General features: G+C 48.5%; 2 protein-coding genes across 2 annotated transcripts; both read right to left on the minus strand.

Annotated features, from left to right (window-relative positions):
• Positions 1-9,584: 9,584 nt before the first annotated feature.
• Positions 9,585-51,698, minus strand: LOC147084086 (uncharacterized). Its single transcript, XM_085979895.1, has 3 exons — positions 50,664-51,698; positions 35,905-35,910; positions 9,585-11,075 (listed from the first exon to the last, which is right to left on the minus strand). The coding sequence occupies exons 1-3, from the start codon at positions 51,696-51,698 to the stop codon at positions 10,068-10,070; spliced, it is 2,049 nt and encodes a 682-aa protein (XP_085836021.1). The 3' UTR covers positions 9,585-10,067.
• Positions 51,699-58,896: 7,198 nt separating this feature from the next.
• Positions 58,897-61,757, minus strand: LOC147084087 (uncharacterized). Its single transcript, XM_085979896.1, has 2 exons — positions 61,737-61,757; positions 58,897-59,870 (listed from the first exon to the last, which is right to left on the minus strand). Exons 1-2 carry the CDS (start codon positions 61,755-61,757, stop codon positions 59,058-59,060), a joined length of 834 nt encoding a protein of 277 aa, XP_085836022.1. The 3' UTR covers positions 58,897-59,057.
• Positions 61,758-71,643: the final 9,886 nt, after the last annotated feature.

The following is a 71,643-nucleotide window of genomic DNA, read 5'->3' on the forward strand; positions in this document are numbered from 1 at the left end:
TGCACAAGTTAGATACAGAGTAAAGCTCCCTCTACACTGTCCCATCAAATACTCCCAGGGCAGGTACATCATGGGTTAGACACAGAGTAAAGCTCCCTCTATACTGTCCCATCAAACACTCCCAGGGCAGGTACAGCACGGGTTAGATACAGAGTAAAGCTCCCTCTACACTGTCCCATCAAACACTCCCAGGGCAGGTGCAGAATTGACATTAAGATCTGACAGATCGCTCGATTCATCGGGACCTGAATATCATCGGCCTTTGCACATGGAAGGAGAGAGCAGCGATCACAGCGCGGACAAACTGCACGTGTTCCGTGTATGGACTCGGTTTCAGCCGATCGCCTGACCTGGTGAGACACGTTCACCATCACACCGGGGAGAAACCGGGTAAAGGCGGGGTTGGTGGGAAGGGATTCAGTTCCCCGTCCATCATAAGTTCATCGGCGCAGTCACACCGGGGACAGTCCGTTCACCTGCTCCGTGTGTGGGAAGGGATTTGTTTATCCGTCCCACCTGCTGACACACCAGCGAGCTCACTCTGATGAGAGACTGTTTAAATGTTCTGACTGTGGGAAGAGCTTTGAAAGCACCGGGGAGATGAAGGGACACCAGTGAGTTCACACTGGAGAGAAACCCTTTAAATGTTCTGACTGTGGGAAGAGCTTTAAAAGCTCTAAGAGCCTGAAGAGACACCAGCGAGTTCACACTGTTCCTAGAATCTTACAGCACAGAAGGTTCTTGGGCCCATTGTGATGTGTCGGCTCTTTGAAAGAGCTGTTGAATTTAGTCCCACTCCCCGGCTTTATCCCCATAACCTCCAAACTAGTCCTCTTCAAGTACATGTCCAATTGCCTTTGAAAGTTCCTATTGTACCACATAGAAGGCTGGATATCAAAATTGAGGCTCATGGAATAGGTGGGTCAGCGGCAGCTTGGATAAGGAATTGGCTTAAGGACAGAAAACAGTGAGTTGTGGTAAATGGCTGTTTTTCAAACTGGAGAATTGTAGACAGTGGTGTTCCCCAAGGGTCAGTGCTGGGACCACTGCTTTTTTTGATATATATAAATGACCTGGATATTGGAATACAGAGTAGAATTTCTAAATTTGCTGATGACACCAAACTTGGGGGTGTGGCAAACAGTGAGGATGATACCAATCGACTGCAACAGGACATAGAAAGGCTAGCAGAATGGGCAGACAAGTGGCAGATGGAATTTAATACAGAGAAGCGTGTGGGTGATGCATTTTGACAGAAGGAACAGGGAGAGGCAATATACACTTAATGGCACAGTTTTAAAGAGTGTGCAGGGACAGAGGGACCTGGGAGTTAATGTGCATAGGTCCCTGAAGGTGGCAGGACATACTGAGAGAGTGGTTAGCAAAGCATTTGGGATCTTGGGCTTCATAAATAGAGGTATTGAATACAAAAGTAGAGAAGTTATGCTGAAACTTTATAAAGCGCTGGTTAGGCCACAACTGGAGTATTGCGTCCAGTTCTGGTCACCACGCTTTAGGAAGGATGTGAAGGCCCTTGAGTTGGTGCAGAGTAGATTTACCAGAATGGTTCCGGGGATGGGGGATCTTAGCTACAAGGACAGGTTGGAGAAGCTGGATTTGTTTTCATTAGAGCAAAGGAGGTTGAGGTGTAGGAACGGAGGTTCCTAACTAAATAACTGAGTTCAACTCGATGAATCAAAAGACTGGAATTTAATAATAACAAAGTTAACTGGAAGATACAAGGAGGATTTCAATATACGTCTGCTCAAGATTCCAGGTAGTCGAAGACCGCTGGAAAGTTCTCTCGGCTGACGTCATGACGTCATCACGCTCTTCGCGCCACTGGCGGTCACGTGATCGGCGTCATGACGTCACCACGCAGGATACAGGCAGGTACATACAGTAAAGGTAACAATCAGTTTAAAGGTGCAGTCCCCGGCTGCACAACAATGCAATTAAGGGGATTATTCTAAGTTACTCTGAGTCTCTTGTGGCTCCTCCACAGAGGGGTGATTTGATAGAGGTGTACAAGATTATGACGGGTTTGGATAGGCTAGACGAGGAAAGGCTGTTCCCACTAGTTGATGGTACAAGGACTAGGGGACACAGATTTAAGGTTTTGGGCAACAGATACAGGAGGGACATGAGGGACAACTTTTTTACGCAGCGAGTGGTGATGACCTGGAACTCGCTGCCGATGGAAGTGGTGGAAGCGGAGACACACAATGTTTTCAAGGGGAGACTGGATAGGCACTTGAGGGTAATAAACTTGCAGGGCTGTGGGGATAGAGCGGGCGAGTGGGACTGACTGGATTGCTCTACAGAGAGCCGGCACAGACTCGATGGGCCGAATGGCCTTTTTGTGCCGTTATGACTCTATGACCTCTACCAACCTAGAAGGACAAGGGCAGCAGGTGCATGGGAACACCACCACCTCCACGTTCCCCTCCAAGTCACACACCATCCTGACTTGGAAGTATATCGGCCGATCCTTCATCGTCACTGGGTCAAAATCCTGGAACTCCCTCCCGAACAGCACTGTGGGAGTACCTTCACCCCACAGACTGCAGCGGTTCAAGAAGGCGGCTCACCACCACTTTCTCAAGGGCAATTAGGGATGGGTAATAAATGCTGGCATTACCAGCGACGCCCAGATCCCATGAACGAATAAAATAAAAACGACCTCCCTGATTTTGTCTGTTTATTTTCCCTTCCTGCTCTTTCTCTTCTTGCCTTTCCTCTCCACATCTCTCTCTAATTGGCTGCTACATTACATTCCTACATGACCACACTTCAGAAGTCCTGCAATTGCTGCACAGCGCTTGGAGATGTCCTGAAATTGTGAAAGGTGCTGTACATATTCAAGATCTTTCTTTCTTCTTACTTATCTTCTCTCCTGTCTCATTTTTGAAATGTCAATGTTTCTTATCATCACTCACTTTCTCCTCAAATTCTTTTCTTCTCATCTCCTTCGTTTGTCTCTTTCTTACTTTGATCTTTAGTTTTTCTTTCCTTGTCTCTCATTTATTTCTAATGTCCTGTTTCGCTTCCCTTATTACTCTCACTATTACCTCAATGCTAATCAATCAGGGGGAAACTCTCCACTGGCTGGAGTCAGACCGAGCACAAAGGAAGATGGTTGTGGTGGTTGGAGGTCAATCATCACAGCCCCAGGATATCGTTGCAGGTGTTCCTCAGGGCAGTGTCCTCGGCCCAACCATCTTCAACTGCTTCATCAGTGACCTTCCCTCCAACATAAGGTCAGAAGTGGGGATGTTCGCTGATAACTGCACAGTATTCAGTTCCATTTGCAGCTCCTCAGATAATGAAGCCGTCCATGCCCGCATGCAACAAGACCTAGATGACATTCAGGCCTGGTGTTGTGTATTTTGAATGTGTATTAGAATTGTCCCACATGGGATACCGTAGTGGTGATTTGCAATGCACTATGGGAAATGTAGTGCATAGAGTGAAGAAGCACATTGTAAATAAAATGGCTGTTAACTAAACTCTCCACCCCTGAGTCCTTCTTATAATTGTTATATAGATAAGGGTATAAAACGCCTTGAGACACAACAAAACTGGCGACGAGGACGACAGACTTGCGCATCACTTTGCACTGGAATCGGCGATGTTTAAAGTAAGAAGTTCCTGTCTTTTCTTAATGGCGCGCCCGCAGTTTAGTGCTGATGCAATCGCCTCGTAAAGGTGGCGGTTCCTGTGTTACACAAATAAGAAGGGGGAAAGTAACGATACAGTGAAACGAAGTGGAGGAAAAGGACTGTAAAAACAAAATGGCTATGCTAACCGGCAGAGCGTTTGGACCATTTGATGAAACCGCGGAGCAATGGAGTGCTCATACAGAGTGTTTCGGATTTTTCGTGACTGCAAATGGCATTAAAGATGACGTGAAAGTGGCGACGTTCCTCAGTGTGATCGGAGCAAAAACATTTGGCTTGTTACGGAGTTTGATGCACCCGGATAAGCCTGGCGCTAAGAAATATGATCAGATTGTGGAAGTTTTGGAAACACATTTCGCACCCAAGCTGCTGCTGATTGTGAAACCTGAACCTCTCAGCAAACGAAACCAAGGGGAGGGTGAGTCCATAGTCGAATATGTTGCAGTGTTAAAGAAGCTAACTGAGCATTGTGAGTTTGGTGAAACTCTGAATGACACTCTCCGTGATAGGTTTGTGTGTGGATTAAGATGTGAAGCAACACAGAAGCGCTTGCTCATGACTGACAAACTGACGCTTAAATCAGCAGTGGAGCTCGCTGTGTCTATGGAGTTAGCAGCTAAAGATGCACAGCTGTTGGGGGCTGAAACAAGAGTGCACAGGGTAGCAGCTACACCAGATAAGCATGCAAGGGGCGCCAGAGAGTTTTACAGATGTGGAAGGTCAGGTCATCAGCCATCTGACTGCTGCTGTAAAGACCTGACCTGTCGGAAATGTGAATAGAAAGGACACATTGAACGTGTGTGTAAAGGGCAAAGCAAACAATCCTACACAGAGACACACAAAAACAAACAAGGAAACACATCCAACTGGCGTTCTAAAAAGAAAAACCTACACATGGTGAAACAAGAACAGGAAGACAGTGACACAGACTCTGATGGGGAGCTGAATCTCCATGTGTTAATGGTGAATGGCGGCTCATCAGGCTATGGAGTCACTCCACTACTAGAGGGAATACCAGTCAAAATGGAGCTGGATACGGGGGCCGCTGTCTCCTTGATTTCAGAGAAACTATTCAAATAAAAATTGAATCACCTATCACTGACACCGGCCAAGCTCATCTTAAAGACCTACACTGGGGAAACAGTCCCAATGCTGGGTAAGACGGAGGTCAAGGTGGAGCTTAATGGACAAACCGTGATGCTGCCAGTTTACGTGGTCAAGGGTGACTATCCATCCCTGATGGGCAGGCCATGTTTGGAGAAAATCCATCTGGATTGGAAAAAAGTGAATGTGGTGTCAGTCGAAGAGGCGGGGCTAGCGGCAGTGTTGACTAAGCATGCGGCTGTCTTTGACGGAGAATTGGGGAGGATGAAGGGGATTACGGTCAAACTCAAGGTGAAGCCTGACAGCCAGCCACGATTCCTGAAGGCCAGGAACGTTCCCTACGCCCTCAGACCAAAGGTGGAGGCTGACCTGGAGCGTCTGGTCAAGATAGGGGTCCTGGTGCCGGTTTCGCACAGTGAGTGGGCCACGCCTGTGGTACCAGTGATGAAGAGTGATGGCGCGGTTCGCTTATGTGGAGGTTTCAAAGTAACAGTGAATCCTGAGCTCTCAGCTGAACAGTACCCCCTCCCCAACATTGAAGATCTTTTCGCGGGTCTAGCAGGCGGTCAGAAGTTTAGCAAGATTGATCTATGCCAAGCCTACTTGCAGATGCATGTAGAAGAGGACTCACAGAAGTACCTCACCATCACCACCCACAAGGGCCTCTACAGGTACTGCCGCCTACCCTTTGGTATAACGTCAGCACCAGCATTGTTTCAGCGGGCTATGGACCAGATCTTAAGCGGCATTCCAGGGGTACAATGTTATCTTGACAATATCCTTGTCACAGGAAAGGATGACAACGAGCATCTGCAGAACCTGACGAAGACACTGGGAAGACTTGAAGAGTATGGCTTACGCGTTCGCAAGGAAAAATGCAAATTTTTCCAGCCATCAGTGGAGTACCTAGGCCATGACATCGATGCGGACGGCCTACACACAGCACCGTCGAAAGTGAAAGTCATTGCCGACGCTCCTGCACCTACAAATGTCGGCCAGCTGCGGTCATTCTTGGGTCTCCTGAACTATTATGAAAAGTTTATTCCACAGCTGGCATCACTGTTGAAGCCATTACATGAGTTGTTGTGTCAGGGCAAGGCCTGGGCGTGGACAAAGGAGTGCGAAGCTGCATTCAAGAAAGCCAAAGCAGCTTTGACTGACCCCAGAGTGTTGACGCACTTTGACCTGTCGTTGCAGATTCAGCTGGCCTGTGACACGTCGCCTTATGGCATCGGCGCACTCGTGTCCCACATCTTTCCCTCAGGCGAAGAGAAGCTGATTGCATTCGTGTCAAGGTCCCTGAGCAAGGCAGAAGTGAAATACCCGCAGATCGAAAAAGAAGCTTTGGGCATCATCTTTGGAATCAAAAAGTTCCATCACTACTTGTTCGGAAGGAAATTCACCTTGCTGACGGATCGTCCTCTGACATCGATCTTTGGTCCACACACAGGAATACCCTCCCTGGCAGCGTGCAGGATGCAGCGCTGGGCGCTGCTGTTAAGCGCTCACAATTACAACATCAAATACCGGAGGTCAGCAGCACATGGCAATGCGGACGGATTTCAAGACTTCCACTGCCTGTGCCCTCTGAAGGCTGTGAGCAGAAGGTTTTCTACTTTGGCATGGTGAGCAATGCCCCTGTCATGGCCCGGCAGGTCAAGAAAGAGACCAGAGTGGACCCTACACTATCCAAGGTGCTGGATCGGGAGATACGAGGAGACAGATCACGGGTGTCAGACGCACCACCTAAGCTCCTACCTTACCTGTCAAGAGGGAAGGAGTTCTCTGTCACGTCAGAATGCCTCCTTTGGGGCATGTGGGTGATCATACCACCAAAGCTGCGGAAACATGTCCTCAACGAGCTGCACTCAGGACATTGTGGTATTGTCCAGATGAAGGAGCTGGCACGAAGCTACTTCTGGTGGTCCGGTTTGGATCATGAAATTGAAGTTGAAGCGAAATCATGCCCATCATGTGAGACAACCAGGGATACGCCAAGAGCAGCGCCACTGCATCCATGGGAATGGCCGGCGACACCGTGGCAACGGATCCATTTGGACTTCGCGGGACCAGTGGAAGGAGCGATGTTCCTGGTCGCAGTGGACTCCCATTCCAAATGGCCGGAGGTTGCAGTAATGTCCACTACCACTACGGAGAAAACCTTCGAGACTCAGAGAGATGTTCGGGCAATTTGGTCTGCCGGAGCAGATCGTAACCGACAACGGAACACAGTTCACATCTCAGGAGATGGAGGAGTTCCTCAAGAGCAATGGAATCCAGCACATGTTCTCCGCGCCTTATCATCCATCCACGAATGGATTGGCGAAGAGATTTGTCAGAACGCTGAAATGCGCGTTGAAAGCTGCAAGAAGTGATGCTCTAAAGCAGCGCCTGAATGCTTTCTTGCTGAAATACCGAAACACGCCTCATGCTACGACTGGAGCATCTCCTGCTTACCTACTCATGGGAAGGCAGCTACGGACACGCCTTGACCTGCTAAGGCCAACGTCCACAGAAACAGTGGTGCACGCCAATCAGCAGGATCAAGTCAGCAGACGAGCTCAGAGGTCCAAAGAACGACACTTTGTGGTGGGGGGCAAAGTCCTCGCGCATAACTACACCACCCCAGAGTGGTGGGTCCCGGCTACAGTCATTCAAAAGACGGGCCCCGTTTCATACCGAGTCCGCACCGGAGACGACCGAACATGGAGACGGCATGTAGACCAGTTACTGCCAAGACAGTCGCCACAGGTAACCCAAGAAACAGAGGATCAAGGACCTGCTGGGGGCTCCAGCAGGGACTGGTCGTCCGACCCTGAGACGGTGGCACCATCCACTCTTGTGCCATCGAGGGAGGAAGCCACGCCTGCAGGGTCATGGGAGAGCCAGCCAGAGCCTGCTCCTGAGACTAGGCGTTACCCCCAAAGAGAAAGGCAGCCTCCAGAGCGCCTTAGTTACAGTTAGTGCTAACCTGTGTGTATGGGGCAGAATAATCCCCAGGGTTAGCGGAATGTAGAGGCAGTCTACCCTCTCTTCCAAAGTTATAGTCATTTTCAGTTACTCTGTTTTGTGGACATTCTATTTTAAGGGGAGGAAATATGTTGTGTATTTTGAATGTGTATTAGAATTGTCCCACATGGGATACCGTAGTGGTGATTTGCAATGCACTATGGGAAATGTAGTGCATAGAGTGAAGAAGCACATTGTAAATAAAATGGCCGTTAACTAAACTCTCCACCCCGGAGTCCTTCTTAATTGTTATATAGATAAGGGTATAAAACCCCTTGCGACACAACACTTGGGCTGATAAGTGGCAGGTAACATTCGCACCACACAAGTGCCAGGCAATGACTAACACCGACAAGCAAGCGTCTAACCACCGCCCCTTGACATACAACAGCATTACCATCGCTGAATCCCCCACCATCAACATCCTGGGGGTCACCATTGACCAGAAACTTAACTGGACCAGCCACATAAATACTGTGGCAACAAGAGCAGGTCACAGGCTAGGTATTCATGGCGAGTGTCTCACCTCCTGACTCCCCAAAGCCTTTCCACCATCTACAAGGCACAAGTCAGGAGTGTGATGGAATACTCTCCACTTGCCTTGATGAGTGCAGCTCCAACAACACTCAAGAAGCTCGACACCACCCAACACAAAGCAGCCCGCTTGATTGGCATCCCATCCACCACCTTAAACATTCACTCCCTCCACCACCGGTGCACCGTGGCTGCAGTGTGTACCATCTACAAGATGTACAGCAGCAACTCGCCAAGGCTTCTTCGGCAGCACCTCCCAAACCGACAACCTCTTCTACCTGGAAGAACAAGGACAGAAAGCACATGGGAACACCTGATAGAATACATATATCCCTGAAGGCAGCAGGACAGGCAGAAAAGGTGGTTAAAAAGGTTTATGGGATACTTGCCTACATTAGCCGAGGCATAGAATATAAGAGCAGGGAGGTTATGATGGAGGTGTACAAAACGCTAGTTAGGCCACAGCTGGAATACTGTGTGCAGTTCTGGTCGCCACACTATAGGAAGGATGTGATTGCATTGGAGAGGGTGCAGAGGAGATTCACCAGGATGTTACCAGGGCTGGAGCGCTTCAGCTATGAAGAGAGACTGGACAGGCTGGGGTTGTTTTCCTGAGAGCAGAGAAGGCTGAGGGGGGACCTGATTGAGGTGTACAAAATTATGAGGGGCATAGATAGGGTAGATAGAAAGGAACTTTTCCCCTTAGTAGAGGGGTCAATAACCAAGGTAGGGGCAGGAGGTTTAGAGGGGATTTGAGGAAAAACTTTTCACCCAGAGGGTGGTTGGAATCTGGAACTCACTGCCTGAAAGGGTGGTAGAGGCAGGAACCGTCACAACATTCAAGAAGTATTTAGATGAGCACTTGAACCGCCATAGCATACAAGGCTACAGACAAAGTGCTGGAAAATGGGATTAGAATAGACAGGGCTTGATGGCCGGTGTAGACACGATGGGCCGAAGGGCCTCTTTCTGTGCTGTATAACTCTATGACTCTATGACCACCAACTCCAAGTCAAACACCATTCTAACTTGGAAGTATATTGCCATTCCTTCACCGTCACTGGGTCAAAGTCCTGGAACTCCCTCCCCGACAGCACTGTGGGAGTACCTTCACCACACGGACTGCAGCGGTTCAAGAAGGTGGCTCACCACCACCTTCTCAAGGGCAATTAGGCATGGGCAATAAATGCTGGCCTTCCCAGCGACGCCCACATCCCATGAACGAATAAAAAAAAACTTCATCCCATAACACGCGTACAAGGGCTCAGTAATGTTTATCAGAAAAAGACAAATACAACAACATACTGGTCAGCTTAACAGAGTCTCATCATATTTATGAGGCCACAAACTTAAAATAGTCACTAATAAATCGAGTAATGAATTCAGGAGAAGTGTCTTTACCCAGAGAATGGTGAGAATGGGGAACTCGCTACCACAGGGAGTAGTTGAGGTGAACAGCACAGATGCATTTATGGGGAAGCTACATGAGGGAGAAAGGAATGGGAGGAGATGTTGATCGGGTTAATTGAAGTAGGGTGGGTGTGCAGCATAAACACCAGCATGGACCAGTTGGGCCGAATGGCCTGTTTCTGTGCTGTACATTCTTTGTAACACCATCAACAATCAATCGAAGGGAATCATCAGCACAACAGATTGAAAGATTAAACAGCAGTACAAAAATTTATAAAACATTCATCCATTCCACGTTCATGTCACCCCAGCTGTCTCCAGGGCCCTGTGCTACAGAACAGTGTGACCTCGCTGGTGTCTCTTCAGCTCCCCGGAGCTGTTAAAGCTCTTCGCACAGTCAGAGCATTTAAATGGTCTCTCATCAGTGTGAACTCGCTGGTGTGTCAGCATGTTGGATGACTGAGTGAATCCCTTCCCGCACACGGAGCAGGTGAATGGCCTCTCCCCAGTGTGAGTACGCTGGTGTTCCTTCAGATCTCCGGACCTTGTAAACCTTTTCCCACAGTCAGAACATTTAAACGGTCTCTCATCAGTGTGAACTCGCTGGTGTGCCAGCAGGGGGGATGACTGAGTGAATCCCTTCCCACACACGGAGCAGGTGAATGTCCTCTCCCCAGTGTGAACTCGCTGGTGTATCTTCAGCTCCCCGGTGCTTTTAAAGCTCTTACCACAGTCAGAGCATTTAAATGGTCTCTCATCAGTGTGAACTCGCTGGTGTATCTTCAGCTCCCTGGTGCTTTTAAAGCTCTTACAACAGTCAGAACATTTAAATGGTCTCTCCCCAGTGTGAACTCGCTGGTGTATCTTCAGCTCCCCAGTGCTTTTAAAGCTCTTACCACAGTCAGAGCATTTAAATGGTCTCTCATCAGTGTGAACTCGCTGGTGTTCCAGCAGGTGGGATGACCGAGTGAATCCCTTCCCACACACGGAGCAGGTGAATGGTCTCTCCCCAGTGTGAACACGCTGGTGTCCACTCAGATGCCCGCTTTTAAAGCTCTTACCACAGTCAGAGCATTTAAATGGTCTCTCATCAGTGTGAACTCGCTGGTGTGTAGTCAAATTGCTGGAGCTTTTAAACCACTTCCCACAGTCAGAACATTTAAATGGTCTCTCATCAGTGTGAACTCGCTGGTGTGCCAGCAGGTGGGATGACTGAGTGAATCCCTTCCCACACACGGAGCAGGTGAATGGCCTCTCCCCGGTGTGAACACGCTGGTGTCCATTCAGATGCGTGGAGCTTTTAAAGCTCATCCCACAGTCAGTGCATTTAAATGGTCTCTCATCAGCGTGAACCAACTGGTGTTTCTTCAGATCCCCAGAGGTTTTAAAGCTCTTCCCACAGTCAGAACATTTAATGTGAACAAGCTGGTGTCTCAGGAGGGTGGCAGAATGAGAGAATCGCTTCAAAAACACAGAGCAGGTCAACGGTCTCTCATTGGTGTGGACAAGCTGGTGTCACAGCAGCACGGAGGGTGCAATTAATCACTTCCCACACACGGAGCAGGTTAAAGGTCTCTCCCTAGTGTGATCTTGCTGGTGTATCATCGGAGCGGATGACAGAGTGAATCCCTTCTGGAACACGGGGCCGGTGAACGGGCTCTCCTCAGTGTGTAGCCACTGGTGTTGCTTCAGGTACTTGTAGATTTTGAAGCTCTTCCCACACTCAGAACATTTAAAAGGTCTCTCATTAGTGTGAACTCGCTGGTGTGCCAGCAGGTTGGAAGACCGACTGAATCAGGTCCTGATGAATCGAGCGACTCTGTCTGTTCTTGACGTGATGTTTGGTCTGAGCTTCCTGCCTGTAAATGCTCCACTTCTAAAACCCTGTAAAAGGAGTATAGAAAGGGGTAAGAGGGAGAATGTTGCCTCATGTCCCCCTTTCCGAGCCCAGGGGCAGTGAAGCTGATTTTCAGGCCCCAGCTGCTGCACAGGTTACATACGAACATACGAATTAGGAGCAGGAGTAGGCCACTCGGCCCCTCGAGCCTGCTCCACCATTCAATAAGATCATGGCTGATCTGATTACTCCACATTCCCACCTACCCCCGATAACCTTTCACCCCCTTGCTTATCAAGAATCTATCTACCTCTGCCTTAAAAATATTCAAAGACTCTGCTTCCACCGCCCTCCGAGGAAGAGAGTTTCAAAGACTCACGACCGTCTGTAAGAAAAAATTTCTCCTCATCTCTGTCTTAAATGGGTGACCCCTTATTTTTAAACAGTGACCCCTAGTTCTAGATTCTCCCACAAGAGGAAACATCCTCTCCACATCCACCCTGTCCAGACCCCTCAGGATCTTATATGTTTCAATCAAGTCACCTCTTACTCTTCTAAACTCCAGCAGATACAAGCCTAGCCTGTCCAACCTTTCCTCATAAGACAACCCGCCCATTCCAGGTATTAGTCTAGTAAACCTTCTCTGAACTGCTTCCAACACATTTACATCCTTCCTTAAATAAGGAGACCAATACTGTACACAGTGCTCCAGATGTGGTCTCACCAATGCCCTGTATAACTGAAGCATAACCTCCCTACTTTTGTATTCAGTTTCCCTCGCAATAAATAATAACATTCTATTAGCTTTCCTGATTACTTGTTGTACCTGAATACTAACCTTTTGCGATTCATGCATTAGGACACCCAGATCCCTCTGCATCTCAGAGCTCTGCAATCTCTCATCATTTAGATAATATGCTTCTTTTTTATTCTTCCTGCCAAAATGGACAACTTCACATTTTCCCCACATTATACTCCATTTGCCAGATCTTTGCCCACTCACTTAACTGATCTATATCCCTTTGTAGCCTCCTCATGTCCTCTTCACAATTTACTTTCCTACCTATCTTTGTGTCATCAGCAAATTTAGCAACCATGCCTTCGGTCCCTTCATCCAAGTCATTTATATAAATTGTAAAAAGTTGAGGTCCCAGCACTGATCTCTGTGGCACACCACTCGTTACATCTTGCCAACCAGAAAATGACCCATTTATGCCTACTCTCTGTTTCCTATTAGCTAGCCAATCTTCTATCCATGCCAACATGTTACCCCATACAACATGAGCTTTTATTTTCCGCAATAGTCTTTGATGTGGCACCTTATCAAATGCCTTCTGGAAATCTAAGTACAGTACATCCACCGGTTCCCCTTTATCCACAGCACATGTTACTTCCTCAAAGAACTCCAATAAATTGGTTAAACATGATTTCCCTTTCACAAAACCATGTTGACTCTGCCTGATTACCTTGAACTTTTCCAAGTGCCCTGCTATAACGTCTTCAATAATAGCTTCTAACATCTTCCCTGTGACAGATGTTAAGCTAACTGGCCTGTAGTTTCCTGCTTTCTGTCTCCCTCCCTTTGAGTAAAGGAGTTACATTCACTATTTTCCAATCTAATGGAACCTTCCCCAAATCACGGGAATTTTGGAAAATTAAAACCAATGCATCAACTATCTCACTAGCCACTTCTTTTAAGACCCTAGGATGAAGTCCATCAGGACCTGGGGACTTGTCAGCCCACAGCTCCAACAATTTGCTCAGTACCACTTCCCTGGTGATTGTAATTTTCTTGAGTTCCTCCCTCCCTTCCATTTCCTGATTTACAGCTATTTCTGGGATGTTACTTGAATCCTCTATAGTGAAGACCGATGCAAAATACCTGTTCAATTCAACTGCCATCTCCTTATTTTCAATTATTAATTCCCCAGACTCACTTTCTATAGGACCAATGCTCACTTTGTTAACTCTTTTCTTTTTAAAATATCTATAGAAACTCTTACTATCAGTGTTTATATTTCTAGCTAGCTTTCTCTGGTACTCTCATTTTTCTCTCCTTATTAATCTTTTAGTCATTCTTTGCTGTTTTTTATATTCTGTCCAATCTTCTGACCTGCCAGCCATCTTTGCACAATTATATGCTTTTGCTTTAAGTTTGATACTATCTTTAACTTCTTTAGTTAACCACAGATGGTGGGTCCTCCTCTTGGAATTTTTCTTTCTCGTTGGAATGTATCTATTCTGTGTATTCTGAAATATCCCCTTAAATGTCTGCCACTGCGATTCTATTGACCTATCCCTTAACCTAATTTGCCTGTTCACTTTAGCTAGCTCTGCTTTCATGCCCTCTTAATTGCCCTTATTTAAGTTTAAAATACTAGTCTTGGACCCATTCTTCTCTCCCTCAAACTGAATGTAAAATTCAATCATATTATGATCGCTGCTACCTAGGGGCGCCTTCACTATGAAGTCATTAATTAATCCTATCTCACTGCACAATACCAGGTCTAGTATAGCCTGCTCTCTGGTTGGCTCCAGAACGTGCTGTTCTAAGAAACTATCCCGAAAACATTCTATGAACTCCTCATCTAGGTTACCTTTGCCCATCTGATTTTTCCCGTTTATATGTAGATTAAAATCCCCCATGATTATTGCCATACCTTTCTGACAAGCTCCCATTATTTCTTCCTTTATACTCCATCCTACCGTGTGGTTACTGTCAGGGGGCCTGTACACCACTCCCACAAGTGACTTCTTGCCTTTATCATTTCTCATCTTAACACGTTGGTGCAGCAAGCAATTAGGAAAGCAAATGGTACGTTAGTCTTTATTACAAAAGGATTGTAGGGACTGAAGGCGGATAAATCCTCCGGACCTGATGGCCTACATCCTAGGGTCTTGAGAGAAGTGGCGGTAGGGATTGTGGATGCATTGGTGATTATTTTCCAGAACTCCCTGGACTCAGGAAAGGTCCCGGCAGATTGGAAAACTGCTAATGTAACACCCTTATTTAAGAAGGGAAGTAGACAAAAAGCTGGAAACTATAGACCAGTTAGCCTAACATCTGTGGTTGGCAAAATGTTGGAGTCCATTATTAAGGAAACAGTAACAGAGCATTTGGATAAGCATAATTTAATAGGACAGAGTCAGCATGGTTTTATGAAGGGGAAGTCATGTTTGACAAATTTGCTTGAATTCTTTGAGGGTGTAACATACAGGGTGGATAAAGGGGAACCAGTGGATGTGGTGTATTTGGACTTCCAAAAGGCATTTGACAAGGTTCCACACAAAAGATTACTGATCAAGATAAGAAATCACGGGATTGGGGGTAATATACTGGCATGGGTGGAAGATTGGCTATCTAACAGATAACAAAGAGTTGGGATAAATGGTTCATTCTCGGGCTGGCAATCAGTAACTAGTGGTGTTCCGCAGGGGTCAGTGCTGGGACCCCAACTCTTTACAATCTATATTAACGATTTGGAGGAAGGGACCGAGTGCAACATATCCAAGTTTGCCGACAATACAAAGATGGGAGGGAAAGCAATGAGTGAGGATGAGATAAAAAACCTGCAAAAGGACATAGACAGGCTAAGTGAGTGGGCAGAGATTTGGCAGATGCAACATAATGTTGGAAAGTGTGAGGTTATGCACTTTGGCAGAAAAAATCAAAGAGCAAGTTATTATCTAAATGGAGAGAAACTGCAAAGTGCTACAGTACAAAGGGATCTGGGGGTCCTGGTGCATGAAACACAAAAAGTTAGTATGCAGGTGCAGCAGGTGATCAGGAAGGCCAATGGAATCTTGGCTTTTATTGCAAGGGGGATGGAGTATAAAAACAGGGAGGTCTTGCTGCAGTTATACAGGGTATTGGTGAGGCCACACCTGGAATACTGCGTGCAGTTTTGGTTTCCATATTTAAGAAAAGATATACTTGCTCTCGAGGTGGTTCAGAGAAGGTTCACTCGGTTGATTCCGGAGATGAGGGGGTTGACGTATGAGGAAAGGTTGAGTAGGTTGGGACTCTACTCATTGGAGTTCAGAAGAATGAGAGGCGATCTTATCGAAACATATAAGATTGTGAGGGGGCTTGATCGGGTGGATGCGGGGAGGATGTTTCCACTGATGGGTGAGATTAGAACTAGGGGGCATAATCTAAGAATAAGGGGCTGCCCTTTCAAAACTGAGATGAGGAGAAACTTCTTCACTAAGGAGGGTAGTAAATCTATGGAATTTGCTACCCCAGAGAGCTGTGGAAGATGCAAAATTAAATAAATTTAAAATGGAGATAGACAGTTTCCTAGCAGATAAGGGAATTAGGGGTTACGGGGAGAAGGCAGGGAAGTGGACGTGAGTCTCGATTCGGATCAGCCATAATCTTATTGAATGGCGGAGCAGGCCCGAGGGGCCGTATGGCCTACTCCTGCTCCTACTTCTTATGATTGGAGTATAAGAGTAAAGTCTTACTGCAATTATATAGGGCCTTGGTGAGACCACACCTGGAGTATTGTGTACAGTTTTGGTCTCCTTACCTAAGGAAGGATATACTTGCCTCAGAGGGAGTGCAACAAATGTTCACCAGACTGATTCCTGGGATTGGGGGGGATTGTCCTGTGAGGAGAGATTGAGGAGACTGGGCCTATATTCCCAGGAATTTTGAAGAATGAGAGGTGATCTCATTGAAACATCTACAATTCTTACAGGGTTTGACAGGGTAGATGCTGGGAGACGGTTTCCCCTGGCTGGGGAGTCTCGAACCAGGGGTCACAGTCTCAGAATAAGGGGTCGGCCATTTAGGACTGAGATGAGGAGACATTTCTTCATTCAGAGGGTGGTGAATCTTTGGAATTCTCTGCCCCAGAGGGCTGTGGAGGCTCAGTCATTGAGTATAATCAAGGCTGAGATCGATAGATTTTGGGACTCATGGGGAATCAAGGGATTTGGGGATCGGGCAGGAAGGTGGAGATGAGGTAGAAGATCAGCCATGATCTTATTGAATGGCGGAGCAGGCTCGAAGGGCCGAATGGCCTGCTCCTGCTCCTATTTCTTATGTTCTTAAGAAAGCTGTTTGCTATAGCCTGCTGCACCACGACAAATACACAGAGGATTTCAGTTATGTGGAGAGACTGGAGAAGCTGGGATTGTTCTCCTTGGAGCAGAGAAGGTGCAGCGGAGATTTAATAGAGGTGTTCAAAACATGAAGGGTTTTGATAGAGTAAATAGGAGCATGGGAACAGGAGGAGGCCATTCAGCCCCTCCAGCCTGTTCCACCATTCAATGAGATCATGGCTGATCTGTGTCTTAACTCCACCCACCTGCCTTGGCTCCATATCCCTTTGCTCCCTCGTCTAGCAAAAATCTATGGCTCTCGGATTTAAAATGATTAATTGAGCTGGCATCGACTGCTTTCTGCGGGAGAGGGTTCCACACTTCTACCACCCTTTGTGTGAAGAAGTGTTTCCCAACTTCTCTCCTGAATGGCCTGGCTCTGATTTTAAGGTGATGTCCCCTTGTCCTCGACTCCCCCACCGGCAGAAAAAGTTTCTCTCTATCTACTCTACCAATTCCTTTCAAAATCCTAAAATCCTCAATCACTCCTTAACCTTCTAGATTCCAGGGAACACAAGCCTAGTTTATGTAATCTCTCCCTCATAATCTAACCCTTGGAGCCCGGGTAACATTCTGGTGAATCTGTGCTGCATTCCTTCCAAGGCCAGTATATCCTTTCTGAGGTGCGGTGCCCAGAACTGTACACAGTGCTCCAGGGAGTTCCTGAGAGTTAATGTGCGTAGGTCCCTGAAGGTGGCGGGACATATTGAGAGAGTGGTTAACAAAGCATATGGGATCTTGGGCTTCATAAATAGAGGTATTGAGTACAAAAGTAGAGAAGTTATGCTGAACCTTTATAAAGCGCTGGTTAGGCCACAACTGGAGTATTGCGTCCAGTTCTGGTCACCACACTTTAGGAAGGATGTGAAGGCCCTTGAGAGGGTGCAGAGGAGATTTACCAGAATGGTTCCGGGGATGGGGGATCTTAGCTACAAGGACAGGTTGGAGAAGCTGGATTTGCTTTCATTAGAGCAAAGGAGGTTGAGGGGTGATTTGACAGAGGTGTACAAGATTATGACAGGTGTGGATGGGCTAGACGGGGAAAGGCTGTTCCCACTAGTTGATGGTACAAGGACTAGGGGACACAGATTTAAGGTTTTGGGCAAGAGATACAGGGGGGAAGTGAGGGAAAACTTTTTTACGCAGCGAGTGATGAGGACCTGGAACTCGCTGCCGACAGAAGTGGTGGAAGCGGAGACACTCAATGTTTTCAAGGGGAGACTGGATAGGCACTTGAGGGAAATAAACTTGCAGGGCTACGGGGATAGAGCGGGGGAGTGGGACTGACTGGATTGTTCTACAGAGAGCCAGCATGGACTCGATGGGCCTGTTAGAACCGGGTTTTCCTGGTCCTCGTCTTGAGTTCCGTAGTACGAAGAATGATTTCAGGCTCGAGGGTTCGGAGAGTTAAAACAACATTTTATTACTTCCAACTGTTCGCAGTGGTCACACAGTATATTGAGGTCTTTTACAGTACATTCGTGTCCCGAGAGTCACACCGGGTTAGGCACGTGTTGCCAGCATTTACGTCCCCGGGAGGTGTCTGACTCTCTTGATGATCCACACGTCTTCTGGCTAAGAGCGAATGCCGGTCGGGAAGCCCCTTTTATACAGTGGGACAAGGGTCATTACATCACTTCCCTGGCAACAAGCGTTCTCCAATGGGGATCACTTAAGCCCTTTCAGTTTGGCCATGATCTGGTCTTCAGTCTGGCGGGCAAGTCCTGACTTGTCTCACTGCTGCATATGCCTTCCTGAAGTAGCGGATCGTGATTGGGCACCGCACAATAGCTAGTCAATCATCTTCTAGCTAGCAGTTACGCCCTTTCAGTGACCTTTATTGCTCGTTAACACTTGGCCGCAGGCTGGGGCAGGTGTCTCTCTTTTCTGCTAGCTTTGCACTTTGCAAAGTTGGGGCTGCTCTTTAATCTAATCTAGACTTTCCTTGTGCGAAGCCATTTTTGTAAGCCAATTCATCGTCCATTTTATTCACATTTCCACAGGCCGAATGGCCTCCTGTTGTGCCGTTATGACTCTCTTGGGGTCTAACCAGGGCTTTGTATAGCTGTAGCTTATAAGCAGAAACTGTTTCCAGTGGCAGGAGGGTCGGTAACCAGAGGACACAGATATAAGGTCATTGACAAAAGAACCAGAGGCGAGGTGAGGAGAATTTTATTGACGCAGCGAGTTGTTGTGATCTGGAATGCGCTGCCTGAAAGGGCGGTGGAAGCAGAGTCAATAATAACGTTCACTGGGGAATTGGATAAATACTTGAAGGGGAAACATTTTCAGGGCTATGGGGAAAGAGCAGGGGAGTGGGACTAAATGGAGAGCTCGTTCAAAGAGCCGGCACAGGCACGATGGGCTGAATGGCCTCCTTCTGTGCTGTCTGATTCTAGGAGCCACTCCTAGAGTGGAGTGGTGCCCGCAGGGATCGCTTGGCAGGAAATTGGGAGGAGGTGGTTCACACGCAGACAGCACCTGATTTCGAGACGCTGTCCTTTTAAAATTGGTCCTCCATAGGCAAGGAGGGACTCGGACCCTTTAATGAATACCACTTTGAAAAGAAGAGTCCCTGTCCCTTTAAGAGCCCTCCGCCCACCACTCCCACCTTTTTCTTAAAGTCTTTGAAATTAATAATAAAAGTTAATGCAGAAAAAATGTGTGTGTGTCTGACTGTATTTTAGTGAGTATCTGTGTCTGTGTGTCTGTCTGACTGTATGTGTGTGTGTCTGTGCAGAATAGCATCATAGAATGATACAGCACAGAAGAAGGCCATTCGGCCCATCGTGCCTGTGCCGGCTCTTTGAAAGAGCGATCCAATTAATCCCACTCCCCCTGCTCTTTCCCCAAAGTCCTGTAAATGTTTTCCCTTCAAGTATTTATCTCAATCTCTTTTGAATTATAATATTGAATCTGCTTCCACCGCCCTTTCAGGCAGTGCATTCCAGATCACAACAACTTGGTGTGAAAATCTGTTTCCTCATGTCACCTCTGGTTCTTTTGCCAATCGCCTTAAATCTGGTTTCTGTCCCTTCAGCCATTGGAAACGGTTTCTCCTTATTTACTCTCTCAAAATCCATCCTGATTTTGAACAACTCTATCAAATCTCCTCTTAATCTTCTTTGCTTAAGGAGAACAACCCCAGCTTCTCCCGTCTCTCCACGTAACTCAAGTCCCTCATCCCTGGTCCCATTCTAGTAAATTTCTTCTGCACCCTCTCTAAGGCCTTGACATCCTTCCTAAAGTGTGGTGCCCAGCGGAAGCCGAGCCAGTGTTTTATAAAGGCTTAGCATAACCTGCTTGCTTTTGTACTCTATTCCTCTATTAATAAAGTCAAGGATCCTGTATGCTTTTTTAACAGCCTTCTCAACTTGTCCTGCCACCTTCTAAGATTTGTGTACATACACCCCGAGGCCTCTCTGTTCCTGCACCCTCTTTAAAACTGGACCATTTAGTTTATATTGCCTCTCCTCATTCTTCCTACCAAAATGAATCACTTCACACTTCTCTACATTAAATTTAATCTGCCACGTTTCTGCCCATTTCACCAGTCTGGCTACATCCTCCTGAAGTCTGTTACTATCCTCATTGTTTGCTACATTTCTGAGTTTTGTGTCATCTGTAAATTTTGGAATTTTGCCCTGGATCCCCAAGTCCAGGTCATTAATATATATCAAAAAAAGCAGTGGTCCGAATCAATGTTCACGTTAAGTTGCGCGGCCACGCAGCGGTCTGGAGGTCCCGCGCAGCCGGCTCACCGCCCTATAAATGGAATAAACGCGCATGTGCGGAAATTTGAATGGGCCGTGCAGCCCGTTAAAGGGGACACACACCTAAAAAAAAAAGAGGGAACATTGATCCTAATACCGACCCCTGGGGAACATCACTGTTTACCTCCCTCCAGTCTGAAAAGCAACCGTTCACCACTACTCTCTGCTTTCTGTCCCTTGGCAGAAAATTGTGAGGGGGCGAGAGCAAACAACACCTGATTTCTCACCAAGCACTCACGGGAGCAGGGGATTAGCCCTACTTTAAATGTCAGTCTCTTAAATATACATTAAAAAAAAGGGAGACGCTGTCCCTTTAAAATCAGTCATCCACGGGGACGCGGTCCCTTTAATGAAAATCATATAGAAGAGAGCGCCTGTCCCTTTAAGAGAACCCCCACCACTCCCATATTTCTCTTAAAGTGCTTGAAATTAATAATTAAAAATGCTGAAAATTAATATTAAGAAAATGAATTCAGGGAGAAGAAATATTTTTACTCACAAGTATTTGTTCCACAGGGTTTGTTATTTCATCAATTTAAAAGCGAACTTCTTTTACTTAATAAAAAGTATCTTCTGCAAAACAAAATTAGTTTGAGCTGTAAAATGTGAAAGGAACATTAAAAATAAACTTTTCCGGGCTCACAGATCCTGAGCCACTTTACAAAATGGCGGCGGGCCGATCCGTCCAATCAGCCGGTTCCAGGTCCCGCCTCCTCCTTCGCCGCGATTGGTTGGAGGACCAACGCACCTCGGTCAGTCCTCCAGGCTCAGCCTCCCCTCGCTCATTGGTGGAGAGCTCACGTCTATCATTGTACGACGGCGACGTCTTGACGTGACTGGTTGGGCGAAGAGCGGGGTGGGCGCGCGGGGCGCCGGCTCGCTCCTCCAGCCCCACCCCGCTCGCTCCCTATTGGTCAGAAGTTCCCGTCAATCAAGCCCTGGGCCCGGGTCACGTGTCCCTGGAGCGCGCTCCGCCAAATTGAAGCAGCTCCGCTCGGGGCCCGGATCCGCGGACTCTCAGGTTTGGATTCCCCTTTATTCTCTCCCCTCCTCTGATCTCAATCGGATCTGGGGGAAAACTCACTTTCCCTCACTGATTGCAGCTCTTCACCAACACCGACTTTACAAAGAAAGCCCCGCGCGGCAGCCTGGAGCTCGGGCCCAGTGCGCAGGCGCGGGGGAGGATGATTGACAGTGGTCCAGGGTGTGTGCTGAGCATGCGCGGTGCGGGCCCGGCGCCTGTGGAGCAGGAGAGGGCGGGGCCATGGGGCGCATGCGCGGGGTCAGCCACAACTCAGCGCGGCGGCCAGACCGCTTGCTGGAGCGCGGGGGCTTGTGGGGATTGCAGCCGCCATTACTGCTGATCCTTTCAACCAACCTGTGCAGCAGCTGGGGCCTGAAAATCAGCTTCACTGCCCCTGGGCTGGGAAAGGTGGATATGTAAAACTGTGACCCCTGGTTCTAGAAACATAGAAGATAGGAGCAGGAGTAGGCCATTCGGCCCCACGAGCCTGCTCCGCCATTCAATGCGATCATGGCTGATCATCCAAATTCAGTACCCTGTCCCTGTCTTCTCCCCATATCCCTTTAGCCTTAAGAAATATATCTAACTCCTTCTTGAATATATTTAATGAACTGGCCTCAACTGCCTTGTGTGGTAGAGAATTCCACAGTTTAACCACTCTCTGGGTGAAGAAATTCCTCCTCATCTCTGTCCTAAATGGCTTACCCCTTATCCTTAGACTGTGACCCCTGGTTCTGGACTCCCCAACCATCGGGAACATCCTTCCTGCATCTAGTCCTGTTAGAATTTTATAAGTTTCAATGAGATTCCCTCTCATTCTTCTAAACTCCAGCTGGAATACTGTGTGCAGTTCTGGTCGCCACACTACAGGAAGGATGTGATCGCGTTGGAGAGGGTGCAGAGGAGGTTCACCAGGATGTTACCAGGGCTGGAGCGCTTCAGCTATGAAGAGAGACTGGGCAGATTGGGTTTGTTTTCCTTGGAGCAGAGGCGGCTGAGGGGGGACATGATTGAGGTGTACAAAATTATGAGGGGCATAGATAGGATGGATGCTGAGGAGCTTTTTCCCTTAGTAGAGGGGTCAATAAATAGGGGGCATAGATTCAAGGTAAAGGGCGGGAGGTTTAGAGGGGATTTGAGAAAGAACTTTTTCACCCAGAGGGTGGTTGGAGTCTGGAACTCACTGCCTGAAAGGGTTGTGGAGGCAGGAACCCTCACAACATTTAAGAAGCATTTGGATGAGCACTTGAAATGCCACAGCATACAAGGCTACGGACCAAATGCTGGAATATGGGATTAGATTAGACAGGGCTTGATGGCCGGCGCGGACACGATGGGCCGAAGGGCCTCTATCCGTGCTGTATAACTCAATGACTATGTATAAGCCCAATCGACCCAACCTCTCCTCATACATCATTCCTGCCGAGACGCTCCTTAAAACCCACCTCTGTGACCAAGCTTTTGGCCATCTGCCCTAATTTCTCCTTGTGGCTCGGGGTCACATTTTTCAATGTCTTACAATACTCCTGTGCAGCGCCTTGGGATGTTTTCCTACGTTAAAGGCGCTATAGAAATACAAGTTGTTGTTGTTCTCATTGTTGGATGTGAGCTCTGAACAGGCCCCGCCCCCTCCCCTACTCCGCATGCGCCGCTCCAAGGTGAGCGCGGGCTCTGAACAGGCCCCGCCCCCTCCCCCTACTCCGCATGCGCCGCTCCAAGGTGAGCGCGGGCTCTGAACAGGCCCCGCCCCTCCCCCGACTCCGCATGCGCCGCTCCAAGGTGAGCGCGGGCTCTGAACAGGCCCCGCCCCTCCCCCTACTCCGCATGCGCCGCTCCAAGGTGAGCATGGGCTCTGAACAGACCCCGCCCCCTCCCCCTACTCCGCATGCGCCGCTGGGCCCCGCTCCCGAGGATGAGTCGCTACTGCGCCTGCGCAGGGCCTCGCATTCTGGGGAAGGCCCGGGGTCACCGGCGGAAAGTGAGTTTTATCAGGGTTTTTTTTATATAGCAGAGAGAAGCGCGGGCGGGGAGATGAATAAAAAGAAAATACAAACTGCACCGTCCCAGCACCGAGCGGAGCGGATTGAGCGGCCGCAGCCCCGTCTTCTGCAGGGAGCCGGACTGGGGCACGTCATCAACTCCACGGCGGTGACTGACGGGAGCTCCGACCAATAGGGAGAGAGTGGGCGGAGCTCGGAGCACTGAGATGGCAGCGGGTCCTCCAACCAATCGGAGTGTCCGAGGGGCGGGACTTCCGCCACCCGCTTCTCCCACTGCTGAGACAAGTGGAATGCAGCAGAGGGCGCTCTTCTGAGTTTGGGGCTCAGGCCTGTTAGTGGAGCAGTGCAGAGGGAACTTTACTCTGCACTGGGCTTTACTCCCTCAGCACAGCACTGGAGGGGCAGCACAGAGTTTTAGACTCCAGTCTCTGGAGTGGGACTTCAACCCACAACCTTCTGACTCAGAGGGGAGAGTGCTGCCACCTGAGCCACGTCTGACACTCTGTATCTAACCCGTGCTGTACCTGCCCTGGGAGTGTCTGATGGGACAGTGTAGAGGGAGCATTACTTTGTATCTAACTCATGCTGTACCTGCCCTGGGAGTGTTTGATGGGACCGTGTAGAGGGAGATTTATTGTGTATCTAACCCGTGCTGTACCTGCCCTGGGAGTGTTTGATGGGACAGTGTAGAGGGAGCTTTACTCTGTATCTAACCCGTGCTGCACCTGCCCTGGGATTGTTTGATGGGACCGTGTAGAGGGAGCTTTACTCTGTATCTAACCCGTGCTGTAACTGCCCTAGGATTGTTTGATGGGACAGTGTAGAGGGAGCTTTACTCTGTATCTAACCCGTGCTGTAGCCGCCCTGGGAGTGTTTGATGGGACAGTGTAGTGGGAGCTTTACCCTGTATCTAACCCGTGCTGTAGCCGCCCTGGGAGTGTTTGATGGGACAGTGTAGAGGGAGCTTTACTCTGTATCTAACCCCGTGCTGTACCTGCCCTGGGAGTGTTTGATGGGACAGTGTAGTGGGAGCTTTACCCTGTATCTAACCCGTGCTGTAGCCGCCCTGGGAGTGTTTGATGGGACAGTGTAGAGGGAGCTTTACTCTGTATCTAACCCGTGCTGTACCTGCTTTGGGAGTGTTTGATGGGATAGTGCAGAGGGTGCTTTACGCTGTGTCTAACCCGTGCCGTACCTGCCCTGGGAGTGTTTGATGGGACAGTGTAGCGGGAGCTTTACTCTGTATCTAACCCGTGCTGTACCTGCCCTGAGAGTGTTTGATGGGACAGTGTAGAGGGAGCTTTACTCTGTATCTAACCCCGTGCTGTACCTGCCCTGGGAGTGTTTGATGGGACAGTGTGGAGGGAGCTTTACTCTGTATCTAACCCGTGCTGTACCTGCCCTGGGAGTGTTTGATTGGACAGTGTAGAGGGAGCTTTACTCTGTATCTAACCTGTGCTGTACGTGCCCTGGGAGTGTTTGATGGGACAGTGTAGAGGGAGCTTTACTCTGTATCTAACCCATGCTGTACCTGCCCTGGGAGTGTTTGACGGGACAGTGTAGAGGGAACTTTACTCTGTATCTAACCCGTGCTGTACCTGCCCTGGGAGTGTTTGATGGGACAGTGTGGAGGGAGCTTTACTCTGTATCTAACCCGTGCTGTACCTGCCCTGGGAGTGTTTGATGGGACAGTGTAGAGGGAGCTTTACTCTGTATCTAACCCGTGCTGTACCTGCCCTGGGAGTGTTTGATGGGACAGTGTAGAGGGAGCTTTACTCTGTACCTATCCCGTGCTGTACCTGCCCTGGGAGTGTTTGATGGGACAGTGTAGAGGGAGCTTTACTCTGTATCTAACCCGTGCTGTACCTGCCCTGGGAGTGTTTGATGGGACAGTGTAGAGGAAGCTTTACTCTGTGTCTAACCCGTGCTGTACCTGCCCTGGGAGTGTTTGATGGGACAGTGTAGAGGAAGCTTTACTCTGTGTCTAACCCGTGCTGTACCTGCCCTGGGAGTGTTTGATGGGACAGTGTAGAGGGAGCTTTATGCTGTGTCTAACCCGTGCTGTACCTGCCCTGGGAGTGTTTGATGGGACAGTGTAGAGGGAGCTTTACTCTGTATCTAACCCGTGCTGTACCTGCCCTGGGAGTGTTTGATGGGACAGTGCAGAGGGAGCTTTACTCTGTGTCTAACCCGTGCTCCACCATTCAATAAGATCATGGCTGATCTGATCTTGGCCTCACCTCCACTTTTCTGCCTGTTCCCCATGACCCTCGACTCCCCTGTAGTTCAAACATCTGTCTGTCTCAGCCTTGAATATATTCAGTGACTCCGCCTCCACAGCTCTCTGGGGTAGAGAATTCCAAAGATTCACGACCCTCAGAGAAGAAATTCCTCCTCATCTCCGTCTTAAATGGGCGACCCCTTATTCTGAAACTATGCTCCCTAGTTCTAGATTCCCCCACGAGGGGAAACATCCTCTCAGCATCCACCCTGTCGAGCCCCCTCAGAATCTTATGTTTCAATAAGATCACCTCTCATTCTTCTAAACTCCAATGAGTATCAGCCCAACCTGCTCAACCTTTCCTCATAAGACAACCCCTTCACCCCAGGAATCAACCTCGTGAACCTTCTCTGAACTGCCTCCAATGCAAGTATATCCCTCCTTAAATAAGGAGACCAAAACTGTCCGCAGTACTCCAGGTGTGGTCTCACCAACGCCCTGTACAGTTGTAGCAAGACTTCCCTACTTTTAATCCCCCCCCTGGTAATAAAGGCCAACGTTCCATTTCCCTTCCTAATTACTTGCTGTACCTGCATGTTAACTTTTTGTGTTTCATGTACGAGGACCCCCAGATCCCTCTGTACCGCAGCGTTCTGCAGTCTCTCTCCATTTAATAACAATTTGCTTTCCTATTCTTCCTACCAAAGTGGATAACCTCACATTTTCCCACATTATACTCCATCTGCCAATGTTTTGCCCACTCACTTAGCCGATCTATATCCCTTTGCAGACTCTGGCGTAGAAATTGGGTTTTGGCTTAGCCAGGGCTTTAGCGCCAGAGGTTCGTGCCGGCGCTAAGTCCCCCTGCGCGTGCCAAAAATTCAGTAGTGCCGCGCCCAAACGGCTGCCGGCGCTACTGAAGGGTCTTAGCGCCTGGAAAGGGGCGCTAACTGCCGTTTAGCGCCGCAATTCCGGCGCTGCGGCACCCGATGCGGTGCGGCAGGCTGGGGAAGTGCAGGCCTCCTCCTTCCGTTAAGGAGGAGCTGCCTGCACCCGGCCGCGGCCCGCGCAAATCTGTTTAAAAATGAGCCCGGCACCTCGGACAAGTGCCGGGCTTGCATCTGTTCCGGGGGTGGGGGGGAGAAGTCCGGGGAGGGAGCTGCGGGCAGGCAGCCAGCGGGAAAGCGGCCGGCCGCCGCGGGGCCTTTAATGCGCCGGCGCAAACACATGTTGGACTCTGTTGCCAGAGTCTTAGTTGCGGCTGCCACGGGCGAGGCGGCCGCAACTGAATTTCGGCGCTGGGGCCTGTCGGCATGGCAACCGGGACGCTGCGCACACCGATGACGTCATCGGTGCCGGCGCAGCGCTACCGGTGCAACGCCGCTTTAGGGCCCCAGGGAATTTTTCAACTGGCCATAACTCTGGCGCTAGTCCCTCTAGTGCCTCAAAAGCGGCGCTAAGGCTAGTGAATTTCTAGGCCTCTGTGTCCTCCTCACAACTTGCTTTCCCACCTATCTTTGTATCGTTAGCAAATTTGGCTACAGTACACTCGGTCCCTTCATCCAAGTCATTAATATAAATTGTAAATAGTTGAGGCCCCGGCACTGATCCCTGTGGCACCCCACTAGTTACAGTTTGCCAACCTGAAAATGACCCATTTATCCCGACTCTCTGTTTTCTGTTAGTTAGCCAATCCTCTATCCATGCTAATATATTACCCCCAACCCCGTGAGCTCTTACCTTGTGCGGTAACCTTTTATGTGACACCTTATCGAATGCCTTCTGGAAATCCAAATACACCACATCTACTGGTTCCCCTTTATCCACCCTGCTCGTTACATCCTCAAAGAGCTCCAGCAAATTTGTCAAACATGATTTCCCTTTCATAAAACCAGGCTGACTCTGCTTGACGATATTATGATTTTCTAAATGCCCTGCTATCACTTCCTTAATGGGACAAGTTCAGAAACAAAAGATGACACTAGATGAAGTGTAAACAGAAATGGCAGCTGCCATGTGTGAGAGAGAAAAAATGAAAGAAAGAGATCGGGTCCGAGGTTATGATCTGAAATTGTTGAACTCGATGTTGAGTCCAGAAAGCTGTAAAGTGCCAAATCGAAAGATGAGGTGCTGCTCCTCGAGCTTACATTGAGCTTCATTGGAACAGTGTAAGAGGCCGAGGACAGAGAGGTCAGAGTGGGAGTGGAGCGGAGAATTAGTGACAGGCGACCCGAAGCTCGGGGTCACCCTTACCGACTGAACGGAGGTGATCTGCAAAGCGGTCGCCCAATCTGCGGTTGGTCTCCCCAATGTAGAGGAGAATTAAAGTGACAGACAAATCTAATTGAATTTTTTGATGAAGTAACAGGGAGGATCGATGAAGGGAATGCAATGGATGTTGTCTACATGGATTTTCAGAAGGCGTTTGACAAAGTACCACATAGAAGGCTGGTTAACAAAATTGAGGCTCATGGAATAGGTGGGTCAGTGGCAGCTTGGATAAGGAATTGGCTTAAGGACAGAAAACAGTGAGTTGTGGTAAATGGCTGTTTTTCAGACTGGAGGATGGTAGACAGTGGTGTTCCCCAAGGGTCAGTGCTGGGGTCACTGGAGGATTGTAGACAGTGGTGTTCCCCAAGGGTCAGTGCTGGGGCCACTGCTTTTTTTGATAGATAGATAGATATCGATATAATAGATGCATTGCTGGTCATCTTCCAAAATTCGATAGTCTCTGGAACAGTTCCCATGGATTGGAGGGAAGCTAATATTACCCCACTATTCAAAAAAGGTGGAAGAGAGAAAATGGGGAATTATAGACCGGTAAGTCTGACATCAGTAGTGCGGAAAATGTCCATTATAAAAGATTTAATAGCAGAGCACTTGGAAAACAGTGACACGATCGGACAAAGTCAACATGGATTTACAAAAGGTAAATCATGGTTGACTAATCTCCTGGAATTTTTTGAGGATGTAACTGGTAAAATAGATAAGGGATGTGGTGTATTTGGACTTTCAAAAGGCTTTCGATAAGGTCCCGCATAAGAGATTAGCATGTAAAGTTAAGGCACATGGGATTGGGGCAAGGTATTGACTTGGATAGAGAACTGGTTGGCAGACAGAAGCAAGGAGTTGGAATAAATGGGTCTTTTTCCAAGTGGCAGGCAGTGACTAGTGGGGTACCGCAGGGATTGGTCCTTGGACCCCAGCTAGTCACAATGTATATTAATGATCTAGAAAAGGGAACTAGATGTAATATCTCCAAGTTTGCAGATGACACAAAGCTGGATGGGCGTGTGTGCTGTGAGGAGGATGCTGAGAAACTCCAGTATGATTTGGACAGGTTGGGTGATTGGGCAGAAGCATGGCAGATGCAATATAACGTGGATAAATGCGAGGTTATCCACTTTGGTGTCAAAAACAGGAAGACAGATTATTATCAGAATGGCAATAGATTGGGAGAAGAGGAAGTGCAACGAGACCTGGGTGTCCATGTGCACCAGTCGCTGAAGGTAAGCATGCAGGTGCAGCAGGCAGTTAAGAAGGCAAATGGTATGTTGGCCTTCGTAGCGAGAGGGTTTGAGTACAGGAACAAGCATGTCTTCCTGCAGTTGTACAGGGCCTTGGTGAGACCACATCTTGAGTATTGTGTGCAGTTTTGGTCACCTTATCTGAGGAAGGATGTTCTTGCCATGGAGGGAGTGCAATGAAGATTCACCAGGCTGATACCTGGGATGGCAGGCATGACATATGAGGAGAGATTGGGTCGATTGGGCTTATACTTGCTGGACTTTAGAAGAATGAGAGGGGATCTCATTGAAACTTATAAAATTCTAATAGGACTAGACAGACTAGATGCAGGAAGGATGTTCCCGATGGTCGGGGAGTCCATAACCAGGGGTCACTGTCGAAGGATAAGGAGTATTTAGGACAGAGATGAGGAGGAATTTCTTCAACCAGGGAGTGGTGAACTTGTGGAATTCTCTACCACAGAGGGCGGTGGAGGCCAATTCATTAAATATATTCAAGAAGGAGTTGGATATATTTCTTAAGTCTAAAGGGATCAAGGGATATGGAGAGAAGGCAGGGACAGAGTACTGAATTTGAATGATCAGCCATGATCGTATTGAATGGCGGAGCAGGCTCGAGGGGCCGAATGGCCTACTCCTGCTCCTATCTTCTATGTCTCTATATTTCCCTCACTGATTGCGGCTCTTCACCAACACTGACTTTACAAAGAAAGCCCCGCGCGGCAGCCTGGAGCTCAGGGGCCCAGCGCGCAGGAGGATGATTGACAGGGGCCCAGGGTGTGTCCTGAGCATGCGCGGTGTGGGCCGGGCGCCTGTGGAGCAGGAGAGGGCGCGGCCATGTGGCGCATGCGCGGGGTCAGCCACAACTCAGCGCGGTGGCTGGAGCGCTTTCTGGAGCGCGGGGTCTTGTGGGGATTGCAGCCACCATTACTGTTGATCCTTTCAACCAACTTGTGCAGCAGCTGGGGCCTGAAAATCAGCTTCACTGCCCCTGGGCTGGGAAAGGGGGACATGAGACAACGTTCTCCCTCTTACCCCTTTCTACACTCCTTTTACAGGGTTTTAGAAGTGGAGCATTTACAGACAGGAAGCTCAGACCAAACATCACCTCAAGATCTGTCAGAATCGTTGGATTCATCAGGACCTGAATATCATCGGCCTTTGCACATGGAAGGAGAGAGCAGCGATCGCAGCACAGACCAACTGCACACGTGTTCCATGTGTGGACTCGCCTTCAGCCGATCGCCTGACCTGGCGAGACATGTGCACCGTCACACCGGGGAGAAACCGGGTAAAGGTGGGGATGGTGGGAATGGATTCAGTTCCCCGTCTACGTCAGAAGTTCATCGGCGCAGTCACCCCAAGGACAGTCCGTTCACCTGCTCCGTGTGTGAGAAGGGATTTGTTTATCCATCCCACCTGCTGAGACACCAGCTTGTTCACACTGATGAGAAACCATTTAAATGTTCTGACTGTGGGAAGAGCTTCAAATACTCCAGGGATCTGAAGCAACACCAGCAAGTTCACACCGATGAGCGCGCGTTTAAATGTTCTGACTGTCAGAAGAGCTTTAAATGCTCCGGGGACCTGAAGCAACACCAGCTTGTTCACACTGATGAGAGACCGTTTAGATGTTCTGACTGTGGGAAGTGCTTTAAAAGCTCCAGGGCTTTGACCAGACACCAGCGAGTTCACACTGGGGAGAGACCGTTCACCTGCTCCGTGTGTGGAAAGGGATTCCTGCAGTCCACCAACCTGCTGGCACACCAGCTTGTTCACACTGGGGAGAGGCCATTTCCCTGCTCTGTGTGTGGGAAGGGATTCTCTGATTCATCCAACCTGCTGATACACCAGCTTGTTCACACTGATGAGAGACCATTTACATGTTCTGACTGTGGGGAGAGCTTTAAATGCCCCGGGGCTCTGACCAGACACCAGCAAGTTCACACTGATGAGAGAGCGTTTAAATGTTCTGTCTGTCAGAAGAGCTTTAAAAGCTCCACAGACCTGAAGCAACACCATCTTGTTCACACTGATGAGAGACCCTTTAAATGTTCTGACTGTGGGAAGAGCTTTAAATGCTCCGGGGCTCTGACCACACACCAGCGAGTTCACACTGATGAGAGAGCGTTTAAATGTTCTGTCTGTCAGAAGAGCTTTAAATACTCTGGGGAACTGAAGCAACACCAGCTTGTTCACACTGATGAGAGACCGTTTACATGTTCTGACTGTGGGAAGAGCTTTAAAAGCTCCAGGGCTCTGACCAGACACCAGCAAATTCATACTGGGGAGAGGCCGTTTCCCTGCTCTGTGTGTGGGAAGGGGTTCTTGCAGTCCACCAACCTGCTGGCACACCAGCTTGTTCACACTGATGAGAGAGCGTTTCCATGTTCTGACTGTGGGAAGAGCTTTAAAAGCTCCAATGACCTGCTGAGACACCAGCGAGTTCACACTGTTCTGTAGCACAGGGCCCTGGTGAAATGAACGTGGAATGGATGAATGTTTTATACATTTTGTACTATTGTTTAATCTTTCAATCTGTTGTGCTGATGATTCCCTTGATTTGACTGTTAATGTTATTTTTGTTTTTCTCCTTATTGGCCTATTAAAAGTCAACCATCACAACCAATAAAACCTGTAACATAAAAAAAAACATCTGGGTGTGAATCTAATAATAACCTCACGGACCATATAGGTGTGATAACCAGATGGGCTTGTGGTTATAGTCTGGTCACAGATGGACTAAGTTCCCTGAATTAGCAGGAGTTCAGGACGCGGTCAACAGACGGGTCCAAACAATCCCATTTCCTGAGCGGTAACCAAGCTTGTGTATAAGAACAGGCCACTTAAGCCGTTGTCAGTTGGAACAGACTCGAGAAGATCGCGCGTGAATCCACTGTACTTCTATTCTCCAGATTGAGGGAATTATCACCCGATCTGTGTTATGCAGCGCTCCTAATAAAGCCTGGAGAGACAATTTGTGTTCTTGTGAGCTTGATTATCTGATATCCGAAACCCTGGGACTCCCGATCATTAGAGTCAACCTCAGTGTGTGGAAAGGGATTCCCTGGTGCATCCCACCCGCTGACACACCAGAGTGTCCACAGTGTGACTGCAGTGGGTCGATTCCACTGTTTCCGATGCCTTTAATCACATCCAGGACTGAACCGTGTTAATTCAGGCAACTGGGGCTTGTTAATGTTCAGAGCCCCCAATAACTGGGCTGGATTTAAAGATTATTCCCTGTTCTCTCAGTAGTCGTGAGCAGAGAGAAGCTGATGTTATAGAATCATAGAGCACAGTAGGATGCCTTTCGGCCCATCGTGCTGCTGCCGGCTCTCTGAAAGAGCGATGCAATTAGTCCCACTGCCCTGCTCTTTCCCCACAGCCCTGCAAATTTCTGCTTTTAGTATATATCCAATTCCCTTTTGACAGTTACTATTGAATCTGCTTCCACCTCCCATTCAGGCAGTGCATTCCAGATCATCACAATTCACTGTGTAAAAAAATTCTCCTCATTTCCTCTCTAGATTCTTTTGCCAATGATCTGAAATCTGTGTCCTCTCGTTACCGACCCTCCTGCCAGTGACAACAGCTTCTCCTTGTTTGCTCGATCAAAACCTCTCATAATTTTGAGCACCTCGACCATAGCTCCACTTAACCGTCTCTGCTCCAAGTTATATTGCCGTTATTTTGTGAATTGTTGCTGTGATCGAGGTGCTGGATGTCCGTGCCTGGGGAATGGGACATTCTATCCTCGTGAGCACCGAGTGTCAGCATCCAGCAATCTCTGGTCAGGGACTGTCTTTTTAAACTGCCTCACCTGAGCTTTTTGACTCCCTGATTTCATTATTAAACATTTCAGAGTTTTTGCAGACTGACCAAGGCTGAACAGATAAATGTGAGGTATTACATTTTGGTAGGAAGAATGGGGAGGTCACTTATCACTTGGAGGGTGCGAGTCGAGGTGGGGTAGAGGAACAAAGGGATCTCGGAGTACAAATACACAAATCACTAAAAGTTGCGACACAGGTTAGCAAGGCCATAAAAAAAAGCAAACCAAGCACTAGGGTTTATTTCTAGAGGGATAGAATTGAAAAGTAGTGAAGTTATGCTAAACCTGTATCGAACCTTGGTTAGACCACACTTGGAGTACTGCGTACAGTTCTGGTCGCCATATTATAAAAAGGATATAGAGGCACTGGAGAGGGTGCAGAGAAGATTTACAAGGATGATACCAGAAATGCGAGGGTATACATATCAGGAAAGGATGAACAGGCTGGGTCTCTTTTCTCTTGAAAACAGAAGGCTGAGGGGTGACCTAATAGAGGTCTTTAAAATTATGAAAAATGTTGATAGAGTGGATACAGAGAGAGTGTTTCCACTTGTGGGGAAGAGCATAACTAGAGGCCATCAATATAAGATAGTCAGCAAGAAATCCAATAGGGAATTGAGAAGAAACTTCTTTACCCAGAGAGTGGTGAGAATGTGGAACTCGCTGCCACAGGGAGTGGTTGAAGCGAATAGTATCGATGCATTTAAGGGGAGGCTAGACAAGCATATGAGGGAGAAGGGAATAGAGAGTTATGCTGACAGATTTAGATGAGGAAAGACGGGAGGAGGCTCGAGTGGAGCATAAACACCGGCATGGACTGGTTGGGCCGAATGGCCTGTTTCTGTGCCGTATATCCGATGTAATCCTATGTCAAGTATCCCAGCTGGCTTAGCTCCAGGCACTTTAGCTCAGTGGGCAGCACTCTCACCTCTGAGTCAGAAGGTCGTGGGTTCAAGTCCCAGTCCAGAGACTTGAGCATAAAAATCTAGGCTGACACTCCAGTACTGAGAGAGTGCTGCGCTGTCAGAGGTGCCGTCTTTCGGATGAGATGTTAAACCGAGGCCCCCATCTGCTCTTTCAGGTGGATGTAAAAGATCCCATGGCACTACATTGAAGAAGAGCAGGGGAGTTCTCCCCGGTGTCCTGGGGCCAATATTTATCCCTCAATCAACATCACTGAAATAGATTATCTGGTCATTGTCACATTGCTGTTTGTGGGAGCTTGCTGTGCGCCAATTGGCTGCCGCGTTTCCTACATTACAACAGTGACTACACTTCAGAAGTTCTTCATTGGCTGTAAAGCGCTCTGGGACATCCTGAGGTTGTGAAAGGCGCTATATAAATGCAAGTCTTTCTTTCTCAGCAAGACGGCGAGTGTCAGTGGTTGGAGGGAGGGGCTCAGTGTTGTCACTGGGTGGACACAGACAGATTGAAGCTAAAAGACAGAGAATGCTGAAGTTTGGAATGATAACACCCAAAGTCAGGAGATGAGCCCTTTGCCTAGATAAGGGAGGTGGTTGCTAAGAGACCCACAGACCTAATAACACTGCAAACTGCTCAGGCAGCAGACTTGTTGCAACAAGTGAGGTCACGAGTGAGTTGGTGCACAGACAACAGAGCCTTGGGCATTCCTGAGAGAGACAAACTGGTTCTGTAACCGGGAGAACAGGTTGAGGGAGTCACCCTACGTGGGACGGCTCGTCTGAGGTGTTAACACAGAGTCAGCTTGGGAATGGGATGATCAATGAATCATAGAATCATAGAAATTTACAGCACAGAAGGAGGCCATTCAGCCCATCTTGTCCGTGCCGGCCGACAAAGAGCTATCCTCCCTAATCCCACTTTCCAGCTCTTGGTCCGTAGCCTTGTAGGTTACGGCACTTCAAGTACATATCCAAGTACTTTTTAAATGTGATGAGGGTCTCTGGCTCTACCACCCTTTCAGGCAGTGAGTTCCAGACCCCCACCACCCTCTGGGTGAAAACATTTCTCCTCAAATCCCCTCTAAACTTCCGACCAATTACTTTAAATCTATGACCCCTGGTTATTGACCCTTCTGCTAAGGGAAATAGGTCCTTCCTATCCACTCTATCTAGGCCCCTCATAATTTTATACACCTCAATTAGGTCTCCCCTCAGCCTCCTCCGTTCCAAAGAAAACAACCCCAGCCTATCCAACCTTTCCTTAGCTAAAATTCCCCAGACCAGGCAACATCCTGGTAAATCTCCTCTGCACCCCCTCTAGTACAATCACATCCTTCCTGTAATGTGGTGACCAGAACTGCACGCAGTGTTCTAGCTGCGGCCTAACTGGTGTTTTATACAGTTAAAGCATAACCTCCCTGCTCTTATATTCTTTGCCTCGGCTAATAAAGGCAAGCATTCCGTATGCCTTCTTAACCACCTTATCTACCTGTCCTGCTACCTTCAGGGATCTGTGGACATGCACTCCAAGGTCCCTCTGATCCTCTGCACTTCTCAGTGTCCTACCATTTATAGTGTATTCCCTTGCCTTGTTAGCCCTCCCCAAATGCATTACCTCACACTTCTCCAGATTGAATTCCATTTGCCACTGTTCTGCCCACCTGACCAGTCCATTGATATCTTCCTGCAGTCTGCAGCTTTCTTCTTCATTATCAACCACACGGCCAACTTTTGCATCATCTGCAAACTTCTTAATTATACTTCCCACATTCAAGTCCAAATCATTGATTTATACCACAAAAAACAAAGGACCCAGTACTGAGCCCTGCGGAACCCCACTGGAAACAACCTTCCAGTCACAAACACCCTTCGACCTTTACCCTTTGTTTCCTGCCTCTGAGCCAATTTTGGATCCAACTTGTCCCTTTCCCTTGGATCCCATGGGCTTTTACTTTCGTGACCAGTCTGTCATGTGGGACCTTATCAAAAGCCTTGCTAAAATCCATATAGACTACATCAAAGGCACTACCCTCATCGATCCTCCTTCTTACCTCCTCAAAAAATGCAATCAAGTTAACCAGACACGACCTTCCCTGAACAAATCCATGCTGTCTGTCCCTGATTAATCTAAATGAAGATTTATCCTGTTTCTTATAATTCCAATAATTTTCCCACCACTGAGGTTAGGCTGACTGGCCTGTAATTACTCAGTCTATCCCTTTCTCCCTTTTTAATCAATATTACCACGTTAGCAGTCCTCCAGTCCTCCGGCACCACACCTGTAACCAGAGAGGATTGGAAAATGATGGTCAGAGCCTCTGCTATTTCCTCTCTTATCCCCGTAGCCCTGCAAGTTTATTTCCCTCAAGTGCCTATCCAGTCTCCCCTTGAAAACATTGAGTGTCTCCGCTTCCACCACTTCCGTCGGCAGCGAGTTCCAGGTCCTCACCACTGGCTGCGTAAAAAAGTTTTTCTTCACATCCCCCCTGTATCTCTTGCCCAAAACCTTAACTCTGTGTCCCCTAGTCCTTGTACCATCAACTAGTGGGAACAGACTCTCCCCGTCTAGCCTATCCAAACCTGTCATAATCCTGTACACCTCTGTCAAATCAACCCTCAACCTCCTTTGCCCTAATGAAAACAAATCCAGCTTCTCCAACCTGTCCTTGTAGCTAAGATCCCCCATCCCCAGAACCATTCTGGTAAATCTCCTCTGCACCCTCTCAAGGGCCTTCACATCCTTCCTAAAGTGTGGCGACCAAAAGTGTCTCCAACTCGAGGAACTTCGGCTCAGAGTTGATGAGCTGGAGTCCGAGCTTCGGACACTGCGATACATCAGGGAGGGAGAAAGTTTCCTGGACTCTTTGTTCCAGGAGGCAGTCACACCCCTTAGGTTAAATCCTTCAGATTTGGTCCGTGGTCAGGGACAGGAGGCTGTGACTATGAGTGAGGCAGGAATGGGGATCCAGAAGGTAGCATTGGAGGAGCCTCAGCCCTTGCACTTGTCCAACAGGTACGAGGTTCTTGCAGCCTGGGTGGGCGAGAGCGGGGACTGCAGGGAGGATGAGCAAACTGACCACAGCACTGTGGGACAGGGGGTCATTCAAGTTGGGGGAATAAAAAGGAATGTAGTAGTGGTAGGGGACAGTATAGTTAGGGGGATAGATACTGTTCTCTGTAGCCGAGAGCGTGAGTCCCGAAGGCTATGTTGCCTGCCCGGTGCCCGGGTTAAGGACATCTCTAGGCTGGAGAGGAACTTGGAGTGGGAGGGGAAGGATCCAGTTGTCGTGGTCCACACAGGTACCAAGGACATAGGTAGGACTAAGAAAGAGGTTCTACTGAGGGAGTATGAGCAGCTAGGGGCTATATTAAAAAGCAGAACCACAAAGTCATCTCTGGATTACTACGTGAGCCACGAGCAAATTGGCATACGGTCAATAAGATCAGAGATTTGAATGCGTGGCTCAAGGATTGGTGTGGGAGAAATGGGTTTCAATTCATGGGGCACTGGCACCAGTACTGGGGAAAGAGGGAGCTGTTCCGTTGGGACGGGCTTCACTTGAAGTGTGCGGGGACCAGTGTCCTGGCGAATCGAATATCTAGGGCTGTAGATAGGGCTTTAAACTAAATAGTGGGTGGGGGGGGTTCAGGTGAGGGGAAACCTAGTAATTTAAAGAGAAAGGACAAGGCAATAGTGCAGGGTAGCGATAGGGGTAATGATAACCAGAGTGTGACAGGACGGGACAGAGCGTACAAGCATAAGAGTGTACCAGCAAATAAGGTCAGAGTAGGGAAAAATGGTAAAAAGACAAAATTAAAGGCTCTTTATCTGAATGCATGCAGCATTCGTAACAAGATCGATGAGTTGACGGCACAAATAGAAATAAATGGTTATAATCTGATCGCCATTACAAAGACTTGGTTACAAGGTGACCAAGGCTGGGAACTGAATATTCAGGAGTATTTGACAGTTCAGAAGGATAGGCAGAAAGGGAAAGGAGGTGGGGTAGCTCTGTTAATAAAGGATGAGATCAGTACAGTGGTGAGAAATGATCTTGGCTCGGAAGATCAAGATGTAGAATCAGTTTGGGTGGAGATAAGAAATAATAAGGGAAAGAAGTCACTGGTGGGAGTGGTCTATCGGCCCCCTAACAGTAGCTACACTGTGGGACAGAGTATAAATCAAGAAATAATGGGGGCTTGTAAGAAAGGCCCTGCAATAATTGTGGGTGATTTTAATCTTCAAATCAAATTGGCAAAGGTAGCCTTGAGGACGAGTTCATGGAGTGTATTCAGGACAGATTCTTGGAACAATATGTTGTGGAACCCACCAGGGAACAGGCTATTTTAGATTTGGTAATGTGTAATGAGACAGGATTAGTGAATGATTTCATAGTAAAGGATCCTCTAGGGAACCTGCTCATTACATGATAGAATTTCAAATTTAAGTTGAGGGTCAGAAACTTGGGCCTGAAACTAGTGTCTTAAACTTAAAGGATATTACAAGGGTATGAAGACAGAGTTGGCTAAAGTGGACTGGGAAAATAGCTTAAAAGTTAAGATGGTAGATAAGCAGTGGCAGACTTTTAAGGAGATATTTCATAACTCTCAGCAAAGATATATTCCAGTGAGAAAGACTCTGAGGATGATGAACTAAGGAAATTAAGGAGGGTATCAATTTGAATGAAAAGGCGTACAATGTTGTGAAGATTAGTGGTAGGCCAGAAGATTGGGAAATTTTTTAGAGACTTGCAAAGGATGACTAAAAAAATAATGGAGGGAGAATAATAGAAGGAGAAAATTGATTGATTAAACTAGCAAGAAATATAAAAACAGACAGTAAGAGCTTCTACAAGTATATAAAAAGGAAGAGAGTAGCTAAAGTAAACGTTGGTCCCTTAGAGGATGAAACTGGGGAATTAATAATGGGAAACAAAGAAATGGCAGAGACTTTGAACAAATATTTTGTATCTGTCTTCACGGGAGAAGATAATAAAAGCATCCCAATAATAGTGGAAAATCAAGGGGCAAAAGGGAGGGAGTAACTTAAAACATTCACTATCACTAGAGAAAAAGTACTGGGCAAACTAATGGGACTACAGGCTGACAAGTCCCCTGGACCTGATGGCCTGCATCCTGGGGTCTTAAAAGAAGTGGCTGCAGAGATAGTGGATACATTGGTTGTAATCTTCCAAAATTCCCTAGACCCTGGAAAGGTTCCAGCAGATTGGAAAACTGCAAATGTAACGCCCATATTCAAGAAAGGAGGGAGACAGATAACAGGAAACTACAGGCCAGTTAGCCTAACATCTGTCATTGGGAAGATGCTGGAATCCATGATTCAGGAAGTAGTAGCAGGACATTTAGAAAATCATAATACAATCAAGCAGAGTCAACATGGTTTTATGAAAGGAGAATCGTGTTTGACAAATTTACTAGAGTTCTTTGAGGATGTAACGAGCAGGGTGGATGAAGAGGAACCAGTAGATGTAGTGTAGTCCGTTCTATTTCCCTCACTTCTGCTCTCACCCCTTCCCCTCCCTCCCAGAACCACGATAGGGTTCCCCTTGTGCTCACCTTTCACCCCACCAGCCTCCACATTCAACGGATCATCCTCCGCCATTTCCGCCACCTCCAGCTTGATCCCACCACCAAACACATCTTCCCCTCACCTCCCCTTTCAGCATTCCGAAGGGACCGCTCCCTCCGTGACACCCTGGTCCACTCCTCTATCACCCCCAACACCCCTTCCCCTTCGCCCGGCACCTTCCTGTGCAAGCGCAGGAGATGCAACACCTGCCCTTTTACCTCCTCCCTTCCCACTGTTCAGGGCCCCAAACACTCCTTCCAGGTGAAACAGTGATTTACTTGTACTTCTTGCAATTTAGTAAACTGTATTCTCCACTCATTATACGGCCTCATAGAGTCATAACGGCACAGTAGGAGGCCATTCGGCCCATCGAGTCTGTGCCGGCTCTCTGTAGAGCAATCCAGTCAGTCCCACTCCCCCGCTCTATCCCCGTAGCCCTGCAAGTTTATTTCCCTCAAGTGCCGATCCAGTCTCCCCTTGAAAACATTGAGTGTCTCCGCTTCCACCACTTCCGTCGGCACCGAGTTCCAGGTCATCAACACTCGCTGCGTAAAAAAGATTTTCCTCACCTCCCCCCCTGTATCTCTTGCCCAAAACCTTAAATCTGTGTCCCCTAGTCCTTGTACCATCAACTAGTGGGAACAGCCTTTCCCCGTCCAGCCTATCCAAACCCGTCATAATCTTGTACACCTCTATCAAATCAGCCCCCAACCTTCTTTGCTCTAATGAAAACAAATCCAGCTTCTCCAACCTGTCCTTGTAGCTAAGATCCCCCATCCCCGGAACCATTCTGGTAAATCTCCTCTGCACCCTCTCGAGGGCCTTCACACCCTTCCTAAAGTGTGGTGACCAGAAGTGTCTGCAATACTCCAGTTGTGGCCGAACCAGCGCTTTATAAAGGTTCAGCATAACTTCTCTACTTTTGTATTCAATACCTTTATTTATGAAGCCCAAGATCCCATATGCTTTGTTAACCTCTCTCTCAATATGTCCCGCCACCTTCAGGGACCTATGCACATTAACTCCCAGGTCCCTCTGTCCCTGCACACTCTTTAAAACTGTGCCATTAAGTGTATATTGCCTCTCCCTGTTCCTTCTGCCAAAATGCATCACCTCACACTTCTCTGTATTAAATTCCATCTGCCACTTGTCTGCCCATTCTATTAGCCTTTCTATGTCCTGTTGCAGTCGACTGGTACCATCCTCACTGTTTGCCACACCCCCAAGTTTGGTGTCATCGGCATATTTCAAAATTCTACTCTTTATTCCAATATCCAGGTCATTTATATATATCAAAAAAAAAAGTGGCCCCAGCACTGACCCTTGGGGAACACCACTGTCTACCATCCTCCAGTCTGAAAAACAGCCATTTACCACAACTTGCTGTTTTCTGTCCTTAAGCCAATTCCTTATCCAAGCTGCCACTGACCCACCTATTCCATGAGCCTCAATTTTGTTAACCAGCCTTCTATGTGGTACTTTGTCAAACACCGTCCAAAAATCCATGTAGACAACATCCATTGCATTCACTTCATCAATCCTCCCTGTTACTTCATCAAAAAATTTCAATTTGGTTAGTCTGTCACTTTAATTCTCCTCTACATTGGGGAGACCAACCGCAGATTGTGCGACCGCTTTGCAGATCACCTCCGTTCAGTCGGTAAGGGTGACCCCGAGCTTCCGGTCGCCTGTCACTAATTCTCCGCTCTGCTCCCACTCTGACCTCTCTGTCCTCGGCCTCTTACACTGTTCCAATGAAGCTCCATGTAAGCTCGAGGAACAGCACCTCATCTTTCGATTAGGCACTTTACAGCTTTCTGGACTCAACATCGAGTTCAACAATTTCAGACCATAACCTCAGCCCCGATCTCTTTGTTTTTTTTTCTCTCTCACACATGGCAGCTGCCATTTCCATTTACACTTCATTTAGCGTCATCTTTTGTTTCTTAACTTGTCCCATTAAGGAGGCAGTGGCGTAGTGGTTATGTCACTAGACCAGTAAGCCAGAGGCTCAGTCAAATGCTCTGAGGATATGGGTTCAAATCCCACCGCGGCAGCTGGTGGAATTTAAATTCAATTCAATTTAATTCTGGAATTAAATGTTAGTCTTCGTAATGGCGACCATGATACCATTGTCGATTGTTGCAAAAACCCATCTGGTTCACTAATGTCCTTTAGGAAAGGAAATCTGCCATCCTTACCTGGTCTGGCCTACATGTGACTCCAGACCCACAGCAATGTGGTTGACTCTTAATGCCCTCTGAAATGGCCTAGCAAGCCACTCAGTTGTAAACAACCGCTACGAAAAACAATAAGAATAAAACCGGACGGACGACCTCGGCACCGGAAATGACAATGACAACGGCAACCCCAGCCCTGTCGACCCTGCAAAGTCCTTCTTACCAACATCTGGGGGCTTGTGCCAAAATTGGGAAAGATGTCCCACAAACTAGTCAAGCAACAGCCTGACATAGTCATAATTACCAAATCATACCTTACAACCAATGTCCCAGACATCACCAGAGGTGGTGGCACCGTGGTATACAGTCGGGAGGGAGTAGCCCTGGGAGTCCTCAACATTGACTCAGGACCCCATGAGGTCTCATGGCATCAAGTCAAACATGGGCAAGGAAACCTCCTGCTAATTACCACCTACCACCCACCCTCAGCTGATGAATCAGTACTCCTTCATGTTGAACACCAATTGGAAGAAGCACTGAGAGTAGCAAGGGCACAAAATGCCCTCTGGGTGGGGGACTTCAATGTCCATCACCAAGAGTGGCTCGGTAGCACCACAACTGGCCGAGTCCTAAAGGACATAGCTGCCAGACTGGGTCTGCGACAGATGGTGAGGGAGCCAACAAGAGGGAAAAACCTACTTGGTCTTGTCCTCACCAATCTCCCTGTTGCAGATGTATCTGTCCATGACAGCATTGGTGGAAGTGACCACCGCACAGTCCTTGTGGAGACGAAGTCCCGTCTTCATGTTGAGGATACCCTCCACCGTGTTGTGTGGCACTACCACTGTGCTAAATGGGACAGATTTCGAACAGATCTGGCAACTCAAAACTGGGCATCCATGAGGTGCTGTGGGCCATCAGCAGCAGCAGAATTGTATTCAACCACAATCTGTAACCTCATGGCCCGGCATATCCCTCACTCTACCATTACCATCAAGCCGGGAGATCAACCTTGGTTTAACGAAGAGTGCAGGAGAGCATGCCGGGAACAGCACCAGGCATACCGAAAAATGAGGTGTCAACCTGGTGAGGCTACAACACAGGACTACTTGCATGCCAAACAACGGAAGCAACATAGACAGACAGAGCTAAGCGATCTCACAACCATCGGATCAAATCAAAGCTCTGCAGTCCTGCTACATCCAGTCGTGAGTGGTGGTGGACAATTAAACAGTTAACAGGAGGAGGAGGCTCCAAAAATATCCCCATCCTCAATGATGGTGGAGCCCAGCACGTGAGTGCAAAAGACAAGGCTGAAGCATTTGCAACTATCTTCAGCCAGAAGTGCCGAGTGGATGATCCATCTCAGCCTCCTCCTGAGGTCCCCAGCATCACAGATGCCAGTCTTCAGCCCATTCAATTCACTCCACGTGATGTCAAGAAACGGCTGAAGACACTGGATACTACAAAGGCTATGGGCCCTGACAACATTCCGGCAATAGTACTGAAGACTTGTGCTCCAGAACTAGCTGCACCCCTAGCCAAGCTGTTCCAGTACAGCTACAACACTGGCATCTACCTGGCAATGTGGAACATTGCCCAAGTATGTCCTGTCTACAAAAAGCAGGACAAATCCGACCCGGACAATTACCGTCCCATCAGTCTACTCTCAATCATCAGCAAAGTGATGGAAGGTGTCGTTGACAGTGTTATCAAGCGGCACTTACTCAGCAATAACCTGCTAACTGATGCCCAGTTTGGGTTCCGCCAGGGCCACTCAGCTCCTGACCTCATTACAGCTTTGGTCCAAACATGGACAAAAGAGCTGAACTCAAGAGGTGAGGTGAGAGTGACTGCCCTTGACATCAAGGCAGCATTTGATCGAGTGTGGCATCAAGGAGCCCGAGCAAAACTGAAGTCAATGGGAATCAAGGGGAAAACTCTCCATTGGTTGGAATCATACCTAGCACAAAGGAAGTTGGCTGTGGTTGTTGGAGGTCATTCATCTCAATCACATGACATCACTGCAGGAGTTCCTCAGGGCAGTGTCCTAGGCCCAACCATCTTCAGCTGTTTCATCAATGACCTTCCCTCCATCATAAGGTCAGAAGTGGGGATGTTCACTGATGATTGCACACTGTTCAGCACCATTCAAGACTCGACAGATACTGACGCAGTCCGTGTCCATATGCAGCAAGACCTGGACAACATTCAGACTTGGGCTGACAAGTGGCAAGTAACATTCGCACCACACAAGTGCCAGGCAATGACCATCTCCAACAAGCGAGACTCTAACCATCTCCCCTTGACAGTCAATGGCATTACCATCGCTGAATCCCCCACTATCAACATCCTGGGGGTTACCATTGATCAGAAACTGAACTGGACCAGCCATATAAATACTGTGGCTACAAGAGCAGGCCAGAGGCTGGGAATTCTGCAGTGAGTGTCTCACCTCCTGACTCCCCAAAGCCTTTCCACCATCTACAAGGCACAAGTCAGGAGTGTGATGGAATACTCTCCACTTGCCTGGATGAGTGCAGCTCCAACAACACTCAAGAAGCTCGATGCCATTCAGGATAAAGCAGCCCTCTTGATTGGCACTCCATCCACCTTCAACATTCACTCCCTCCACCACTGGCGCACTGTGGCTGCAGTGTGGACCATCTACAAGATGCACTGCAGCAACTCGCCAAAGCTCCTTCAACAGCACCTTCCAAACCCACGACCTCTACCACTTAGAAGGACAAGGGCAGCAGACGCATGGGAACATCACCACCTACAAGTTCCCCTCCAAGCCACACACCATCCTGACTTGGACCTGTATCGCCGTTCCTTCACTGTCGCTGGGCCAAAATCCTGGAACTCCCTTCCTAACAGCATTGTGGGTGTACCTACACCATATGGACTGCAGCGGTTCAAGAAGGCGGCTCACCACCATCTTCTCAAGGGCAATTAGGAATGGGCACTAAATGCAGGCCTAGCCAGCGACGCCCACATCCCATAAATGAATTTAAAAAAAAACCTCCTCTGAACTGCTTCCAACGCATTTACATCCTTCCTTAAATAAGGAGACCAATACTGTACACAGTGCTCCAGATGTGGTCTCACCAATGCCCGGTATAACTGAAGCATAACCTCCCTACTTTAGTATTCAATTCCCCTCGCAATAAACAATAACATTCTATTAGCTTATATTAGATTAAATGTTGCCTGAGTGTTTCCAACATTTTCTGTTATTACAAGTTTATCATTGCCTCTTTGCTCTGTGCACTGGGCCCTATTTATAAATCCAAGCTTTACAATACAAGCTTCTTTCAAATGCAAAATTGTTTCCTACAGACAGTCTTGGTCACTCTGCAAAACAAACTGTTTAACAATTCATCATAACTCCCCTGCTTTAGGAGAGGCGTAGAGTGCAAAAGAAAGGAAGTTATATTGAAACTGTGTAAAAACTGGAGTCGGCTGTGGTTCAGTGGATAGCAGAGTCAGAAGGTTGTGGGTTCAAATCCCGCTCCAGGGACTTGAGCATATAAAGCGAGGCTGACACTCCAGTGCAGTGCTGAGGGAGCGCCGCACTGTCGGAGGAGCAGTGCTGAGGGAGCATCGCACTGTTGGAGGGGGCAGTACTGCGGGAGAGCCGCATTGTCGGAGGGGCAGTAATGAAGGAGCGCTGCAGTGTCGGAGCAGCCGTCCTACGGATGAGACGTTAAACCGAGGCCCCCGTCTGCCCCCTCAGGTGGATGTAAAAGATCCCGTGGTGCTATGTTGAAGAAGTTATCCCCGGTGTTTTGAGCCCAATATTTATCCCTCAATCAACATGATGAAAAAACAGATTATCTGGCCATTATCACATTGCTGTTTGTGGGAGCTTGCAGTGCGCAAATTGGCTGCCGCGTTTCCCACATTACAACAGTGACTACACTTCTAAAGTACTTCATTGGCTGTAAAGCGCTTTGGGACGTCTGGTGGTCGTGAAAGGTGGTTAAGAAGGCAAATGGTATGCTGGCCTTCATTACAAGAGGATTTGAGTACAGGAGTAAAGAAGTCTTACTCCAATTATATCTTCTTCTCCTTAGGCAGTCCCTTGGCACCGAGGATGACTTGCTTACACATTAAAAATGAGTTCTCAAGTGACTGATGAGTTCACACAGCTGGGACAGATGGTGGTTGAAGGGGCGGATGGGTGGGGTGTTTGGATTGATGTGCGCTCCTTGCGCTGCCTGCGCTTGGCTTCCGCTTGCTCCGGGCGAAGAGACTCGAGGTGTTCGGCGCCTTCTTGGATGCTTCTCCTCCACTTTGTGCACTCTTGGGCCAGGGATTCCCCAGGTGTCAGTGGGGATGTTGCACTTTTTCAAGGAGGCTTTGAGGGTGTCCTTGAAGCGTTTCCTCTGTCCACCTGGGACTCTCTTGCCGTGCCGGAGCTCCGAGTAGAGCGCTTGTTCTGGGAGTCTCGTATCGGGCATGCGGACAATGTGACCCATCCATCGGAGCTGATTGAGCGTAGTCAAAGCTTCGATGCTGGGGATGTTGGCCTGAGTCATAACACTGACGTTGGTGCGTCTATCGTGCCAATGAATTTGCAGGATCTTGTGGAGGCAGCGTTGGTGGTACCTCTCCAGTGCACCTCAAAGCACTGGAGAGGTACCACCAACGCTGCCTCCAATTATATAGGGCCTTGGTGAGACCACACCTGGAGTACTGTGTACAATTTTGGTCTCCTTACCTAAGGTAGGACATACTTGCCATAGAGGGACTGCAACAAAGGTTCACGAGATTGATTCCTGGGATGGCGGGACTGTCGTATTAGAAGAGATTGAGTAAACTAGGCCTGTATTCTCTTGAATTCAGAAGAATGAGAGGGGATCTTATTGAAGCATACAAAATTATACATTAATTTGGGCTAACCAAATTAGTAACAATATTGTGGAGGAGGAATTCCTGGAGTGTTTACGGGATGGTTTCCTGGACCAATATGTTGAGGAACCAACCAGAGATAAGGCCGTCTTAGACTGGGTATTATGTAACGAGAAAGGATTAATTAACAGTCTTGTTGTAGGAGGTCCCTTGGGTCAGATCGATCATAATATGTTAGAATTCTTCATTAAGATGGAGAATTAAGTTGTTGAATCAGAGACTAGGGTCCTGAATTTAAATAAAGGAAACTATGATGGTCTGGGGCGGGGTTTGGGTAGGTTTGATTGGGGAATGTCACTCAAAGGGTTGACGGTGGATAGGCAATGGCAAACATTCAAAGACCGCATGGATGAACTACAGAATTTGTTCATCCCAGTTTGACATAAAAATAAAACAAAAAGGTGAATCATCTGTGGCTAACAAGGGTAATTATGGTGTGGAGGGTAATTAGGGATAGCATAAGATCCAAGGAGAGGACATATAAATTGGCCAGAAAAAGCAGTAATCCAATGGATTGGGAGCAGTTTAGGATTCAATAAAGGAGGACAAAGCGATTAATTAAGAAAGGGAAAACAGAATACAAGAGTAAGCTTGCAGGGACTGTAAAAGCTTTTATAGATATGTGAAGAGAAAAACATTGGTGAAGCCAAGCGTAGGTCCCTTGCAGTCAGAATCAGGGGAATTTATAATGGGGAACAAAGAAATGGCAGACCAACTAAATACATATTTTGGTTCTGTCTTCACAAAGGAGGACACAAATAACCTCCCAGAGATGCTGGTGAACATAGGGTCTGATGAAAGGGAGGAACGGAAAGAAATCAGTATTTGTAGGGAAATGGTGTTAGGGAAATTGATGGGATTGAAGGCCGATAAATCCCACAAACAGCAATGTGACAATGACCAGATAATCTATTTCAGTGATGTTGATTGAGGGATAAATATTGGCCCCAGGACACCGGGGAGAACTCCCCTGCTCTTCTTCAATGTAGTGCCATGGGATCTTTTTCATCCACCTGAAAGAGCAGACGGGGGCCTCGGTTTAACATCTCATCCGAAAGACGGCACCTCTGACAGTGCAGCACTCTCTCAGTACTGGAGTGTCAGCCTAGATTTTTATGCTCAAGTCTCTGGACTGGGACTTGAACCCACGACCTTCTGACTCCGAGGTGAGAGTGCTGCCCACTGAGCTAAAGTGCCTGAAGCTAAGCCAGCTGGGATACTTGATATAGGATTACATCGGATATACGGCACAGAAACAGGCCATTCGGCCCAACCAGTCCATGCCGGTGTTTATGCTCCACTCGAGCCTCCTCCCGTCTTTCCTCATCTAAATCTATCAGCATAACCCTCGATTCCCTTCTCCCTCATATGCTTGTCTAGCCTCCCCTTAAATGCATCGATACTATTCGCTTCAACTACTCCCTGTGGCAGCGAGTTCCACATTCTCACCACTCTCTGGGTAAAGAAGTTTCTTCTGAATTCCCTATTGGATTTCTTGGTGACTATCTTATATTGAGGCCTCTAGTTATGCTCTTCCCCACAAGTGGAAACATTCTCTCTGTATCCACTCTATCAACATTTTTCATAATTTTAAAGACCTCTATTAGGTCACCCCTCAGCCTTCTTTTTTCAAGAGTAAAGAGACCCAGCCTGTTCATCCTTTCCTGATATGTATACCCTCGCATTTCTGGTATCATCCTTGTAAATCTTCTCTGCACCCTCTCCAGTGCCTCTATATCCTTTTTATAATATGGCGACCAGAACTGTACGCAGTACTCTAAGTGTGGTCTAACCAAGGTTCGATACAGGTTTAGCATAACTTCACTACTTTTCAATTCTATCCCTCTAGAAATAAACCCTAGTGCTTGGTTTGCTTTTTTTATGGCCTTGCTAACCTGTGTCGCAACTTTTAGTGATTTGTGTATTTGTACTCCGAGATCCCTTTGTTCCTCTACCCCACCTAGACTCGCACCCTCCAAGTGATAAGTGACCTCCCCATTCTTCCTACCAAAATGTAATACCTCACATTTATCTGTTCAGCCTTGGTCACTCTGCAAAAACTCAGATGTTTAATAATGAAATCAGTGAGTCAAAAAGCTCAGGTGAGGCAGTTTAAAAAGACAGTCCCTGACCAGAGATTGCTGGATGCTGACACTCGGTGCTCACGAGGATAGAATGTCCCATTCCCCAGGCACGGACATCCAGCACCTCGATCACAGCAACAATTCACAAAACAACGGCAATATAACTTGGAGCAGAGACGGTTAAGTGGAGCTGTGATCGAGGTGCTCAAAATTATGAGGGGTTTTGATTGAACAAACAAGGAGAAGCTGTTGTCACTGGCGGGAGGGTCGGTAACGAGAGGACACAGATTTCAGATCATTGGCAAAAGAATCGAGCGAGGAAATGAGGAGACTTTTTTTACACAGCGAATTGTGGTGATCTGGAATGCACTGCCTGAATGGGAGGTGGAAGCAGATTCAATAGTAACTTTCAAAAGGGAATTGGATATATACTAAAGGCAGAAATTTGCAGGGCTGTGGGGAAAGAGCAGGGCAGTGGGACTAATTGCATTGCTCTTTCAGAGAGCCCGCAGCAGCACGATGGGCTGAAAGGCATCCTACTGTGCTCTATGATTCTATAACATCAGCTTCACTCTGCTCACTAGTACGGAGAGAACAGGGAATAATCTTTAAATCCAGCCCAGTTATTGGGGGCTCTGAACATTAACAAGCCCCAGTTGCCTGAATTAACATGGTTCAGTCCTGGATGTGATTAAAGGCATCGGAAACAGTGGAATCGACCCACCGCAGTCACACTGTGGACACTCTGGTGTGTCAGCGGGTGGGATACACCAGGGAATCCCTTTCCACACACTGAGGTTGTCTCTAATGATCGGGGGTCCCAGGGTTTCGGACACCAGATAATCAAGCTCACAAGAACACAAACTGTCTCTCCAGGCTTTATTAAGAGCGCAGCATAACACAGATCGGGTGATAATTCCCTCAATCTGGAGAATAGAAGTACAGTGGATTCGCGCGCGATCTTCTCGAGTCTGTTCCAACTGACAACGGCTTAAGTGGCCTGTTCTTATACACAAGCTTGGTTACCGCTCAGGAAATGGGATTGTTTGGACCCGTCTGTTGACCGCCTCCTGAACTCCTGCTAATTCAGGGAACTTAGTCCATCTGTGACCAGACTATAACCACAAGCCTGTCTGGGTATCACACCTATACGGTCCGTGAGGTTATTATCAGATTCACACCCAGACGTTGTGCCTTCACTTGTCTGGCACTTCATCCCATAACACGGGTACAGGGGCTCAGTCATGTTTCATTCATCAGAAAAAGACAAAGTACAACAACATACTGGTCAGATTAACAGAATCTCATCATATTTATGGGGCCATAAATATAAAAGTCAGCAATAAATCCAGGAGGGAATTCAGGAGAAACTTTTTTACCCAGAGAATGGTGAGAATGTGGAACTCACTCCCATAAGGAGTAGTTGAGGCCAATGGTATAGATGTATTTAAGGAGAAGCCAGATAAACATAGGAGGATATGTCGGAGGAGGCTCGCGTGGAGCATAAACCCCGGCATGGACCAGTTGGGCCGAATGGCCTGTTTCTGTGCTGTACATTCGATGTAATAACATGAACAGTCCACCGGCGTGCTCGAGGCCTTCCGCGACCGGTGGGTACCGGAGGGACTGGCGTGCATCATCACCACCGAAAATAGAATTTTAATTTCATTTAAGTTTCCTTTAAACTTTTTTTGTTATGTTACAGGTTTTATTGGTTGAGATGGTTGAGTTTTAATAGGCAACTGCCTGTGATAAGGAGAAAAACAAAAATAACATTAACAGTTAAATCAAGGGGATCATCAGCACAACAGATTGGAAGATTAAACAGCAGTACAAGAATTTATAAAACATTCATCCATTCCACATTCATGTCACCCCAGCATGTCAGGGCCCTGCGCTACAGAACAGTGTGAACTCGCTGGTGTCTCAGCAGGTGATTGGAGCTTTTAAAGCTCTTCCCACAGTCAGAACATATAAACGCTCTCTCATCAGTGTGAACAAGCTGGTGTGCCAGCAGGTTGGTGGACTGCAAGAATCCCTTCCCACACACAGAGCAGGTGAACTGCCTCTCCCCAGTGTGAACTTGCTGGTGTCTGGTCAGAGCCCCGGACCTTTTAAAACTCTTCCCACAGTCAGAACATGTAAATGGTCTCTCATCAGTGTGAACAAGCTGGTGTTGCTTCAGGACCCTGGAGCTTTTAAAGCTCTTTTGACACACAGAACATTTAAAGGCTCTCCCATCAGTGTGAACTTGCTGGTGTCTGGTCAGAGCACCGAAGCATGTAAAGCTCTTCCCACAGTCAGAACATGTAAACGGTCTCTCATCAGTATGAACAAGCTGGTGCTGCTTCAGGTCCCCGGAGCTTTTAAAGCTCTTTTGACACACAGAACATTTAAAGGCTCTCTCATCAGTGTGAACAAGCTGGTGTCTCAGCAAGGTAAATGAATCAGTGAATCCTTTCCCACACACAGAGCAGGGAAATGGCCTCGCCCCGGTGTGAACTCGCTGGTGTCTGGTCAGATCCCTAGAGCTTTTAAAACTCTTCCCACAGTCGGAACATGTAAACGGTCTCTCATCGGTGTGAACAAGCTGGTGTTCCTTCAGATCCCTGGAGTATTTGAAGCTCTTCCCGCAGTCAGAACATTTAAATGGTTTCTCATCAGTGTGAACAAGCTGGTGACTCAGCAGGTGGGATGTGCGAGTGAATCCCTTCCCACACACGGAGCAGGTGAACGGATTGTGCTTGGGGTGACTGCGCCGATGAACTTCTGGCGTAGACGGGGAACTGAATCCCTTCCAACCATCCCCACCTTTACCCGGTTTCTCCCCGGTGTGACGGTGTATGTGTCTCGCCAAGTCAGGCGATCGGCTGAATCCGAGTCCACACGCGGAACACGTGAGCGGTTTGTCCGCGCTGCGATCACTGCTCTCTCCTTCCATATGCAAAGACCGATGATATTCAGGTCCGGATGAATCGAGCGACTCTGTCAGATCTTGACGTGATGTTTGGTCTGAGCTTCCTGTCTGTAAATGCTCCACTTCTAAAACTCTGTAAAAGGAGTGTAGAAAGTAGTAAGAGGGAGAATGTTGTCTCATGTCCCCCTTTCCCAGCCCAGGGGCAGTGAAGCTGATTTTCAGGCCCCAGCTGCTGCACAGGTTGGTTGAAAGGATCAACAGTAATGGCGGCTGCAATCCCCACAAGACCCCGCGCTCCAGAAAGCGCTCCGGCCGCCGCACTGAGTTGTGGCTGACCCCGCGCATGTGCCCCTTGGCCCCACCCTCTCCTGCTCCACAGGCGCCCGGCCTGCACCGCGCATGCTCAGCACACACCCTGGGCCCCTGTCAATCATCCTCCCTGCGCCTGCGCGCTGGGCCCCTGAGCTCCAGGCTGCCACGCGGGGCTTTCTTTGTAAAGTCGGTGTTGGTTAAGAGCCACGATCAGTGAGGGAAACATAGAAACATAGAAGATAGGAGCAGGAGTAGGTCATTCGGCCCCTTGAGCCTGCTCCGCCATTCAATGAGATCATGGCTGATCATCCAAATTCAGTAACCTGTCCCTGCCTTCTCCCCATATCCCTTGATCCCTTTAGCCTTAAGAAATATATCGAACACCTTCTTGAATATATTTAATGATTTGGCCTCTACTGCCTTCTGTGGTAGAGAATTCCACAGTTTCACCACTCTCTGGGTGAAGAAATTCCTCCTCATCTCTGTCCTAAATGGCCTACCCCTTATCCTTAGACTGTGACCCCTAGTTCTGGACACCCCGACCATCGGTAACATCCTTCCTGCATCTAGTCTGTCTAGTCCTGTTAGAATTTTATAAGTTTCAATGAGATCCCCTCTCATTCTTCTAAATTCCAGCGAGTATAAGCCCAATCGACCCAATCTCTCCTCATACGTCATTCCTGCCATCCCAGGTATCAACCATTTGCCTTCTTAACCGCCTGCTACACCTGTATGCTTACCTTCAGCGACTGGTGCACAAGGACACCCAGGTCTCGTTGCACTTCCCCTTCTCCCAATCTATTGCCGGTCAGATAAAAATCTGCCTTCCTGTTTTTGCCACCAAAGTGGATAACCTCGCATTTATCCAAATTATTCTGCATCTGCCATGCTTCTGCCCAATCACCCAACCTGTCCAAATCATACTGGAGTTTCTCGGCATCCTCCTCACAGCACACTCGCCCACCCAGCTTTGTGTCGTCTGCAAACTTGGAGATATTACATCTAGTTCTCTCGTCTAGATCATTTATATATATTGTGAATAGCTGGGGTCCTACGACCGATCCCTGCGGTACCCCAGTAGTCACTGCCTGCCACTCGGAAAAAGAGCCGTTTATTCCAACTCTTTGCTGCCTGTCTGCCAACCTGTTCTGTATCCAAGTCAATACCTTGCCCCTAATCCCATGTGCCTTAACTTTACACGCTAATCTCTTCAGCGGGACCTTATCGAAAGCCTTCTGAAAGTCCAAATACACCACATCCACTGGTTCTCCCTTATCTATTTTCCCAGTTACATCCTCAAAAAATTCCAGTAGATTAGTCAAGCACGATTTACCTTTTGTAAATCCAAGTTGACTTTGTCCGATCCTGTCACTGTTTTCCAAGTGCTCTGCTATTACATCTTTTCTAATGGACTCTAGCATTTTCCCCACTACCGATGTCAGGCTTACCGGTCTATAATTCCCCGTTTTCTCTCTACCACCTTTTTTGAATAAGTGGGGTAACATTAGCTACCCTCCAATCCATGGGAACTGTTCCAGAGTCTATCGAATTTTGGAAGATGATCAGCAATGCATCTACTATTTCTAGGGCCACTTCCTTAAGTACCCTAGGATGTAGATTATCAGGCCCTGGGGATTTATCGGCCTTCAATCCCGTCAATTTGCCTAACACCATTTCCCTACAAATACTGATTTCTTTCAGTTCCTCCCTCTCATTAGCAGTAACATAGAAGATAGGAGCAGGAGTAGGCCATTCGGCCCCTCAAGCCTGCTCCACCATTCAATGAGATCATGGCTGATCATCCAAACTCAGTACCCTGTCCCTGCCTTCTCCCCATATTCCTTGATCCCTTTAGCCTTAAGAAATATATCTAACTCCTTCTTGATGCACTGTCCCCAGGTGAGAGCAGCTCAGTCAGCACAGAGCTGGGGCTGGAATCTGGGAGAGGGGCCGCAGGCAGCGGGCCTGGCAAAGGGGCAATCACTGATTGAATAATAAACAGGGGGAAGGGGACACTAACCTCACATCAGATATATCTATAGCTTAAGTAGACAGATTTTAAGCCAAACGATGGGACCGAAGGCTGCAATTCCTGTGCCATGCAGGAACTCCGGGATGCTTCACGTGTCCTGGTGAACCGCGTGTGCAGGAAGCACCTCCCATGGCTGGAACTCGAGCTCAGGGTCTCTGAGCTTGGGGAGTGGCTGGAGTCACTGCCGGGCAGACGGGAGGCTGAGAGTTTCCTGGAGTGCACGTTCCAGGAGGTGGTCACCCTGCAGCCACAGAGAGTTTGTGGGAATTGTAACTGGGTGGCCGCCCAGCAGGGTTTGAGGAGGCAAGGCAGTGCAGGAATCCCCCGGGAGTGCAGCGCTCTCAAACCGGTTTTCAGTGCTGAATCCCAGTGAGAGTGACGACACCTCGGGGGGGAGAGTGCAGTCTAGAGCACATCCACTGCACTGTGGGGCAAGGCCAATTTCAGTGGAGTGAGAATGGATCTGGCCCGGGTAAATTAGAATCAAAGATTGGCAGGAAAAACTGTAGAGGAACAATGGGCTGCCTTTAAAGAGGAAATAATTCGGGTACAGTCGAGGTACATTCCCACTAAGGGGAAATGTAGGGCAACTAAAGTCAGAGCTCCGTGGATGACGAAAGAGATAGAGAGTAAGATGAAGCAGAAAAAGAGCGTGTATGACAGATGTCAGGTCGAGAATACATCTGAGAATCAGGCTAAATATAGAAAGTTCAGAGGAGAAGTGAAAAAGAAAATACGAGGGGCAAAGAGAGGGTATGAGAATAGAATGGCAGCTAACATAAAAGGTAATCCAAAAGTCTTCTATAGGCATATAAATAGTAAACGGGTAGTAAGAGGAGGGGTGGGGCCGATTAGGGGCCAAAAAGGAGACCTACGCACGGAGGCAGAGGGTAAGGCTGAGGTACTAAATCAGTACTTTGCATCTGTCTTCACCAAGGAAGAAGATGCTGCCATAGACATAGTGAAGGAGGAGGTAGAGGAGATACTGGATGGGATAAAATTGATAAAGACAAGGTACTAGAAAGGCCAGGGGGATTGCAAATGTTACAGCCCTGTTTAAAATAGGGGAGAGGGATAAACCCGGCAACTACAGGCCAGTCAGCCTAACGTCGGTGGTGGGAAAACTTTTAGAGACAATAATCCAGGACAAAATTAATTGGCCCTTGGAAAACTACCATGGGATTAAAGGGATCCAGGGATATGGGGAGAGTTGGATACCGCAGGGATCGGTCCTTGGACCCCAGCTATTAACAATATATATTAATGATCTAGATGAGGGAACTAGATGTAATATCTCCAGGTTTGCAGACGACACAAAGCTGGGTGGGCGTGTGTACTGTGAGGAGGATGCTGAGAAACTCCAGCATGATTTGGACAGGTTGGGTGATTGGGCAGATGCATGGCAGATGCAGTATAATGTGGATAAATGCGAGGTTATCCACTTTGGTGGCAAAAACAGGAAGGCAGATTATTATCTGAATGGCAATAGATTGGGAGAAGGGGAAGTGCAACGAGACCTGGGTGTCCTTGTGCACCAGTCGCTGAAGGTAAGCATGCAGGTACAGCAGGCGGTTAAGAAGGCAAATGGTATGTTGGCCTTCGTAGTGAGAGGGTTCGAGTACAGGAACAAGGATGTCTTGCTGCAGTTGTACAGGGCCTTGGTGAGACCACACCTTGAGCATTGTGTGCAGTTTTGGTCGCCTTATCTGAGGAAGGATGTTCTTGCCATGGAGGAAGTGCAGCGAAGATTCACCAGACTGATACCTGGGATGGCAGGAATGACGTATGGGGAGAGATTGGGTCGATTGGGCTTATACTTGCAGGAGTTTAGAAGAATGAGAGGGGATCCCATTGAAACTTATAAAATTCTAACAGGACTAGACAGACCAGATGCAGGAAGGATGTTCCCGATGGCTGGGAGTCCAGAACCAGGGATCACAGTCTAAGGATTAGGGGTAAGCCATTTAGGACAGAGATGAGGAGGAATTTCTTCACCCAGAGAGTGGTGAACCTGTGGAATTCTCTACTACAGAAGGCAGTGGAGGCCAATTCATTAAATATATTCAAGAAGGAGTTAGATATATTTCTTAAGGCTAAAGTGATCAAGGGATATGGGGAGAAGGCAGGGACGGGGTACTGAATTTGGATGATCAGCCATGATCTCATTAAATGGCGGAGCAGGCTCGAGGGGCCGAATGACCTACTCCTGCTCCTATCTTCTATATTTCTATTACTCTCACTATTACCTCAATGGTAATGAATCGGGGGGAAACTCTCCACTGGCTGGAGTCAGACCGAGCACAAAGGAAGATGGTTGTGGTGGTTGGAGGTCAATCATCACCGCCCCAGGATATCGCTGCAGGAGTTCCTCAGGGCAGTGTCCTCGGCCCAACCCTCTTCAACTGCTTCATCAATGACCTTCCCTCCAACATAAGGTCAGAAGTAGGAATGTTCGCTGATGATTGCACAGTGTTCAGTTCCAGTTGCAACTCCTCAGATAATGAAACCGTCCATGCCCGCATGTAACAAGACCTGGACAACATTCAGGCTTGGGCTGATAAGTGGCAGGTAACATTCGCACCACACAAGGGCCAGGCAATGACTATCTCTGACAAGCGAGCGTCTAATCACCGCCCCTTGACATTCAACGACATTACCATCACCAGCTTCCCCACCATCAACATCCTGGGGGTCACCATTGACCAGAAACTTAACTGGACCAGCCACATAAATACTGTGGTTACAAGAGCAGGTCAGAGGCTGGGTATTCTGCGGCGAGTGTCTCACCTCCTGACTCCCCAAAGACTTTCCACCATCTGCAAGGCACAAGTCAGGAGTGTGATGGCATCCCATCCACCACCTTAAACATTCACTCCCTCCACCACCGGTGCACCATGCTGCAGTGTGTACCATCTACAAGATGTACAGCAGCAACTCGCCAAGGCTTCTTCGGCAGCACCTCCCAAACCGACGACCTCTTCTACCTGGAAGGACAAGGACAGCAGGCGCATGGGAACACCTGATAGAATACATAGATCCCTGAAGGCAGCAGGACAGGCAGAAAAGGTGGTTAAAAAGGCTTATGGGATACTTATATTCTATGCCTCAGCTAATGAAGGCAAGAGCAGGGAGGTGATGATGGAGCTGTACAAAACGCTAGTTAGGCCACAGCTGGAATACTGTGTGCAGTTCTGCTCGCCTCACTATAGGAAGGATGTGATTGCATTGGAGAGGGTGCAGAGGAGATTCACCAGGATGTTACCTGGGCTGGAGCGCTTCAGCTATGAGGAGAGACTGGACAGGCTGGGGTTGTTTTCCTTAGAGCAGGGAAGGCTGAGGGGCGACCTGATTGAGGTGTACAAAATTATGAGGGGCATAGATAGGGTAGATAGAAAGGAACTTTTCCCCTTAGTAGAGGGGTCAATAACCAGGGGGCATAGTTTCAAGGTAAGGGGCAGGAGGTTTAGAGGGGATTTGAGGAAAAACTTTTTTCCCCAGAGGGTGGTTGGAATCTGGAACTCACTGCCTGAAAGGGTGGTAGAGGCAGGAACCCTCACAACATTCAAGAAGCATTTAGATGAGTACTTGAAACGCCATAGCGTACAAGGCTACAGACAAAGTGCTGGAAAATGGGATTAGAATAGACAGGGCTTGATGGCCGGCGTGGACACGATGGGCCGAAGGGCCTCTTTCTGTGCTGTATAACTCTATGACTCTATGACCACCAACTCCAAGTCAAACACCATTCTAACTTGGAAGTATATTGTCATTCCTTCATCGTCACTGGGTCAAAGTCCTGGAACTCCCTCCCTGACAGCACTGTGAGAGTACCTTCACCACACGGACTGCAGCGGTTCAAGAAGGCGGCTCACCACCACCTTCTCAAGGGCAATTAGGGTGGGCAATAAATGCTGGCCTTGCCAGCGAAGCTCACATCCCATGAACAAATAAAAAAAGTCATCCCATAACACGCGTACAAGGGCTCAGTAATGTTTAATTCATCAGAAAAAGACAAAGTACAACAAAATACTGGTCAGCTTAACAGAATCTCATCATATTTATATTGCTGCAGTTGTACAGAGCCTTGGTGAGACCACACCTTGAGTATTGTGTGCAGTTTCGGTCACCTTATCTGAGGAAGGATGTTCTTGCCATGGAGGGAGTGCAGCGAAGATTCACCAGACTGATACCTGGGATGGCAGGAATGACGATTGGACTTGTACTCGCTGGAGTTTAGAAGAATGAGAGGGGATTTCATTGAAATTTATAAAATTCTAACAGGACTGGACAGACTGGATGCAGGAAGGATGTTCCCGATGGTCGGGGAGTCCAGAACCAGGGGTCACAGTCTAAAGATAACGGGTAATCCATTTAGGACAGAGATGAGGAGGAATTTCTTCACCCAGAGAGTGGTGAACCTGTGGAATTCTCCACCACAGAAGGCAGTGGAGGCCAATTCATTAAATATATTCAAGAAGGAGTTAGATATATTTCTTAAGGCTAAAGGGATATGGGGAGAAGGCAGGGACAGGGTACTGAATTTGGATGATCAGCCATGATCTCATTGAATGGCGGAGCAGGCCCGAGGGGCAGAATGGCCTACTCCTGCTCCTATCTTCTATGTTTCTATGTTTATGAGGCCACAAACTTAAAATAGTCACTAATAAATACAGGAGTGAATTCAGGAGAAACTTTTTTACCAAAAGAATGGTGAGAATGGGGAACTCGCTACCACAGGGAGTGGTTGAGGTGAACAGCATAGATGGATTTATGGGGAAGCCACATGAGGGAGAAAGGAATGGGAGGAGATGTTGATCGGGTTAATTGAAGTAGGGTGGGTGTGGGGCATAAACACTGGCATGGACCAGTTGGGCTGAATGGCCCGTTTCTGTGCTGTACATTCTATGGAACACCATAAACAGTCAAATCAAGGAAATCATCAGCACAACAGTCTTAAAGATTAAACAGCAGTACAAGAATTTATAAAACATTCATCCATTCCACGTTCATGTCACCCCAGCTGTCTCCAGGGCCCTGCACTACAGAACAGTGTGAACTCGCTGGTGTCTCAGTAGGTCCGATGACCGAGTGAATCCTTTCCCACACACGGAGCAGGTGAACAGTTTCTCATCAGTGTGAACTTGTTGATGGCTCAGTAGGTCCGATGACCGAGTGAATCCCTTCCCACACACGGAGCAGGTGAACGGTTTCTCATCAGTGTGAACTTGTTGATGGCTCAGCAGGTGGGATGACCGAGTGAATCCCTTCCCACACACGGAGCAGGTGAACGGTCTCTCCCCAGTGTGAACTCGCTGGTGTCCGTTCAGATTCCTGGAGCTTTTAAAGCTCATCCCACAGACAGAACATGTAAACGGTCTCTCATCGGAGTGAACTCGCTGGTGTCCGTTCAGATCCCCAGAGGTTTTAAAGCTCTTCCCACAGTCAGAACATTTAAATGGTCTCTCATCAGTGTGAACTTGCTGGTGTCTCAACAGGTCGGATGACTGAGTGAATCCCTTCCCACACACGGAGCAGGTGAATGGTCTCTCCCCAGTGTGAACTTGCTGGTGTCTCACCAGGTGGGATGGTCGAGTGAATCCCTTCCCACACACGGAGCAGGTGAACGGCGTCTTTCCTGCTCTCTCCAGCTGGTGTCCCTTCAGCTCCTGGGACAGTTGAAAGCTTTTCCCACAGTCGGAATGTTTCACCGGCCTCTCCCCAGTGTGAACTCGCTGGTGTGCCAGCAGATTCGAGGACCGAGTGAATCTCTTCCCACACAGGAAGCAGGTGAACAGAATCCCTCCTGCTCTCTCCAGCTGGTGTCTCTTCAGATCCTGGGACCTTTTAAATCTCTTCCCACAGTCAGAACATTTAATCGGTCTTTCATCACTGTGAACAAGCTGGTGTCTCAGGAGGGTGGCAGAATGAGAGAATTGCTTCAAAAACACGGAGCAGGTCAACGGTCCCTCTTCGGTGTGGACAAGCTGGTGTCTCAGCAGCATGGAGGGTAAAGGTCCCTCCCTCGTGTGAACTTGCTGGTGTATCATCGGAGCGGATGGCTGAGTGAATCCCTTCCCACACACGGGGCCCGGGTTTCCCCCAGTGTGTGGCCACTGGTGATGCTTCAGGTATTTGTAGATTTTGAAGCTCTTTCAGTACATTTAGAAGTTCTCTCCCCAGTGTGAACTCACGGGTGTGCCAGCAGATTGGAGGAGCGACTGAATCAGGTCCTGAGGAATCGTCTAACCCTCAGACCTTGAGGTGATGTTTGGTTTGAGCTTCCTGTCTGTAAATGCTCCACTTCTAAAACCCTGTAAAAGGAGTGTAGAAAGGGTAAGGGGGGAAGCAGGAATTTTTTTTGGCTTATTTTGCCTCAAAGAACAAACAGGGTAGAGCCGGTCCCACTGGTGTCTAGCCGTGCCGACAATAACCAGTGGGCCAGAAACAGCCCAATCCACTTCACTGACTTGGCCCTGAAGTCAAATCAAGTCTCATCAAATGACATCCTTTGTGACTGTGACAAAGGTAAACTATCCCTCCTCGTCCTTCCTGACTTGTCTGCAGCCTTTGACACGGTTGACCACTCCATCCTTCTCCAACGCCTCTCGACCGTCGTCCAGCTGGGTGGGACTGCACTCGCCTGGTTCCATTCTTATCTATCTAATCGTAGCCACAGAATCGCCTGCAATGGTTTCTCTTCCCACTCCCGCATCGTTACCTCTGGTGTCCCCCAAGGATCTATCCTTGGGCCCCTCCTATTTCTCATCTAAATGCTGCCCCTTGGTGACATCATCTGAAAACACAGCGTCAGTTTCCACATGTACGCTGACGACACCCAGCTCTACCTCACCACCACTTCTCACGACCCCGCCACGATCTCTAATCCAGTTCTGGGTGAGCAGAAACTTTCTCCAATTAAATATTGGGAAGACGAAAGCAATTGTTTTCAGTCCCTGCCACAAACTCTGTTCCCTAGCCACTGACTCAATCCCTCTCGCTAACATCTCTCTGAGGGTGAACCACACTGTTCACAACCTTGGTGTCATCTCTGACCCTGAAATGAGCTTCCGAACACATATCCACAGCATAACAAAGACCGCCTACTTCCACCTCGGTTACATCGCCCGTCTCCACCCCTGCCTCAGCTCATCCGCTGCTGAAACCCTCACCCGGGCCTTTGTTACCTCTTGACTCGACTATTCCAACGCACTCCTGGCTGGCCTCCCACATTCTACCCTATGTAAACTTGAGGTGATCCAAAACTACCCGTGTCGTAACTCAACACCAAGTCCCGTTCACCCATCACCCCTGTGCTCGCTGACCTACATTGGCTCCCGGTTAAGCAATGCTTCGATTTCAAAATTCTCATCCTTGTTTTCAAATCCCTCCACGGCCTCGCCCCTCCCTATCTTAGTTATTCCCTTCAGCCTCACAACCACCCGCCCCCCGCGATAGAATCACAGAAAAATAATGACACGGAAGGAGGCCATTTGGCCCATCTTGTCTGTGCCGGCCGATTAAGTGCTATCCACACTAATCCCACTTTCCAGCACTTGGTCCGTGACCTTGTAGGTTACAGCACTTGAAGTGCACATCCAAGTACTTTTTAAAATGTGATGAGAGTTTCTGCCTCTACCACCCTGTCAGGCAGGGAGTTCCAGACCCCCACCACCCACTGGGTGAAAACATTTCTCCTCAACAAACCTCCGACCAATTACTTTAAATCTTTGCCCCCTCATTGCGGACCTCTCTGCCAAGGGAAATAGGTCCTTCCTATCTAGGCCCCTCAGAATTTTATACACCTCAATCAGGTCTCCCCTCAGCCTCCTCGGTTCCAAAGAAAACAACGCCCCCCCCCCCCCCGCCCGCCACCCTGAGACATCTGCGTTCCTCCCATTCTGCCCTCTTGAGCATTCCTGATTATAATCGCTGCATCATCAGTGGCCGTGTCTTCTGTTGCCTTGGCCTAAGCTCTGGAAATCCCTCCCTGAACCTCTCCGCCTTGCTATCCTCCCTTAAGACATAGAAACATAGAAGATAGGAGCAGGAGTAGGCCGTTCAGCCCCTCGAGCCTGCTCCACCATTCAATGAGATCATGGCTGATCATCCAAACTCAGTACCCTGTCCCTGCCTTCTCCCCATATCCCTAGATCCCTTTAGCCTTAAGAAATATATCTAACTCCTTCTTGAATATATTTAATGAATTGGCCTCCACTGCCTTCTGTGGTAGAGAATGCCACAGGTTCACCACTCTCTGGGTGAAGAAATTCCTCCTCATTTCTGTCCTAAATGGCTTACCCCTTATCCTTAGACTGTGACCCCTGGTTCTGGACTCCCCTGCCATCGGGAACATCCTTCCTGCATCTAGTCTGTCTAGTCCTGTTAGAATTTTATAAGTTTCAATGAGATCCCCTCTCATTCTTCTGAATTCAAGAGAATACAGGCCTAGTTTACTCCATCTCTTCTCATACGACAGTCCCGCCATCCCAGGAATCAATCTCGTGAACCTTCATTGCACTCCCTCTATGGCAAGTATATCCTTCCTTAGGTAAGGAGACCAAAATTGTACACAGTACTCCAGGTGTGGTCTCACCAAGGCCCTATATAATTGGAGTAAGACTTCTTTACTCCTGTACTTATATAGTTCTTAAGGCTAAAGGGATATGGGGAGGAGGCAGGGACAGGGTACTGAATTTGGATGATCAGCCATGATCCCATTGAATGGGGGAACAGGCTCGAGGGGCCGAATGGCCTGCTCCCGCTCCTATCTTCGATGTATTCAATCTTTCCTTGTAGCTGAAATTCTCTAGTCCTGGCAACATCCTCGAAAATCTCCCGTCTCGAGCAGTCACATCTTTCCTGCAATGGGGACGGCCAGAACTGCACGCGGTGCCCTAACTGGTGTTTTTGTAAAGTTCAAGCAGAACCTCCCTGCTCTTACATGATACAGAAAGAGAGAGGCACTGCCCCTTTAAATACCTGGGGGGCACCCATTCCCCTTTAAATGGCCAAGCAATTGTTTTTGTTGAAAAGGGGCCACAGTCCCCTCTCACCCACCACAAATACTCACAAGAGAGAGAGAGGAGGAAGAATGCTGGTCTTTGTCCCTTTAAAAGTGGCTGCCCACCAAAATGTTCACAGCACCAGGGCTCTTTGTTCAGGATAAAAGTCAAAAAGAGAAAAGGTTCACTTATTTTTTAATGAATGCAGCTGATGAATAGCCTTGCAATAAAGGTAATGCAAAGGAATAAACACTCACAAGCTGGGGGGTTTTCCACCCCCCTCCTCCCCTTCCCTTTAACAGCTCCTGCAGACAATGAAAGCAGGAAAGCGGCCTGCGCCCACCGAGGTCCCGCCCCCCTGCCTCCCGCGCCGCCATTGGTTGGAGGACCGTCAGCCCGCCCGGTCCTCCCAGCGTTTTCCGCGCTCCTGATTGGCGGGCGCCTCGCGTCAATCAACCCCCCCTCCGATTACGCGCTGACGCCAGCACGCAACGCCCAGGGGTCGGTTGGATCGGCGCACGCCACCGCAAGGTAAAAAAAAGACACCCCACACAAGTGAGGAAAAACAAAAATAATAATAATCGCACTTTAGAGGGGAGGAAGTTGCGGGAATTAATGAGTGTTTTCAATTTGTTTCGCAAAAAAAAAATTTGAAAAGCTTCCCAACGGTGCGAGGCGGGCTGCGCATGCGCTTCAGCCAGCCTTTGACCCCCCCACGTGGGCCCCGGGGGCCGGACACGCCCACTTGCCTTCCCCTGCACCAATCACAGCGCGGGCAGGCGCTTCTATCGATCGTCACCTGTCAATCACCCTCCCTTCCCCAGCCAGTGCGCCTGCGCGGGGCCTCCGGGGCGCAAACGGAAGGCCGGGCCCGGTGAAGCGGCGGAATCAGCGGCCGGGGTAAAGTAGTGTTGGGGAATCGATTTAAATCGAGGTGAGGTGGGAGCGGAGAACGAGATTATAAAGTAAAATACGAGAAAAAACAAACCTGAGAGTCGGGCGGGCGGGACCTCCGCGGACGCCGAACGGAGCGGATTGAACCGCGCGCGGTGGCGGAGTAAGCCGGAACAAAGTGATTGTGACTGACGGGAGCGCTGACCAATAGGAAGAGGGCTGAGCTGGGAGGACTGAACAGGGCGGCCTGGTCCTCCAACCAATTGCGGCGCGGCAAGGGGGCGGGACCTTCTTCCCTGGCACTGGTGGGCTGGGGCCTGATTGTGACGTCACCAGAGGAAGAGGCCCAATCAGGTGGATGGAGGCCGGCCCGAGTTCTGACCAATAGGAAGAAGGCTGAGCTGGGAGGACTGAACTGGGCGGCCTGGTCCTCCAACCAATGGTGGCGCGGCAAGGGGGCGGGGCCTCCTCTCCAGCTCAGGTGCGCTGGGGCCGATTGTGACGCGCTGTCCCCAGGTGAGAGCAGCTCAGTCAGCACAGAGCTGGGGCTGGAATCTGGGAGAGGGGCCGCAGGCAGCGGGCCTGGCAAAGGGGCACAAGCTTCACGATACAAGCTCCTTTCAAATGCAAAATTGTTTCCTACAGACAGCCTTGGTCACTCTGCAAAAAAGGGGCCGCTCCAGGGACGTGAGCACATAAAGCGAGGCACTGTGGGAGGCGTAGTACTGAGGGAGCGCCGCACTGACGGAGGGGCAGTACTGAGGGAGCGCCACACTGTCGGAGGGGCAGTGCTGAGGGAGCGCCGCACTGTCGGAGGGGCAGTACTGAGGGAGCGCTGCACTGGCGGAGGGGCAGTACTGAGGGAGCGCCGCACTGACGGAGGGGCAGTACTGAGGGAGCGCCGCACTGTCGGAGGAGCAGTACTGAGGGAGCGCCGCACTGTCGGAGGGGCAGTACTAAGGGAGCGCCGCACTGTCGGAGGGACAGTACGGAGGGAGCGCCGCACTGTCGGAGGGGCAGTACTGAGGGAGCGCCGCACTGTCGGAGGGGCAGTACTGAGGGAGCGCCGCACTGTCGGAGGGGCAGTACTGAGGGAGCGCCGCACTGTCGGAGGGGCAGTACTGAGGGAGCGCCGCACTGTCGAGGTAGCAGTACTGAGGGAGCGCCGCACTGTCGGAGTGTCAGTACTGAGGGAGCGCCGCACTGTCGGAGGGGCAGTACTGAGGGAGCGCCGCACTGTAGGCGGGGCAGTACTGAGGGAGCGCCGCACTGTCGGAGTGGCAGTACTGAGGGAGCGCCGCACTGTCGGAGGGGCAGTACTGAGGGAGCGCCGCACTGTCGGGCGGGCAGTACTGAGGGAGCGCCGCACTGTCGGAGTGGCAGTACTGAGGGAGCGCCGCACTGTGGGAGGGGCAGTACTGAGGGAGCGCCGCACTGTCGGGGGGGCAGTACTGAGGGAGTGACACACTGTCGGAGGGGCATTACTGAGGGAGCGCTGCAGTGTCGGAGTTGCTGTCCTACGGATGAGACGTTAAACGAAGGCCCCCGTCTGCCCCCTCAGGTGGGCGGAAAAGATCCCGTGGTGCTATTTCGAAGAAGTTATCCCCGGTGTTTTGAGCCCAATATTTATCCCTCAATCAACATGATGAAAAAACAGATTATCTGGTCATTATCACATTGCTGTTTGTGGGAGCTTGCTGTGCGCAAATTAGCTGCCACGTTTCCCACATTACAACAGTGACTACACTTCTAAAGTACTTCATTGGCTGTAAAGCGCTTTGGGATGTCCGGTGGTCATGAAAGGCAGTTAAGAAGGCAAATGGTATGCTGGCCTTCATTACAAGAGGATTTGAGTACAGGAGTAAAGAAGTATTACTCCAATTATATCTTCTTCTTTCTCAGGCGGAACCGAGGGTGACTTGTTTCCACATTAAAAATGAGTTCTCGGGTGTAAGGGTAAACCGGGAGAGCTTCTTCTCCCCGAGACAGACCCTCTGATATAAAGGGTCGACTGGATCCATGTTTATCTGTAATTTAAACAGAGGTCTGGTCGTCTTCCGAGCTCTTTCCCCTAGAGGAGAGGGTAGAATGGGGGTCTTTAGTGTTAAATGGTTTCACCTGGGTCCATTGCTTCCATCGCATACCCATCGGTTCCTGTAGACAAACACACGTATCACTTGTCATTAATACAGTACATGGCCCCATCCAACGGGCCCCATTCCCTTTCTTCCGATAACTTGCGTCATTACTTGTTGACCGATTCTGGGCAACTCGTCTGGTTTAAGTCCAGCATTCTGCCTTTCTAGATCTTTCATCTGTTGTTAGTTCCTCACTTCTTTATTTAGTGCTTGTACCTCCTGATTTAGTTGTACTAAGTATCGCCTTAATCTATCTTGCACTGGTCCTGGTCTTAAATACATATTTTGGTTCTGTCTTCACAAAGGAGGACACAAATAACATCCCAGAGATGTCGGGTGAACATCGGGTCTAATGAAAGGGAGGAACTGAATGAAATCAGTATTTGTAGGGAAATGGTGTTAGGGAAATTGATGGGATTGAAGGCTGATAAATCCCCAGGGCCTGATAATCTACATCCTAGGGTACTTAAGGAAGTGGCCCTAGAAATAGTAGATGCATTGCTGGTCCTCTTCCAAAATTCGATAGACTCTGGAACAGTACCCATGGATTGGCAGGTAGCTAATGTTACCCCACTATTCAAAAAGGGTGGTAGAGAGAAAACGGGGAATTATAGACCGGTAAGCCTGACATCGGTAGTGGGGAAAATGCTAGAGTCCATTTTAAAGGATGTAATAGCAGAGCACTTGGAAAACAGTGACAGGATCGGACAAAGTCAACATGGAGGGTCCCTAAACTTACATAGAAACATAGAAGATAGGAGCAGGAGTAGGCCATTTGGCCCCTCGAGCCTGCTCCGCCATTCAATGTTCAAGTTTCTGGAGTGGAACTTGAACCCACAACTTTGTGCCTCAGAGGCGAGAGTGCTACCCACTGAGTCACTGGCTCACACTAAAGAACAAGCAGTTCTGACGAAAGGTCATTGACCTGAAACATTAACTCTGTTTCTCTCTCCACAGATGCTGCCTGACCTGCTGAGTATTTCCAGCATTTTCTGTTTTTATTAAAGAAACAAGGGAGTGACTGCTGACAGGAGGAATGTTGGGTCGTCCTGCACATGCGCACCTCCTTGGCGGCTGAGGCGAAACACCGACTCGCCCCCACCTGAGCCGCGCACTCGTACCAGATGTTGCGGCTCCGCATGCGCGCCCGATGTTCCAACCGTGGGGTTTTGTGCGCTGAGCATGCGCGTTGTGGACCGATTGGGACGGGCGATTGTGGAGCAGGAGGGAGAGCGCGGGGGCCATGAGCACATGTGCGGGACTCAGCGTCAACAGAGCGCTTTCTGGAGCGTGGGGGCTTGTGGGTATTGCAGCTGCCATTACTGCTGATATTTTCAACCAACCTGTGCAGCAGCTGGAGCCTGAAAATCAGCTTCACTGCCCCTAGGTTCGGAAAGGGGATAATTAAACAACAGTTTGCCTCTGATCCTTTTCTGATCTCAATTTACAGGGTTATAGAAGTGCAGCAGTTACAGGCGGGAAGCTCAGACCAAACATTACGTCAACATCTGACAGAGTCGCTGGATTCATCAGGACCTGAATATCATCGGCCTTTGCACATGGAAGGAGAAAGCAGCGATCGCAGCGATGACAAACCGCACACGTGTTCGGTGTGTGGACGCGGATTCAGCCGATCGCCTGACCTGGCGAGACACATACACCATCACACCGGGGAGAAACCGGGTAAAGGTGGGGACGGTGGGAAGGGATTCAGTTCCCCGTCTATGTTGGAAGTTCAACGGCGCAGTAGCACCAGGGACAGTCCGTTCACCTGCTCCGTGTGTGGAAAGGGATTTGTTTGTTCATCCCACCTGCAAACACACCAGCGAGTTCACACTGGGGAGAGACCATTTCAGTGTTCTAACTGTGGGAAGAGCTTTAAAAGCTCCGGGCAGCTGAAGAAACACCAGCTTGTTCACACTGATGAGAGACCATTTCAATGTTCTGACTGTGGGAAGAGCTTTAAAAGCCCCGGGGAACTGAAGGCACACCAGCTTGTTCACACTGATGAGAGACCATGTCAATGCTCTGACTGTGGGAAGAGCTTTAAAAGCGCCAGGGAACTGAAGGAACACCAGTTTGTTCACAAAGATGAGAGACCATTTCAGTGTCCTAACTGTGGGAAGAGCTTTAAAAGCCCCCAGTATCTGAAGCAACACCAGCGAGCTCACACTGATGAGAGACCCTTTAAATGTTCTGACTGTGGGAAGATCTTTAAAAGCTCCAGGGAGCTGAAGAGACACCAACACCTACACACTGGAGAGAGACCATTCACCTGCTCCGTGTGTGGGAAGGGATTCACTCAGTCATCCAACCTGCTGGCACACCAGCGAGTTCACACTGACGAGAGACCCTTTAAATGTTCTGACTGTGGGAAGAGCTTTAAAAGCTCTACGAGCCTTAAGAGACACCAGCGTGTTCACACTGATCATCGAATCTAACAGCACAGAAGGAGGTGATTCGGCCCATCCTGTCTGTGCTGGCTCTTTGAAAGAGCTGTCCAATTTAGTCCCAAACCCTAGCTTTATCCCCAGAACTCTGCAAACTAGTCCTCTTCAAGGACATGTCCAATCACTGTTTGAAAGTTCCTGTGCAACCTGATTCCAGCATCCTTTCAGATGGTGCGTTCCAGATCTTAACGACCCTCTGTGTGAAAACAATTCTCCTCATTTCCCTCTAGTTCTTTTAGCAACTATTTTAAATCTGAGACCTCTGGTTACCGACCCACTTGCCAGAGTGAACAGTTTGTTCCTACGATGCTCGATCAAAACCCCTCGTAATTTTGAACACCTCTATTAGGTCTCCTCTTAACCTTCTGCTCTAAGGAGAACAACCCCAGCTTCTCCAATCTCTCCACATAACTGAAGTCCCTCATCCCTGGTACCATCCTGGTCAACCTCCTCTGTCCAAGGCCTTGACATCCTTCCTAAAGTGTGGTGCCCAGAACTGTACACAATACTCCAGCCGAGGCCTAACTAGTGATTTGTAAAGGTTTAGTGTAACTTCCTTGTTTTTGTATTCAATGGCACTATTTACAAAGCCAAGTATCCCACACGCTTTCTGAACCGCCTCACCAACTTGCCGCGGCACTTTCAAAGACTTGTGAATATGGACCCCCAGGTCCCTCTGCTCTTGCACCCCCTCAAAATAGTCCCATTTAGATTATACGGCCTCTCCCTGTTGTTTCTCCCAAAGTGCATCACTTCACACTTATCCTCATTTAATTCCATCTGCCTTGTGTCTGCTCATTTCACAGTCTGTCTCTGTCCTCCTGAAGTCTGCTACTACTATGCTCACTATTTACTACGTTGCCAAGTTTTGTATCATCTGTAAACTTCAAACTTGTTCACCTATACCCAAGTCCAGGTCAGTTATATATAACAAGAAAAGCAATGGTCCTAATCCCGACCCCTGGGGGAACCCACTGCATACTTCCCTCCAGTCAGAAAAACATCCCTCAGCACTGCTCACTGTCTCCTATCCCTCGGCCAATTATATACCCAAATTACCATCAGCCCTTTAATACCATGTGCTTCTATTCTCCAAGTAGGTCTCTTGTGTGGTACTTTATCAAATGCCTTTTGAAAGTCCATAAGAACATAAGAAATAGGAGCAGGAGTGGGCCATATGGCCCCTCGAGCCTGCTCCACCATTCAATAAGATCAGGGCTGATCATCGACCTCAACTCCACTTTCCCGCCCGATCTCCATATCCCTTGATTCCCCTAGAGTCCAACAATCTATCGATCTCAGCCTTGAATATACTCAAAGACTCAGCATTCACAGCCCTCTGGGGCAGAGAATTCCAAAGATTCACAACCCTCTGAGTGAAGAAATTCCTCCTCATCTCAGTCTTAAATGGCCGACCCCTTATCCTGAGACTGTGCCCCCTAGTTCTAGACACTCCAGCAGGGGAAACAATCTCTCCACATCTACCCTGTCAATCCCCTTCAGAATCTTGTATGTTTCAATGAGATCACCTCTCATTCTTCTAAACTCCAGAGAGTATCGGCCCATTCTACACAATCTCTCCTCATAGGACAGCTCTCTCATCCCGGGAATCAATCTAGTGAACCTTCGTTGCACCGCCTCCAAGGCAAGTATATCCTTCCTTAGATAAGGAGACCAAAACTGTGCCCAGTACTCCAGGTGTGGTCTCACCAAGGCCCTGTACAATTGGAGCAAGACTTCCTTACTCTTATACTCCAACCCCTTGCAATAAAGGCCAACATGCCATTTGCCTTCCTTATTGCTTGCTGTACCTGCATGCTCGCTTTCTGTGTTTCTTGCATGAGGACACCCAAATCTCTCTGAACACCAACATTTGAAAGTTTCTCACCATTTAAAAAATATTCTGTTTTTCTATTCTTCCTACCAAAGTGAATAACCTCACATTTCCCCACATTATACTCCATCTGCCACCTTACTGCCCACTCACTCAGTCTATCTATATCCCTTTACAGACTCTCTGTGTTCTCCTCACAGCTTACTGTCCCACCTAGCTTTGTATCATCAGCAAACTTGGATATATTACACTCGGTCCCTTCATCTGGGTCATTAATATAGATTGTAAATAGCTGAGGCCCCAACACTGATCCTTGCGGCACCCCACTAGTTACAGCCTGCCAACCTGAAAGAGATCCATTTATCCCTACTTTCTGTTTTCTGCCTGTTAACCAATCGTCTATCCATGCTACTATATTACCCCCAACCCCGTGAGCCCTAATCTTGTGTAATAATCTTTTATGTGGCACCTTGTCGAATGCCTTTTGGAAATCCAAATATACTACATCCACTGGTTCCCCTTTATCTACCCGGCTAGTTACATCCTCAGATAACTCTAATAAATTTGTCAAACACGATTTCCCTTCCATAAAACCATGTTGACTCTGCCTACCCATGTTATGATTTTCTAAGTGCCCTGATACAACTTCCGTAACAATGGATTCCAGCATTTTCCCAACGACTGATGTCAGGCTAACTGGCCTGTCGTTCCCTGTTTTTTCTCTCCCTCCTTTCTTGAATAGCGGTGTTACATTTGCGACTTTCCAATCCGCTGGGACCGTTCTAGAACCTCGGGAATTTTGGAAGATCAAAACCAATGCATCCACTATCTCTTCAGCCACCTCTTTTAGAACCCTAGGATGTAGGCCGTCAGGTCCAGGGGATTTGTCGGTTTTTAGTCCCATTAGTTTCTCTAGTACTTTACATTAAGTTCCTCACCCTCATTAAACCCTCGGTTCCCCACCATCTTTGGTTTGCTTTTGTGTCTTCTACTGTGAAGAGATACAAAATATTTGTTTTAACGTTTCTGCCATTTCCTTATTCCCCATAATAATTTCTCCTGTCTCTACCTCTAAGGGACCAACGTTGTCAGCTGTGGCTCGGTGGGCAGCTCACTCGCCTCTGGGTCAAAGGGTGGTGGGTTCAAGTCCCACTCCAGAGACTCGAGCACATAAAGCTAGGCTGACACTCCAGTGCAGTGCTGAGGGAGTGTGGCACTGTCGGAGGGGCCGTCTTTCAGATGAGACGTTAAACCGAGGCCCCGTCTGCTCTCTCGGGTGGATGTAAAAGATCCCATGGCAGTATTTT

Source organism: Somniosus microcephalus, unplaced genomic scaffold (assembly GCF_052327205.1).
Source record: "Somniosus microcephalus isolate GS21.2 unplaced genomic scaffold, FLI_Smic_1.0 scaffold2, whole genome shotgun sequence".
NCBI classification, from domain to species: domain Eukaryota; kingdom Metazoa; phylum Chordata; class Chondrichthyes; order Squaliformes; family Somniosidae; genus Somniosus; species Somniosus microcephalus.

What these genes read in the sequence shown, in the direction of transcription:
- LOC147084087 (XM_085979896.1), bottom strand. Translation starts at nt 61,757, where the DNA reads ATGAGGGGGCAAAGATTTAAA. An exon ending in TGAGGGGGCAAAGATTTAAA is followed by an intron (nt 59,871 to 61,736) that starts GTAATTGGTCGG and finishes GACTGTGGGAAG; the next exon opens with AGATTTAAAAGGTCCCAGGA.
- LOC147084086 (XM_085979895.1), bottom strand. Translation starts at nt 51,698, where the DNA reads ATGGAAGGAGAGAGCAGTGATCGCAGCGCGGACAAACCGCTCACGTGT.